This window comes from Ictidomys tridecemlineatus, chromosome 4 (genome assembly GCF_052094955.1).
Source record: "Ictidomys tridecemlineatus isolate mIctTri1 chromosome 4, mIctTri1.hap1, whole genome shotgun sequence".
NCBI lineage: Eukaryota > Metazoa > Chordata > Mammalia > Rodentia > Sciuridae > Ictidomys > Ictidomys tridecemlineatus.
In genome coordinates, this window is record NC_135480.1 from 12,370,498 (window position 1) to 12,442,586 (window position 72,089).

Consider the following 72,089-nt stretch of genomic DNA (forward strand, 5'->3'; position numbering starts at 1 on the left):
CAGTTCAAGGTTGATGGAACATACACATATCAGTCAGTGGGATACACCACATTTGCAGAATGAAAGGTTAAAAAAAAAACCCACAAGACCACCTTATATATGCATCAAAGCATTTAGCAACGTTTAACATCCTTTCAGGATAAATACTCTTCCCAAATGAGGCAGAGGGAGCAATTTTCTCAAATAATAAAGGCCATTACCTAACAAAAAGCCCTTAGCTACCATCATAAAGAGGAGTAGGAGCTTTTCCTCTTTGATCTGGTACAAGGTCAGCACCATTCTTACCACTCCTTGTGAATATGGTCTGAAAGTACCGACAAGCACTAGCAGAGAAGAAAAAAAGGCGGGGGGTGGGGGGGTGGGGGGGGGAGGTATCCACCCTGGAAAGAAAGAAGCAAAATTATCCTCATCAGTAGATGACATGATCCTGCCTGTGGAAAACCCAAAAGAACAAGCAAAATCTTTTCAAAACTAATAACCAATTTTTTTTTACTAAAGTTGAGGGTCAAAATCAAAATACAAAAATCAGTTGTATTTCTTTTTTTATAGCTTTATTTATTTTATTTCTATATGACAGCAAAATGCATTACAATTCTTATTGCACATATAGAGCACAATTTTTCATATCGCTGGTTGTATACATAGTATATTCATACCATTCGTGTCTTCACACCTATATTTGGATAATAATGATCATCATTTTCCACCATCATTAATAACCCCATGCTCCCACCCTTCCCCTCCAACCCCTCTGCCCTATCTAGAGTTCATCTACTCCTCCCATGTTCCCACATTTCTTTATATCAGTCGTGCTATGTTTTGAGTATGTGGTGTCCCCCCAAAGTGCATGTGTGAAACAATTAAAAAATGGTCAGAGATGAAAGGATTAGATTATGAGAGTAATGAACCAATAAGTGAATTAAGCCTGATATGGAATAACTGGGTGATAACTTCAGGCAGGTAGGGTGTGGCTGGAGGAGGTAGGTCATTGGGGGCGGGCCTTTAAGATATGGATTTTGTCCCTGGTGAGCAGAGCTCGCTCTGTTTCCTAGCTATCCTATCCTGAGCTGCTTTCTTCTGCCATATCCATCTGCCATAATGTTCTGCATCACCTGGAGCCCAGAGCTATGGAGTTGGCCAACCATGGATTGAACCTCTGAAATCACGACACAAAATAAACTTTCTTTTAAGATATACATGACAGTGGGGTATATTTTTACATATTATACATACATGGAGTATATCGTATTCTAATTACAATCCCAGTGGCTGTGTATGTTGCTTATGTTTTTGATTGCTGCTATTCTAACTAGAGTGAGATGAAATCTCAATGTAGTTTAAATTTGCATTTCTCTAATCCCTAGAGATGTTGAACATTTTTAAAATATATTTCTTGACCATTCTTCTTCTGTGAAGTGCTCATTCAGTTCCTTTGCCAGTTATTGATTGGGTCTATCTATCTATCTATCTATCTATCTATCTATCTATTATTTATTTTTGGTGCTAAGTTTTTGAGTTCTTATATATCCTGGAGACTAATAATGCTCTATTTGAGGTTCAGGTGGTAAAGATTTTTTTCCTATTCTGTAGGCTCTCCCTTCATGCTGCTGATTGTTTCCTTTGCTATGAAGAAGCTTTTTAGTTTGTTACCATCCCATTTATTGATTCTTGATTTTACCTCTTGAGCTTTAAGAGTTTTGTTGAGGAAATCATATGCACCTCTGCCAGATTAAAAGCTACAATTTAAAACAGAATGATGTGTGGAATGATTGTTGAGTTATGGTAACAAATATGGTTACTGTATCAAGGTGTCTGGAGTAGAAAATAAATACAGAACATGCTACAAGAAAAAGTTACTCAAGTCGTTGAATGAGACAGTTCTTCAGTTTTCACCTCTCTGAGCTTGGATGACCACTGCCCTTTCTCCCCCTTAGAGAACTCCAAACTCAAGATCCTAAATGCTAATAACGTCCATTGTTAATCTTCTCTGTGTTTCTCAATAAGTGCATTTGGTTTCCATAAAATGTTTGTAACCAAGCTCGTTATTAAAATGTCATCATTGGAAAATCTGTGCTGTGCTATGTTCTTCTGCCACAAATAGAACTCGGAGATGCTCGCTGATGACCTTCCTTTTTCCTTACTGCTGCTCATATTTACCTTTACAGTTGTGTGTTTTCCAGGTGCATTTTGTCTTTTTTTTTCTCCTTAGTACTTCTTCTTAATTATTTAAGTTTAAATTCATTTTATTTCAATATGTTTATATTTGTTAAATTAAACATGTATTACAAACCTGGCCCATTGTGCAAGATTGTTTTGCTATGTGAAAATTAACCTAAGGCACTGTGTCAATACCAGAAAGAAGAAAAATCTTATGTTCAGGAAAATAGGTGCAGAGAAACAATTGACACCGTTCACAATTATGTCATAGAAAAGCTACCAGCCAGATTGAAATTTCCCCAACATTGATAAAGACAGGTTATTCCCTTTAATAGTTTAGAAATAGACATGACAAGATAGAACAGGTTACCCTTCTAGGATACAGTTGTAGACAGACAAATTATTGTGCCTGGTAGGAAGGAGAATAAAAGCATCGAAGGTCTCCGTCACTTGTAGTGGTGAGCACGGTAAGTCCTAGGGGAGAACCCAGTACTGTCAGGACAGAGGACTGTGTGTCCCTGCTTCCTTTCTAAGTTAGAGAGTTGTTTACCAAAGGCTGTGGAGTGCATCAGGTTCCCTTATAACTTTGCAGGACATTTCAGAGAGTGAGCAAATAGCAGGTCACTTGTAGGCTTGGAATTTCTTGCATCAGGCCCAGAAATATAATTATTTTTCAAATAGAAAGGGGAATGCCAGTGTGAGAAGTATTGAAGAATATCCCTGTGACCAAATTTTACAAAGAAGAACTGAGAAGCAAAGAGTGCACGAGCTCCATATTTGTGGGGAAAATCCAATTTAGACTGTTAGTACATAGAAATCATGCTTGCTGTGAACAAATGAAACTTTCATTTATAAGTCAAAATAGTTAACAAATGAAAAGTATGTGTTTTGTTAGCATGGTCTGTAGAGACTGGACAGGAGGTATTAAGATTTGTCCTTACAGTAAGAAAGACTATGCAAGGCTTTGTCACACAAAACTGTGTGCATCTGAGCAATAGACACAATTATCTCTGTCAGTATCACATGCTTCACCTTCACTTCCATATTTATTTCCATATTTATTGTAGCATCATTCTCAAAAGCCAAGATATGCAATAAACCTAAACATCCATCTATGGATGAATGGGGTTATGATTTGGATATGAGTTGTCTTCCAAAAGCTCATGTATGAGAATATTAGAATACTCAGAAGAAAAATGATTAGATTATGAGAGCTATGACCTGATCAGTATATTAATCTATTTGACTGATTAATAATTTCAAAGGACTACTTACTAAGTGATAACTGTATGGTGGGGTGTGGCTGGAGGAAGTACTTCAAGGAGGGTATGACCTTGGGCTATATCTTGTCCCTGAATCAATATGGATCTCTCTCTCTCTCTTTCACTGCGTCTAGGAACTAAGTGGCTTTTCCTCTAACACACCCTTCTGCCATGATGTTCTGCCTTATGTTGGGCTCGGAGTGATGGAGTCTGCCAAATGTGAATTGAGACTCGGAGACAATGAGCCCAAAATAAACTTTTCTTCCTCTTATCAGGTATTTTGGTCACAGTATAAAATGCTGACTAACACAAATGAACATATGGTATACACATGCAGCAGAATACTAATTAACTTCTGAAGAGAAGAAAATTTTGTCCACTGCAACAATGTAGGTGAACTTGAAGAACATTATACTAAGTGAAATGAGGTAAAAATGGAAAGACACGCATTATACCATCTCACCATGAAGAGGATCTGAAAAGAGTTGAACTCATGTATAAGTGGAAAAATGGAATGGTGATTAGTTTGGCGAAGTGTCCATCCTTTCCAAAAATCAACTTTTTAAAAATTGATCTTTTGTAATTTTTAAAATTTTGAATTGCATTGATTTTGGCTTTGATTTAATTATTTCTGCCTTCTGATGTGGTTTGTTCTTTTTCTAGGGTCTTGGTGTATCATGTGAGATTATTTGTGATGTATATTTCTATTTTTTAATGTATGGATTCAGTGCTATAACCTTTCCTCTTAGAGCTGCTTTCATAATGTCTCAGATATTTTGATATTGTTGTTTCACTATTCTCATTTGTTTCTAAGAATTATTAAATTTATTCCCTGATTTCCTCTGCTATCCTTTCAACAATGAGAAGTGTATTCTCCAGGTGTTATAGTGGTTACTGTTTTTATCCATGAAATACAAATAACTGCTCTTTGGTCAAGGTTCTAACTAAAAGCAGCTTATTTCACACTTAAGAGATTATAATGAAAAATCTAACTGCAGAACTTATGTGGAAATAAAAATATGTTGTTGGGAAACCTAGAACAAAGAAACAAAGGAAGTTGCAAGCTTTGAGCATCTTCCTTGAGCTTGGTATTCCTCAGGAATAAAAATAGCAATGGACATGCACACTTGCAAGTCTTAAGAGTCTTAAGTGTAAAATAAGCTCTAAATGGTAACTCACTTGAATCTTATTTTCCTACACTTTAAATTTGCTATACATCTACACATTTAAAAACATATGTTCTAATTTGTTGTGCATGACAGTAGAATGCATTTTGACACATTGTACACAATTGGAGCACAACTTCTCCTTCCTCTAGCTGAATATGGTGGAGTCACATCGATAGTATAATCATACATGTATATAGGGTAATAATGTCCATAGCATTCCTCCATCTTTCCCATCCCCAAACCTCCTCCCCTCCCCTTACTCCCTTCTGCACAATCCAAAGTTTCTTAATTATTCCCTACCCCCCGCATTATGGATCAGCATCCACTTATTAGAGAAAATATTCGGCCTTTGGATTGGGGAGGTTGGGCTTATTTCGCTTAACACCATGTTCTCCAGTTCCATGCATTTACCTGCAAATTTTATAATTCTGTTCTTCTTTAAGGCTGAGTAATATTCTGTTGTGTATATGTACCACATTTTCTTTATCTATTCATCTGTTGAAGGGCATCTAGGTTGGTTCCATAGTTTAGCTATTGTGACTAGAGCTGTTGTAAACATTGATGTGGCTTCATCATTGTAGTAGGCTGATTTTAAATCCTTTGGGTATAGACCAAGGAGTGGGATAACTGGGTGAAATGGTGGTTCCAACCCCAGTTTTCTGAGGAATCTCCATACTGCTCTCCAGAATGTTTGCACCAATTTGCAGTGCCACCAGTGATGATGCATTAATGTACCTTTCCCCCCACATCCTGGCCAACACCTATTGTTGCTTGTATTCTTCATGAAACTAGAAAAAGCAATCATGAAATTAATTTGAAAAAATGAGAGACCCGGAATAGCTGAAGCAACCCTTAGCAAGAAGAGTGAAGTAGGAGGCATCACAATGCCAGAAGTTAAACTGTATTACAGAGGAACAGTAGCAAAAATGGCATGGTATTATCACCCAAATAGACACATAGACCAATGGTACAAAATAGAAGACACACAAATGAACCCACATAAATACAGTTATCTCATACTAGACAAAAGCACCAAAAACATACATTGGAGAAAAGATAGTCTCTTCAACAAATGGTGCTGAGAAAACTGGAAATCCATATGCAACAAAATGAAATTAAACCATTATCTCTCAACCTGCACAAAAATCAACTCAAAATGGATCAAAGACTTAGGCACTAGAACAGAGATCCTGCACCTAATAGAAGAAAAAATAGGACCAATCTCCACAATGTTGGCTTAGAAACTGACTTCCTTAACCAGACTCCTACAGCACATGAAGTAAAATCAAGAATCAATAAATGGATGGATTTAAAACTAAAGAGCTTCTTCTCAGCAAAGGAATTACAATCAATAACAGAAAGAGAGCGCCTAGAGAATGGGTGAAAAATCTTTGCCACCCGCACCTCAGGTAGAGCACTCCAGGATGCATAAAGAACTCAAATAAATTTAACACCAAAAAACCCAATAACCCAATCAATAAGTAGGCTAAGCAATTGAACAGACACTTCACAAAAAAGGAAACACAATCAATAAACAAACATATGAGGAAACATTTATCAACCCTAGTGATTAATGTACATCAAAACAACTCTAAGGTTTCTTCTCAGTCCAGTCAGAACCTCAATTATTGAGAATACAAGCAAGCTATATATTTAGTGATGTTTAATTCTTAATTCATTAATATATCATGTTAGTGATGCAACTTATCCAAATTCTATCAATAATTATACTAATTGAAGTAGTAGTTCATTCTCTGAGTGGAGATTTACATAATAACTGAGAAAATATAAAAGGAAGTTGTAGGTACTCATTGTAGATTTTGAATGTTTATTATATGGGATATTTTTATTATACCCCATATAATAAAGTAAATAAATTAGCCTCTATAGATTTTAAACTGATGAGCATTACAGAATATATGTTTTGGATACAATGAAGTAAAATACATGTCAATAGGAGAAACTTTTGAGAAATCTGGAATTACATGCAAATTAATTTTTAAAAATTCATCTTACTTGGATTGAATATGATTGGAGACCTTTTACCTTCTTGTTCCTACACATTTCTATCTATATATTTTGGTATTTTATGTTATTATTTCTTTAAATTAACTTTCTAGCCATTTTTGTCTTTCTCTTCTCCTTCACAAATTAATTAATGTAAATCAAACATTTGCTCTTTGAGAGTATCCCATAAATACTGTTAAGAAGTAATTTTTAGGGAAACCCAAATAAAATAGGGGTATTCAAAGCAAGGACACATGCAAATTTTAACCTTTAATGAAAGAAAGTATAGCAAACAATAAATGCAACTTCTGTCTACACAAAGGTAATAACTCACAGAAAAGTCCTATCTATTTCAATTCCTTTTACGTAGCACAGCATGTCCAATACTCATAAAAATTAAGCTCTATATTAAAGCAAAACAATGTAAAAAAACATTGAGAAAGGAACAGAAGAGGACTTGAATACAGTAGAAATTTTAGAATAATCAAGTCAGGAATTTAAAATAATTATGATTAATACTGTATTCTAATGGGAAAGTATAAAATATGGAGAATAAATGAATAATGTAAACCAAGATATGGACTCTTTAAGGAAGTATGAAAAACAAATGCTAGAAATCAAAAACTCTGTAATAGAAATAAAGAATGGGTTTCAGTTTCATATCAGTAACTTGAATAGAATCAGTGAGCTTGAGGATATGTCAAATAACAGGCCAAAAGAAAAAAAAATGTATATATCAGGGTATTAAAAATTTTGGGGACAAATACAAAAATTGTAACAGAAATTGGGAATACCAGACAAAGAAGCAAGAAAAGAACAGATGAAACATTGGAAGACAAATAATGACTGAGATTTCTCCAAAATCAGTGACAGATATCAAGCCACAGACCCTGAAAGCTCAGAGTATAACATGCACAATAATTTACGGTACTCTTATGCCTCCAACATATTGTATTCAAACTGCAGAAAATCAAAGATAAAGAAAATATCTTCAAAGTATCCAGAAGAAAAACGCTAGTCAGTTTTGTATCACTGAGACCAAAATATCTGACAAGAACAACTCAGAGGAGGAAAAGTTTGTTGGGGCTCACGGTTTCAGAGATTCTATCCTGGTTGACTCAGTCCATTGCTGTGTCCTGTAATGAGGCAAAAATCATGGCAGGAGGGCATATCGGAGGAAACCTGCTGAGTTCTTGGTAGCCAGGAAGCAGAGACAAATGAAGAGATAGAGAGAGAGAGGGGAATGAGGGAGAAGAGCAACCTTCTCAGTGTGTGTCCCTAGACATTACTTCCTCCAATTAGGCCCCATCTCCCTGTGGTCCATTTGGTTTTCTGTTTGGTTGTGAAATCCAACGTGTCTACATCTAAAGAATATAGGCTGGGGCAGAGTAAACATAAATCACTGTCAAATGTATACATTATTGAATTCACTAAGTTGAAGGACTTTAAGAACTCTTTAAGAATCCCTACTAATCACAGAACAAAGTTCAAAGACTTTGCTATGGACCGAATGCTTGTATCCTCCCCAAGTTCATCTGTTAAACTCCCAACCTCCACTGCAATGATATTAGGAGGTAGGGACTTCAGTATGTGAATATGACATTAGGATGGTGTTCTTTTTTTAATATTTATTTTTCAGTTTTTTCTTTATTTTATTTTATTTTTGTGGTGCTGAGGATCGAACCCAGCGCCCCGCGCATGCCAGGCGAGCGCACTACCGCTTGAGCCACATCCCCAGCCCAGGATGGTGTTCTTGTAGATGAAATTAGTGCCTTCAAAAGGAGAAACACAACAGCTTTCCATATCTCTCTGATCTCTGTGATGTGGGGATACAATGAGAAGATGGGCTCCTCCAACTAGGAAGACAGACTTCACCAGAACTACCATACATTCGAGATACATAGATACCCGTGTTTATCACAGTCTGGTTCACAATGGCCAGCTGTGGTCCAAAAGGAGATGAATGAATAAAGAAAATGTAACTAACACACACACACACACACACACACACACACACACACACACACACACAGAGGTTTACTCGATCATAAAGAAGAATGAAAGTATGCTATTTGCAGAACAGCAGATGGAACTAAAAACCATAGTTTTCAAGTCACACGTGAAAAAGTACTATATGTTTTCCCTCATATGTGAAGACTAGAGAGAAGAAACAGGGAAAGTGAATTCCATGAATGCAGATGGGGGTGACTGTTATAGCAGAGGGAGAAGATTGTGAGTAGGGAGGAGAAGGTGGGGAGAGTACTGACGTGAAATTGATCAAATTGTGTGTTTATGTACATGCAAATATGCCATAATGGAACCCACCATACTCTATAATTAATATGCACCAATAAAAAAGAAGAAAGACCTGGCCAGGCTAGCTCATGCACTTCTCACCTCCAGAACTGCAAGGAATAAAGTTCTTTTCCATAAGCCACCTAGACCCTGAGACTCTGTTACAGCAGCACAGACTCACTGAGGCAGTCCCAAAGGTGCCTAGGTGATCTCACTCTTCTGGTTCTCTCCCCCTGTTCTGGTCTGATTTTGAAGCTCTTTCTATTTCTTGGCTGCACGGTGATGGTGATCTCCCTTGTCCTGTGGCTTTTCTTCATTTTCCCGGCTTGTCTGGAAAACCCTCTGTCCCTCATTCTCCTTCCGGTTGGTGTTTCCTGCTCCGGCCTCCAGTTAGAGATCCCCACCTCCAAAGCATCCTCTGCATCCCCAAGGTTGAGTAATTGGATCTCCTAGGAGGTCTCAGGGTGCTTTACCTTGCAGAGAAATAAGTCTTGTGATACATTCGCTTGTCTCTATTTCCCAGGACTCCAGAAACTCTGAGAGAAGAGATTTTTACTATCATTTATCACCCTTGTATCTGCAGCACATGGCAATTTTTCTCTAATAAAAATCTTAAATTAATAAAAAATGAACACCGTTTCACTTTCCTCCTCCATGTACAATGAGCATTGTTTTCATTTTGAAGATGACAATCTTAGGTTCAGGAGAATAACAAGGTCATGCAATATCAGATGGTTCTTAGGAAGGTGTTGTGTTAATTATTGCTATGTGACCAACTTGTTGCTGTTTTGTGAACATTAATGACGGATCTCCAGCAGCATAATTTCATTTTAATTATAAATTTAACTTATGTATAAAATAGTAACACATAGTTATCTAGGAAGACAAAGGTAACCCAGAAATGTGTGAAATTGCAAAAAAAAAAAAAATGGGCTTTCCAAAAGGGTTCTAAACTGCATTTAAATTAGTTTTGTGTATATTTTAGTCAGTTCTCCATTTCTTTAACAAAATACCTGAAATAATCAACTTAAAAGATGGAAAGGGCCAGGCACAGTGGCGCGCACCTGTAATCCCAGTGGCTCAGGAGGCTGAGGCAGGAGGATCACGAGTTCAAAGCCAGCCTCAGCAATAGCTAAGCAACTAAGTAAAACCCTGTGTCTAAAGAAAATACAAAATAGGGCTGGGGATGTGGCTCAGTGGTTGAGTGTCCCTGAGTTTAATCCCTGGTACCTCTCCAACCCCCCCTCCCCCAACACACACAAAAAAATAAAGACGGAAAGGTCTATTTTTGGCTCATAGTTTCAGAAGTTTCATTCCATGATCAGTTGATGAGGCAGCCAGTTCAGCAGATTTCACACAATAGATGCACACACCCTTGAACAGACCCCAAATCATTGTGCATTTCCGACATAAAAAAGGAACTATGCATAGGGACTTAGATTAGATCCCCAACTCTGCAGAAGGGAAAAAAAAAGGAACTAGTTGTGTTTCTCAGAAATTCACAGCACAGCCTTTAGGATTTAGAAAGCTACTAGAAGAATGAAGATTGAAATTGAGTGAAGTGTGGAGCGTGGGGAACTCATTCTATCTGCACCAAGAACCTGAGGTGCTCTCCCGGAGCCTGGGCCCCAGCCGACACAGCAGACCCTGCAGGCTGGAAGAAGGTAGATGTCCTTCCTTGACTTTGGGGATGATGGATTTCAGTTATTGGTTCTAGAATTCCCGGTTGTAGGAGGATTAAAAAAATAATAATAAGGTCACCTGTCATGGCATAAGCTGGTGTTCTGGATTGGGGTGGGTTGGGTGCTCCCTGAAATGCACATTTAGAGCATTTGAGAAGCAGTCCTTGCTGTAGAGGATGGGGGCAAGGAAAGGTCTAAGGTTTCCTCAAGGCTAACGCTGAGTGCTGTGTGAGGTTGATTATTTTGTTCTCCAAATGCGTGGCCATTGGAAAACCGTAAGTATTATGTTAAACTTTTGGCTAAATATCTTACGTGTTCTCAATGTCTCTTCTTCTATGTCCTTTATTCTCTCCGAATTGTTGTTTTTATAATTCGACAGTTAGGGTCTGCTGCACGCAGAATCTGGGAGAGACAAGGGTTAAGTCAGAGTTCCCAGTCAATGCACTTGGCCCGGTCCTGTGACAGACTGTGGTCTGACCTGGTCCTCCAACAATCTGTGGCCGTATTCATGGGACACCCCACCCACCAGCTGAAGCTTCTGGGGAGGAGATGTGCTAAAGAAAGACACCTTGAAGATGATGAGCATTGTGGAGATCCAAAATAGACTCAGGGGAAAGTGGGCCCAGGACACTCTCCTCAGATGAGGGATAAGACACTCAGAGAAACATTTTACCCAGAAACAAGTGGTCTTTGTGGTCATATAACCAAATGACCTTAATTTGTGGGATTTCTCCCTTCTTCGTGGACTCTAGTGTATTACAAAACAGATTGCTGTCTCAGCAAATGTGTTTTGGGTTTGATTTCTCCTTTATTCCTGTTTTCTATGTTTCCTAGAATGACATTTCTCTAGGGTAGTTCCAGCTATCAACTGATACATTCAGTTCCAGGTTTATAAACGATAGTTTATGTTTTAGACCTCTGTGGCCATGTGTCCAGTTTCTCTGAAACTCTAAAATTCCCCACAAATTCATCCTTATACAATTTTTATTAATAATCATTCCCCCTAATTTATAGAGACGTTAGTTGTTTCTCGGTTTTATTTTTTAAATGAATTTTTAATTCTGTCTCCAAATTATTTTTTGAAATTTTCTACAAGAAAAGAGAACAAGTATTGTTTTGTTTTGTTTTTTGGTTACATTCAATTCCTGTCCTTAACTCTTTTAAATTCATTCATATTATGCATTCCTTGTTTATTACTCTTTTTGTTTTAATTTTTATAGTATTACTTTTTATTATTTATGATGTATCCTTTTGTACTTTCCTTTTATTGCTTTCTATAAATTTGAGAGTATGCTACTAAAACTAATGGTTTAAATTATTAAATTATTTTTTATAAATTTTATGTTTTTAAATTTTAAATTTTATCATTTTATATTTCTCATTATCTGAGCTTCCTCCTACTGATTTCCATCAACTTATTTCTAGATAGTAATGGTGTTCTCTTGATCTGTCAATGATAAATGTAGGTCGATAATTCTTTCCATCTAAATCTGGATCATTTACCTGAATATAGCATGTTTAGACATCACAACATCTTTTGCATGTTGGGCTACCAGTAAGAGAGAACACGCCTTCAAACTTTATTCTTTCATGGGGTCTGAGTGAAGCAGAAGTGATGTCAGAATCAACTGTGCCTTGAAGAACCTCAGTAAGCTTCCCCTCAACATGTGAAGATATTGTGCATCTGAATACAGGGGTTTCTCTCTTTCTCTCTCTCCACCTCCCCTCCTTAATCGGATGCTTCTTCCACTTTCCTGGTGCAAACAGCTATCATCTATAATGGGACCACAGTCCGGAGTTTGCAGATAGGAAGAAATCTGCCTCAGAGTGCCGTGTCCCCCTCTGGTCACAGAAATTTCATTTCTTATTCTAGCACTGTTTCTGTTGCCATGGCGACCGTGCAAGGAACAGACCAGACCACCCTGGAGGCTGGCCCTGCTGTGCATCTGGGACAGTCAAGTGCTCTACGCTCCCAGCTGTGGAAAGAGATGCAAGAGAAGTTCTTGAGGGGAGAACCCAAAGTCCTTGGGGTAAGTCAGTGGTGGATCTGAGAGAAACTCACACACACCTGATCCACCCAATACCAAATACTCTGTTTCACTGCCTGGTAATACATCAACCAGACCTAGAATCATGGGTGCCTGATTTGGGTCTTCAGGCCTTACCATTTGAAAAATGTTAAAATGCTCCATCACATCATGATTTCAATACATTTGAGGTATGATGACGTCCAGATCCACTCCAGGTTGTGGGTCATCCAGGAGAGTTATACTTCACCCGGGTGGAGAGCAGCCAAAGAAGAGGCTCTGGATGGTAGCTGAGGTCCCTGTCATAGGCCTGTCTGGTAACAGATGGACCTTATTGTCCCTCTGTCTCTCTGCTTTCTTTTCTTATCCTGCTCCTCAGAAAATGAAAACAATCTATCCTCCAAGCCCTTGGATCTGGACTCTTAGGTGGATATACCTGAAAGAAATGGAGAGTTAAAGAACAGATTAGGGCAGATGAAAGGACATTGAGAACAGAGGTTATCTCCACTCCAAACTTCAAGCCACTGGGAAAAAAAAGCCATTGTGGACAGTTTGGATTTTTTTTGTATTCCACCATTTTATTATTTTGTCTTGGAAAAATACAGGGTTTTTTGGTGAAATGTGTTATATGTTGACATACACGAGGGCTCATTTTTAACATATTAATATGTATTTTAAATGGACTTTTTAAGAGTGATTTTTAAGTTCACAGCAAAATTTTCTAATATGTACCTACAGATCTATCCTGCTCCAACACATGCATAACTTCCCCTTAATTAACCTCCCTCACGAGTGGTGCGTTTGTTACAATTGATGAATCTAGATGGACACGACATTGTTAGCAAAGTTTCCTAATGGACATGAGGTTTCATTCAGGGTTTTGTACATTTTGTGGCTTTGGAAAACATAGAGTAACATGCATCCACCACTAGCATAGAGACAAACTAGTCACACTTCTTTAAAATTCCTCTGTGCTCTACATATTCTTCTTTTCCTTCCCGCAACCCTTAGCAACCACTGATCTTTTAATGGCGCTATGATTTGCTTTTCCAGAGTTACACAGTTGGACTTAAAAAGCATGTTTTCCTTTATGAGTTTTGGTACATTCTATGTTCAAACAGGATTCCTTCTACCTGGGTCATCACACGTGTGGGCGTGGGCTTGTTCCCAGTATTCCTTTAGTATCTTTGAATGCCCCATGGTATCTGTAGTGATGCCTCCCCTTCATTTCTGGTATCAGTACTTTGTGTCTTGGGTCTTGTTTCCTCCTCAGTTTGCCTGGCTAAATGCTTATTAATTTCATTTAACTTTTTTAAAAACAGCTTTTGGTTTTGTTGATTTTATCTATTGATTTCCCATTTCCATTCCGCTGACCTCTGATCTAATTTTTTAATCATTTTTTTTCTTCTGTTTAGTTTGGAATTAATTGGCTCTCTTTTTTCTTGTTTCCTAAAGTGAAAGCTTAGGTGATGGATTTTAAATCTCTTCTAATTTGTACACTCAGTGCTATGAATTTCCCTCAAAGCACCGGTTTTGCTCCATCCCAAAAATTTTGATAATTTTTTTTTAAAATTTTGGATCCATTGTAATGCATGAGGGTGATTGTGCTCCCACTCCCCTGGTTTTAGAACCCTGTATCCATACATTTGTTCTCAGGTCTCAGACCCCCACTAAGTGTTGTAATCAGCAATCATTTTTTCTTCCCCTGTACACACTCTCCTTTCTTCAGGTTACTTCTCCTTGCTGGAATAATTGCTCCCAAATTCCTGGGTGACCCCTGTCTGAGTGTGTGACAAAGGAGAGCAACCACTGTTGGTAGAAGTAGCATCATGGATATCAGAAAAGCAGCTCAGGGCAGTTTGGGCACGCCCCTTCTAACCTTGAAATCACTGGGACAGTGGTCAATATTCTGAGGGATGATTTGTGGAAAGTTAGCAGAGTTCTTTAGGTGAAGAAAGATGACAAGAGGTCATCTGGGTGTTTGAAAAGGCAGAGAATGAGGGTGACTTAGTGGTTGGAAAGAGGATGTCATGGACACCCTTTTATGGTGAATGACCAGTTTTTGCTTTTTTTGTGTTTTTTTAAATAATTTCTAGGTTGTGCAGATTCTGATTGCCCTGATAAACCTCAGCTTGGGAATAATAATGATGAGTGTCCTGGTGCCGTTTTATGAACCGCACCCCATTTTATTTAGCACAGCATACCCAGTTTGGGGGTCAGTGATGGTGAGTATTTTCTGATATAATTAGAGATAATGTCAATGTTAATATTTTTAATATCCCAAGTTCTGGAATCGTATCTTGACTCTATCCTGTATCTCTTTAATTTTTTTTTTGGGGGTGGGGGAATGCTGGGGATTTAATACAGGGGTGCTTTACCACTGAGCTACATCCCCTACCCTTTTGATTGATTGATTGAAACAGGGTCTCACTAAGTTGCCTAGGGCCTCACTAAATTGCTGAGGCTGGACTTGAATGTGGGGTCCTCCTATCTCAGCTTCCTGAGACACTAAAATTATAGGTGTGCACCATCCAGACCAGCTATTTCTTAATTTTTTTAAAGTCCTGGGGATTGAACCTAGAGCTTTGTGCATTCTAGGCAAGTGCTCTATCAGAAAACTACATTCCCTGACTTGCATTTTTTTAAGTTTGAGAAAGATATCTTAATGTTATTTTAGCTCAGTTTTCTCCTATTTAAAATGATAATAATAATATGTAACTCAGGAAGTTGACAGATTAAATGTTCTATAAACATGAATTAAAATATATGATAGCAGAAAGGAGCAAAATACCAAACTAGAATAAGGACCGTAGTGGCTAATCATTTCCAGGGTTAGTAAGGACTTCATCAAGGATTGTTGGCAGAATGTATCAAACTTTAAATAACTTGTTCTCAAATGAAAGAATAATGGACTTGCCATTATTTGCTTGAACTAATCAAGATTCACTTCTATGGCTGGGAAGGGTTCACATTTCCTTGAAATTCATGAGAAACTGAGCAAAATGAGGGGCTCCTCCTTTTGCAAGGAAGAAGAGACACTTGCCTGATATATAGGCCATGTAGTGTGTCTCACCCATCAACTATCAAATCTTAGGAAATTGTTCTCTTAGAAAATAGAACAGCTGTTATATAAACTTTTATTTTTTCTATGTTTAGTAATACCTACAAGTAAAACGGAATGAAACTAGAACTTTAAAATGTTTAAAAACTTTTCCCCCAGATAAAACACAACAGAGTGATTCCTAAGAATTGAAGGTGAAAATTAAGTATAAAATATCAAGTTTCATCTACTGAGGAGGAAAAAAAATAAAATTTGTAAACTGGATCAATATTAGAATAAGGGAGACTATTTGAATGTTGTGGGGTTTCCACTGACCTGTAAATCTGAGCCTGAGAGAGTTCAAAGTTTTATTATATACCTGGTTTCTGTCCTTCCTCTTCAGTTTCCTGCAGTGTTGCATAATTGGAAGAATTTTAAGAGCTGATCTTCTTCTGGGATGTTGCGCAACACTAAAGGTCAAATACTACTATTGCCAAGCCAAACTTTTATTAAAATCTTACCATGTTCTCGGCACTCTACTTAATATTTTATATGTGTAATTCCACTTCAAACCATCACTCCAAACTTTGGAGGGAGTATTGTCAGTAAGCTCTTGTATGGATAAAGAAACTGGAACCTGGAGAGGTTACGTAACTTGCCCAAAATTATGCCACTGTTTGGTACAGGAATTGGGCTTCAGTAGCGTCATTGTAATCCCATAATTGCACACATCTAACGTGTCTGTTAGTGTTCTGACTCCTCTTTCCTTTCCTTACCAAGCCCGTTTTGGTAACGAATCTATGTAGTTTAGGCTGCCTATACGTGGGGCAGGTTCAGGAGCTGCGTTGGTCCACTGAGGTACCACTAGAGTATTGTAGGTGTGCCCACTAGATGAGCTTTTGCTTAACTGGTCGATTGTCTCTTGTTGCCACCTTCCATTACTTTTTCAGTTTTATTTTCAGGCTCCACCTGTGACAACACCTCCTTTTCCCTTACACTGCACAAGTAACAACACCAAGAAACAATTATGAATATTTATTATTTTGACCTCTTTAGTTACCCCTCCACCTACATGTCCTTGAGTAGAATTCCATAAGCATACAAGTATCCCCTCACTGGTTTATCCAAGTGCTCTTTTGCATTCTTTTGGAATATTGTAGTTTTATTCATATGCATTTTCACATTTTTTGCTAAGATTTTCCCCATGAGATACCTTTGAACACAAAGTGCACATGTATATACAGTTCATCCCTCAATAGCCGTAGCGGGAGGGATCCAGGACTCCTAGAGCTGCCAAAAGGAGACTCTGGGACTGCTCAATTGTCTTAAGTCATCCCTCAGCCCTCCTTATCTGTGGATGTAGGCCTGTGGATCTGGAGGGCCAACTGTGTATATTTTTGCTATGGTTAAATGATATACTTTTATACAATCCTATCTTCAAAAACACCAACACAAATATTGATTATGTGTGTGTGTGTGAGTGTGTGTGTGTGTATGATGCTTTCCCTGTGCCATACTCAATGTTCTTACCCTTTATAGTACCCCTTAATTGTGAATCTTGGATATTTGCTGTTCAACGGATATTCATAAATAATGCTAATTTAGATCTTTGTTCCAAATATTTTTCTTATTTTTAATTATTTTAGTTAATGTATTCAGAGTGATATTGCATATTGCAAAATCTCATCATGATTTTGACTTTAATGTGATGGTCCTCATCTTTCCCTAATAAACATGAAAAAACTTTTAGACTTCCAAAAATGTTCGATCATGTTGTGTAAAATTGAATTCTTTATATTTTACAATTATTTATACTTATTATTTATATTTTACAAATAATTATTTTCAAAATATAAATAATTATATTTGTTAACAACAATGTTATTTATATATAACAGTTTTTATAATTTGATCTTTATTGACAGCAACGGTGAATCTTATTGTCTTATCAATATTGCAAATACAAAGAGCAATTACAAAGTTAATTTTCTTCTTAAATTAATTAATGCCATAAATTATGATAATATTTCAAAGTTAAAAATGCATTTGAAAAAAATCACATATATTCATGTTTTATTTCATGTAATGAAATAGCTAATTCTTTGTGCTACTTTTTGGCCCAAGGGTGATTAAGTTTCCATGAATTATTCTGTCTTGGTATTAGAAGTTTGTAGAGGAGGTTAATCAAACTATTTCACTAAGCTCATCAATTTTGGTATTAATATGAAATTTTGAGACATCTAAAATTGAACTTGAAAAGTATATACAGACACAAACCACTGAATAGTTGAAGTAAAAGACTCTGAGTTGACCTTGGCCATTTTAGCTAAATGGGAGATAATTTCCCAACTGATGAAACCAAATGAACTAATGTATTCTAGTCATCATTTAATAAAAAAAAAGAAATTTGAATTTTTCTTTGCTATTAATTTACTTATTAATTTATTTCTTTGCTATTAATTTACAACTTTTTAAAGATATTTCAAATTAGAATAATTTTCTATTTCTTTTTGTTTTTAATATCTTATTCAATTTGGTACCATATTAGGGTTACTTCATATCTGGAATTTGGAATCTATTTTTCAATGCTTTCAAGCAATTTTTATGTGGGGGGTTGCAGAGTACTAGAGATTGAACCCAAGGGCACTTAGCTACTGAGCCACATTCCCAGCCCTTTCTTATTTTTTGTTTAGAGACAGGGTCTTTCTAAGTTGCTTAGGGCCTCACTTCGTTGCTGAGGCTGACCTTGAACTTGCAAGAGCCACTGGGATTACAGGGATGTGCCACCATGCCCAGCTTCAAGCGATTTTGATATCATTGCACTTAGATATTTTTTGAAAAGTTTGGTAAATCCCTGTAAGAATACATCTGGTAGAATTCCTCTGTTGTTTATGGGGGAAAAAAACCAGTTATTTGTAAACGTATTTCTTCTGTAATAATTGATCTGCTTAACATATCTGTCTAATTTATGGATAACATTTAGTAATTTATGATTTTATATATTTGTTTAAATTTTTCTCCCCCCGTCTTCTTCATCATCTTCTTCTTTTTCCTCTTCCTCTTCTTCTTCTTCCTAGTTTATTATTTCAGGATCTTTTTCAATTGCAGCTGCAATCAGAACTACCAAAGGTCTGGTGAGTAATAGTTCCTCTTTTTTTTCCTGTTCAAAGAGGATGAAGTGATCATCCTCTTTGTCACATGTCAATGGCAGAAAACAGATTTTTAGGTGTAACTTTATTTTATTTTTAAAAATGATTTTTAATTAAAATGTATACATTCAAGATACTCTTGTTGTGTGTGTGCGTATGTTTGGGTACACATGCACACACACACACACAAATAACTGATTGCCACCACAAACAGGCTAATTAATACATTATTCTCCTCCTATAGTTACCTTTTTTTCTGAATGTGATGAGAAAACTTAAGATCTACTCTTTTGTCCAATTTTAAGTATTCATTACTATTGATTATAAACACCACCCTGTGTATTATCTCTCTAGAACATCATCATTCTTTGTGACTAAAATCTTATGCCCTTTGATCATCATCTACCATGTTCCCTTGCCCTTTTGCCCCTAGTAACCACCATTCTACTCTCTGTGTCTATGAATGCAAAGTTTTTGTGTTCCACATTCAAGTGTTTGAATCACTGGACCCAGGTTTATTCCTGTCATTCTAAATGGCAGGATATCCTACACCTAAAAGTCTGAATAATACCCCATTGTACCTATATATACGTGTTGTGATAGGTGTCCACAGTGTGTAAATATTTAGAGATGAGTATCACACTTTCTTTCTCCTTCATCCACCAACTGACACTTCAGTGGTTTCTGTGGCTTGGCTATTCTGAATGACGCTGAGATGAGCACAGAAGTGCAGCTTTCTATGAAATCCTGTTTCCATTTCCTTTGAGTATATGTCCAGAGAAGTGATTTCTGGGTCACATGATGGTTCTATTTTTAGTTTTTTTGGGAACTTTATAGTGTTTACCATTATGGCTGAATCCATACATTCAGTGAAGAAGGATTTATTTTCTCTATATCCTCATGGTTACGTGCTATCTTTTGTCTTTTTAATGATCACCATCCCCAAAGGTAGGAGAGGATACATAATTGTGGCTTTGATTTGAATTTTACACATAATTAGTGATATTAAGCACCTGGTGTTATATTTGCTGGCCATCTGTGCATCTTCTTTGGAAAGAGGTCTATTTTAAATTTACATTTTTATTTGTCTTTGGCATTGATTTGTAGGAATTCCTTATATATTTTGAAAATGTATATATCTTGTCAGTTATACGGTTTGCACATAGTGTTTACATTAGAGACCCAAACAGGGCAATTAGGTAAGAAATAGCAAAAAAGATGAACAGAAAGGAAAGAGATGAAACTATAATTACTTATGGGTGACCCTATTATGGTCATAGTTTATCTAAATGAACCTATAGAAAAATAATGAGGATTTAAACTCAATGGCACTATTTCCCATGTATATGGCCAAAATACAAAAGTCAAATGCATGTGTGTGTATAACACATGTGCATGCATATACACACACATACACATTCAAACACATACTAATGAACAGCTGAATTTTTTTAATGTTAAAATTATAATAACAAAATGTAACCAAGCAATCATATTCAATATGTGTAAAAAGACGTTTATAATGTCTATGTAGGAGCTATATAAAACAAATGAAGGGATAAACTATGAAGAGGTAAAGGAAACTCAATGTTGCAATGATGTCCTTTTTTCCAAATTAATTTCTGGATCAAAAACGACCCCCATTATGTGTAGGTAACTTGTTTTATGGCAACTAGTTAGTCGAGTCTATTTTATATAAAAATCCAAAGGGGGACATATATTCTTATATAGAATTAAGGCCTGAAACCATAAAACTCCTTAAAAAAATAGGGACAAAACCCCTGGAAATTGGTTTAACTATGATTTTGTGGCTGTAAAACCAGAAGCATGGGCATAAAGGCAAAAATAAACAAGTGGAATAACATCAAACTAAAAAGTTCCTGCTTAGCAAAGGGAACAATAAGTAAAATGAACAGGCAGCCGACAGATTCAGAGATATTTGCAAATCAGACTTTGTTTAAAAACTTCAGGAGAAAAAATGAGTTGGAGTTGTCTTTCAAAAGCTATAGTCGAATAATTGGCTGATAATGGAATTACCGACATAAGACCAACTAGTTTGGCAAGGTGAGGGTTCTTCATGAAGATACAGAGGAGCCCTGAGAAGGAATGTCAAGTGGGTTCAAATCTTGAAGCTTGAGACCCAGCCCCTGACAACAGTAGTACCAAGTACTGATGTGGCCTAATACTTATTGACTTATTGATGAGTACATTTCAACTACATCCAGAAAATGTTTTGAGTTTGCAAAAAAAAAAAAAGAAACTCAGAATAAGATTTATTATATAAGAATCATTTAACACATAATGTTCATGCCAATATGTCTTTCTCAAAGCAAAACAAAAAGAAAGAAAGAAAGAAAGAAAAAAGAAAGAAAAAAGAAAGAAAGAAAGAAAGAAAGAAAGAAAGAAAGAAAGAAAGAAAGAAAGAAAGGAAGGAAGGAAGGAAGAAAGAAAGAAAGAAAGAAAGAAAGAAAGAAAGAAAGAAAGAAAGAAAGAAAGAAAGAAAGAAAGAAGCCTAGATCTCAACAAATGTTTTCCTTGGCTAATGGCCATATTTAAATTATTATTGCTCAACAGATAAATAAACTCTAGAGCATGATCAGTATGATCTTTCCAAACCTGACCTTGGTCTATCTCCCTCATGTTTACTGACTTAAACTATTGAAATGTGTCTGGTGCTATAACCCAGTAAATCTTTCACACTTTCCTAAACAATTTTAGTTCTTATAAAAAGTCTCTGTTCTTCCACTGTGAGAAGAAATTATGGAAAAAGGAATACATGGTACAGTGAGAGAATATACAAAAGGCATAGAGGCATGACACACTGGCAGAATATAGAAAATGAGCGGTCAGGTACCTGTGGCAGACACCTGAATGCAAGACACGGATTTCTAGCTAAAATATAAAGGTCTTTGAAATCTCTATTAATTCTGTTCAGAGTTTATGTGCACATGGGAGTCATTGGAAATTTTATCCTGGAAATAACTGGATGATATTAGTGTTTTGACAAGAGAATAAAGAAAAAAAAACATTGAAATCATGGCTACTATTATATATATATATGCAGAGATACAATCTCTACTATAATGACTACTGAAATGATCAAGATAGGATGGTGCTGGGAAAGAGGTGGAGGGCTCGAAGCGATTGATGGAGATACAGCCGATGACATTATTGGGTAGCTTAACTGATTTTTATTCCTTTTGCAGGTCCAGGCCAGTCTAGGATTGAACATAGCCAGCTCTGTGCTGGCTGCGTCGGGGATCATGCTCAGTATATCCAGCTTGAGCATCTTGTCATTTGAGTACCATCAGTGTATCCATGACATGGTGGTGGAGGACTGTTCCCTGATCATGTCCATCTTAACTGTGAGTGCTTCCTTTTGTCTTGGAACACTATGGTTCAAGCATATGGTTGAACCATGGTTCAGGGAGGTGGGAGGTTGCTGGCTCCAAAAAAAGCAAGAAACTTTTTTCACTTGTTGAAGTTTCCGTATGGAATTCGTTTCTTTCCCTTCCTTAACTTCTAGAGACAACCAAGGTCCCTTGCCTTGTCATCCTCTCTTTTAATTTGTTCTTTTTAGTTATAGATGACAGGAGAGTATATTTTGAGATACTTATACAAACATGAGATATATCTTATTCTAATTAGGATTCCCAGTCTTGTGTAGGTCTATGACGTGAAGATTCACTGTGGTGTATTCATAGATGTACATAGGAAAGTTATGTTAGATTCATTCCACTTTCTTTCCTATTTCTACCCTCCATTCTTTCCCTCCCCTTTGTTTAACCCACTGAACTTCTGTTCTTCCTGTGGCCACCCCTTGTTGTGTGATAGCATCTGCATATCAGAGAGAACATTTGACCTTTGGTTTGGGGAATTTGGCTTCTTTCACTTAGAATGAGAGTCTCCAGTTCCATTCATTTACCAGTATAATTTCACTTTTCTTTATGAATGAGTAACAGTTCATTGTGTATACGTATCACGTTTTCTTTATCCATTCATCTGTTGAAGGTTGGTTCCCTACCTTAGCTATTGTGAATAAACATTGATGTGGCTACATCATTAGAGTATTCTGATTTTAACACCTTTGGGTATATGCTAAGGAGTGGGATAACTGGGTCAGATGGTGGTTCTATTCCAAGCTTTCTGAAGAATCTCCATACTGCTTTCCAGAATGGTTGCACCAATTTGCAGTCCCACAGGGTACCTTTTCCCCCACATCCTTGCCAACATTTATTGTTACTTGTATTAATAATTGCCGTTCTGACTAGAATAAAATGAAATCTCAGTGTAGTTTTAATTTGCATATCTCTAATTGCTAGAGATGTGGAACATATAAAAAATATGTTTGCTGATGATTTGTATTTCTTTTGCAGTTTCTTTGTCCATTTACTGATTGAGTTATTTGGTTTTTCCGAGTTCTTTATATATCCTAGAGAGTAATGCAGTATCTTAGATGCAGGAGGCAAGATTTCTCCTATTCTGCAGGCTCTCTCTTCACGCTCTTGATTATTTCCTTCATTGTAAAGAAGCTTTTGAGTTTGAGACCATTCCATTTATTGATTCTTGATTTTACTTCTTGAGCTTTAGGAGTCTTATTGAGGAAGTCAGTTCCTAAGCCAACACATGGTGGAGAATTGGGTCTACTTTTTCTTCTAGTAGGTGGAGGGTTTCTGGTCTAATGTTTAAGTCTTTGATTCATTTGGGATTAAGTTTTGTGCAGACTGAGAGATAGGGGTTCAGTTTCATTCTACTACATATGGATTTTCAGTTTTCCCAGTACCATTTGTTGAAGAGGACATCTTTTCTCCAATGTATGTGTGTGGCACCTTTGTCTAGTACGAACGAGATAACTATGTTCATGTGGGTTTGTCTCAGAGTCTTCTATTCTGTCCCATTGGTCTTCATGTCTGTTTTTGTGCCGATACCATGCTGTTTTTGTTACTGTAGCTCTGTAGTATAATTTAAGGTCTGATATTGTTATGCCTCCTGCTTCACTTTTCTCACTAATGATTGCTTTGGCTGTTATGAGCCTCTTATTTTTCCAAATGATTTTCATGACTGCTTTTCCTATTTTTTATGAAGAATGTCCTTGGAATTTAACTAGGAACTGCATTCAATCTGTAAAGTGCTTTTGGAAGTCTGGCCATTTTGACAAGGTTAATCTGTCTATCCAAGAACATGGGAGATCTTTCCATCTTCTAAGGTCTTCTTCAATTTATTTCTTTAGTGCTCTGTAGTTTTCATTGTAGAGGTCTTTCACCTCTTTTGTTAGATTGCTTCTATCTTCCAGTGGTGCCGTATTTTAAAGTGACTTTGACTTTTGTGTCTTCTGCCTCCTGCTTCCACTTAGCAGGATGCTGTGATTCATTTGGGTTTACTTGAACAGTGCAGGATTATTCTCCCATTTCAGCTAATGAACAACTTTTCCTCCATCTGAAAGCTTAATTCCCTTTGCCATTGATTATTCTCCCATTTCAGCTAATGAACAACTTTTCCTCCATCTGAAAGCTTAATTCCCTTTGCCATTTCATCTAACACATCTACAAGTTCTAAGAATGAGGATGTGGACTGCTTGGATGAATTTTTATTCTGCTTAGAATATTTAAGATGTGAGATTTGATTACTGCATTAACTATATATGGAGTTACTTGTGTTTGAAAAATCTTTACAATTCCCTGCCACCAACTTTTTCAAAGCTCTTTCGTATTCTGTGTCCACAATAGCATTGAGATGTAGAGAACGGGGAGTAGAGGGGGGGGATGATTATTTCATCAGCCAAAAAAAGTGAGAGAATAGGTGACGTACAGTGTTCCAAGAATTGGCCAATGGTTGTTCATAATTAGGAGCCAGAATTCTATACTCCTGGCCCATACTTTTTCTCTTTTGGCATCCTATTAATTTTAAATGTAGGAACATATTGTCCGGATTCCTCATGTTTCTTTGGTATGAATTTATTTTTAGGGTGTAGATGCTGTGATATTCACTTTTAGTGTGCTGGAATTCTGCATTGCTGTGTTCGTCGCTGCCTTTGGATGCAAAGTGACCTGCTGCAACCCTGGTGGGGTGAGTATATTGGCTGTCATTGAAGACATCTCTACCAGTTTTCTATTGCTGTGTGGTTGATTATCTCAGCTTCAAGGCTCAAGAGTCTAAACACAGATTAGCTGCATTCACAGAGCTGGTTGAGCCCATGATCTCAAATGAAGTTTCTAGCCCTCTTCCATGCTCTTGTGGCATATTCCATTCTTGGACTCACAAGACATACTTCTCTGAGGACAGTGGGGCAACATATGTCTCAAGTTCTTTCAGTCTTTTTTATTTGTTTGGGTGTTTGTGGTGCTGGGGATTGAACCCAGGGCCTTGTGCATGCGAGGCAGGCACTCTACCAAGTGAGCTATATCCCCAGCCCTCTTTCAGTCTTTTTTAAAGGGCTCACATGATTAGGTCAGGTTCATCCAGAATAATGATATACTCAAAGCCAAAGTGATCGGTAAACTACTCACAGGAGAGATATCCCATCATATTGACATCATATTACAAGAATATGAGTCACTGAGTGTGATCTTAGAATTCCGCCTGTCACAGTGGCTGAAGAAAGGCTAGGTTTCCCCATCCTTCCTTACCTTCTTAAAAGGCATCTTTTAAAATCCAAAGAAGGGAAACACTTTACAGTGACGAGGTCCCCAGAGAATGCTGGACTTTACTCCGTTGTTCTACTACAAAACCTCCCCTGGCCCTAATGAAGAAAAATGAGGCATCCAACTTCTCCATCAGTTTGTGCACACCTGGCCATTGTGTTACCTGAGGCCTGCAGCAGACCCGCCAGGTGGCTAAGTGGAAAGAAAATCATCCAAAGAGAGGAAAGTGGGAAATGGACAGAGAAGAAACCAAGAAAGAAATTATAGGAATAACAGGGCAGGGGGAGCCTCCACACATTGAGGGTTCCGGAGAAGTGGCTAGTCAAACCTCAACAGCTGCTCATTAGCTTCATTACGCAAAGGCCCTGGGGCAGCACAACTCAGAGACAAATAGAGAACAACAGTTTAATGAGACGGCTCTTGTGGTTCTCATTTCTGTTCTTTGTGCCTCTTTGCCTTCTTTGGAGGCTCCCAGGCCACACCACAACTAACTCCCCCACAGAAGAGACAGGAGCTAAATCACCTGAAGTCTCATAGTGGGTTTTGCATTATTAAGGCCCTAAAAGTGTGAGTTTCTCAGAAATTAACAAAGATTTTGTAATTTCGTGGAATGAGGCAATTTTATTCTCATTGAGAGAAGCACTTGGGCATAGAGGCAGATTTTAGGAACCTTAAAAACTCAACATGTAAGTGTGATCCCTTCTGCTCTGGAGTGGTTGGAGAGCCAGCAGCTGCCGCTCCCTCTACTCTCCTGAGTGAATCCAGGAGAGCCGTGGCTTCAGGACATTGGATGTTTCGTCTCCATGTCTTCCTGCTTCTGCCTCTGTCCCCCAAAGCTTCATGACATGCTGAGTTTGTGGAAGAATATTCCTTAGTTTCCTGATAATTCCTGCCACCCTGGGCCAGTGTGGGTTCGGTGGGACTTTATTGTGGCAGCAGATCCTGATTTGGATGTGCACTGTCATCAGCACGAGTAACCTGGCTTGGAGGAGCAGCCCTGCATTTCCCATAGCACCTGGGTTAGGGGTGACTCCTCAGGGACCATCATCCACGCATAAGATGGATCCACTCTAAGACTCAGCCCCAGCCCCCACATCTCAGGCCCAGAGCATCCCTGGGTGAGGCTCCTGGATCCAGCCTGGTCTGAGCAACGCCTGAGAGTCCACTCTGGATGGAATTCAGAGAGGGGGGTGTGGACGCTGCGGATGACATCAGTGGGCGGGGAAGGCAGACTGAGGTGGTTTGATCTCTCACCTGTGGCACTCTCATGTGTTTCACAGGTCGTGTTGATTCTGCCACCAAACCCTCCGGTGACAGAAAGAGCATCTGCTGCACCTTTTTAAGGAAGTTTGATGTCACATCAAGAGAAAAAATGTTCCAGAAAAATCTATCCTGAATTTTAAGCAAGAACCCCATTTGGGAAAGTACCAGAATCCAACTCTAATCTGTCTCTCTATCTCTGTCTTTCTGTCTGTAAAAGCTCAGGATCATGTTCCCATTTCCCCTCGGGAACTCAGCGATGCATTCCAGTGGAATTTTAGCAGAATATTGGAAGCTGAGTAAATAAATCATGCCTTTGGTGGTCAACAGGACTCGAGTGTCATTCATCCATCTTCAGGGCAGCATCATGGCAAAGAAGCCTTACCTGTGAGGGGCTGGAGGACATTACTGAAGTGGGCACCATGAGTCCTTCATGCAGACCACATATTCCTGCTTCCCTGTCCAGTGCTATTCCTCCCCTTCGCTTGATTGTTTTCATTTTTTGTTTGTTAAACCCACCTTAAAAGACACAGCTCTTTTTTTTTTTCTTCTGGAAGCTGAGCTACATGGATATCTCCCTTCTTTGCCTTCTGCTTCTTCACCTGTGCCACGTAAAAGACCATGGTATACAGGACAGTCAGTCCGTGTATGGGCAAAAGCCATTGATAGACATACACTTGGGTGAGATTCAACGTTTACATTCTCACTCTTTCTCTCTCCCCACCTCAATAGGTTTATATCTTAATCAAGTTTATATCCAGTTCTCTATCATAGACACTTTATAAATATGTGTTGATTCAAAGGATGAATTGACATATATGTGTGTGTGTGTGTGTGTGTGTGTGTGTGTGTGTGTGTGTATCTATTGTCCACTTTCTCCAGCTTTGTATGTGGACAATAATTAGAAAAAGTCGCTTAGGAACTAAGGGCTTTCCATTTTCCTGGTTGAAGATTAGATGGTAATCTGGAAGTTCCATGGGGTGAATCTGAAAACTGGTGTTTTTATGTTAACACAGGTGTTCAACATCGCTTACTGAACATCAGTGAGAATACAGGTGACCTGCTTTATCACTGGCAGATGTGTATGTCTCCAAGTGAACTAGATTTAAAATGAAATAAAATAAGCAGAAACAGCAATCCATGGAGCTGAGATGGGTCCTTGATTCCATGTTGAGAAGCTGGATCTTAAAACCTGTTTCAGTTGTTAGTAAACGATTTTATGGATGAAGTCATAATAATGGAGTGTTTTCCTTTATACATTGAAGTATGTTTATTGTCATTTCTCTTCTTTTGTGAGTTAACGGTTCATATTCTTAGCTTATTTATCTTCTTACTTATTATATATTGATATTTTCATATGAGTGATACTAACTCACCATCTGTGTCCTGTGATGCAATTATAGGTTTTTTTTTCCAGCGAGCTATTTTTCTTTCACATTTATAAACATATTTTTATAACAAGGTGCCTCTTGTTATAAAAATATGTTTATAATGTAAAGAGTTTTATCTTTTCTTTTACAAGAATGTTTATTTATTATCCCATAATATTTATTCATTAATGATTTCAATTGCTTGGAAAACTTTTTCTCATCCCAAATTTATTGCATATCTTTTTACATTTCCTCTAATTTATATATAGTTTTGACCCTGACATTTATTTTTATTAGTATTGTTGAATTTTATAAATCATCTAGCATGGTGGCCATTCAGGAGACTGAGGCAGAAGGATCACAGATTCAAGGCCAGCCTCAGCATATAGACCCAGAGCATATAGAGAGACCCTGTCTCAAAATAAAAACAAAAAGAACTGGGGATGTAGCTCAGTGGTAGGACTTCCCGGAACCCCAAAAACGTAAGTTCAATGTGCTTTTCACAGTGCTAGGCCATTATGCCAATAGTACTGATGACATAATTAATATTAAGTAAAAATATTTTACTATGTAGTAAACACATGCTTATCTATTTTTGTAACTAATTACCATCTTTTGATTACTTTGTATTCATTACTATCCTTCCCTCACTTTTCTTTTTCTCCAAAACTCCATTAATATTCTGAAGCTTCTGTCACCAGAATGTTTTTCTACTTGTTCTGAGAATCATGAACCTGAATTTGAGAGATAATTTAAACCCCTCTTGAAGAGGTCAACTACGCCCCTAGCCACAAAACATTTTATTTACAAAATGTTTATACTGAATACTATACATGTGGGCCCTGTAACCATGGAAACGACTGCAAATCCCTCCTGGGGGTTTGTGCCAAGTCCCAGTTCAGGCAGATTCGAGAAAGCAAAGCTGTGCCCAGCCACCATACCCCCAATATAAGACCTGTCAGTGCCTGGGGGTTGGTGGGGGAGCTCAGCCCACAAAGAGCTGAGGGTCTAAAGGGACCAAGATGATGGGGCAGTTGTGGGGGGCAGTGAGGTGAAGACCCAACTTAGCTTCTCCAAAGGTGGAGAAGATTCTGCCCTAGCACAAGGAGTCCACTTTTTCCTGGATTTAGACAATGGAAGAATCACACTAACCCAACTTAAGTGACGTTCTTGGGTAGCAGTGTGACAGGAAACATCAATTGTACGAAGGACATGCTGCCAATCAAATCTAATCCCACTGTCGCTTCACCAACAAGGAAATCATTTCCTTTTCCTGTTGGGCTTGGAGCGGTGAGGATGTGAATCTGCTGCTCTCAGCAGACACTGTGTTTCTCTAAGAATTCTGTGACAGAACAATTCCTACGAGGGAGCAGAACTGAGAGGTGAAAGATCAAACCCTGACAGTAGCGTTGGAGTTGCTGAGGCAAGGTATAACTGGAAATAGGACAAATCTCATGTTTTAAATATCTGAAGAAATGGAAAATAGAACCAATAAGAGAGTATACTAACCGGGCAAAACCCTTAAATGGATTTTTTCTGTAATTTCGGAAAAAAGAAAAGAAGAAAAATAATGCAAACCTCATGCTAAACCTTCTAAGTTCTTCATTACCTGATTCTTTTCTCCACCTTGACTTTTGAAAAGCATCCTACACTTGTATTTCCTGATTTGCCTCTTTGAGTTTAAAGAACTAGAGAATGCCTTCTTTTGCTGAGAACTATGGAATGCCCAGATATTTTAAAAGAGTAGTTCATTTTTAGTTGTAAAAAAGTTCATATACACATTCTGGGCTATTCGGATCAGATATTAAGATCCTAAATTTTAGAGAAGACTCCCTGCATTCGTTTCACATCATGTCATTTCAAACTTACTCTTCACCTGGTTGTTCTAGGTCTTATCTAAAAGTGATTAGAATGTATAGCAATGGGGGAGGGGCTGGAGTTGTAGCTCAGTGGTAGAGAGCTTGCCTGGCATGTGTGAGGCCCTGGGTTTGATACTCAGCACTGCATATAAAAATAAATAAAAGATCCATTGACAACTAAAAAAATTTTTTTTAAAAAGAATAGCAATAGGAAAATATCCATGAGTCTTTGCCTATTTTTTTACATTTCTAATAAATATAATTGCTTTCCAAATACCTAATTACATGCTTCAAAACTTATGAAATGGGTGATCCTGGGCAACTTATTGTGATGCTTCAGCTTCTTCATGTATAAAAATTCCAGTGACTTTCATATTAGGTTTTTGTGAACACTACCATTATTAAATTGGTATGTGATTCTGGTAGGTTGTATATAAAGATTCTTTAAAACTTAACATGAAAACAAGTAGCAACATAAAAATGAGTGAAACTAACTTTGACTAGGATTAAGTCTTCATTTGAGCATATTAGCAGTTACCTTTATTTTTATTTATTTTATTTTTTTACAGATTCATGGGGTACCCCATAAGATTTCAACACAATTCTACATTTTATATTGATCAAATCTGGGTTAAATATGTATCTTTTCCAACATTTATTATTTCTTTATAATGAAAATGTGCAAAATCTTCCTTTTTTTGAAATGCACAGTACTTTATTATAATGTGTAGTCTCCCTACTGTGTGGTAGAACACCTTTCTGATTCTGTACACTGATCTTTTAGATTTGCCATACTCAGTGGAAAGGGTATGAAGAGAGATGAAGAGACATATGTATGTTCATATCCTTAATAAGAACAGCAATTAAACCTGAAGGGAAGAGATAAAGAGTGGAAGTCCACTGCTTTGGTTGTAGGACCAACTCAGGCATTTTATTTTAGGACTTCAATAATAATTTTCTGTTCCTTTATTTTGTATCTTGCTATTAATTTTTATCACTGAAATATAGCTTTGGAGTAGGTCTCGAAATCGGGTAGCATATATCTTACACGTTTTCCTACAGTTAACAGCATCGATTAGTCCATTCCAGGTCTTCAATTATCCCAGGTAAAATTTAAAATAAGCTTATCAACTATTTAAAAGGGCTTTCTGGGGCATCATTAGTAGTATGTTGAATCTACAAGTCACTTGTAGAAGGATGGCCAGTTGAGAGCAATATCATATATTTTCCAATGCCTTAATGCCATACGCCTCTTCATTTATGTAGGTCATCTTTAATATCTTTCAGCAATAATTTGTAATTTGTGTTTTAGTGCCTTGCACATATTTTATTAAGTTTGTCTATATGTATATTATTGGGTATTTGGATGCTCTGGAAATAACATTTTATTTATATTATGTGTGTATACATATACACATATAAAATAATGGTATTACATATATTTATATGTGTACATAAATATGATCTTGAAATTATTTCTAGTTTTCAGAAATGCAATTGATCTTAATATTTTGAGCTTCTATAGTGCACCTTGTTAGGTTAATTCATCATGGTTTTCTTCATTACTTAGTGTGTACATAGGTTTTCATCTGATACCATCTTCCTTCAGCCTAAAGAGTTTCTTCTAATGTATTTTCTCATATTTTTTTCTCTCATTTTTGTTGTCTGAATACATATTTACTTTAACTGGATTGTTTTGACTGCTTTATTTTTATAATTTTATTGGTGCATTCTAATTCTGCATACTAGTGAGATATGACCTTTTCCAGTGGATATTTTCACAGGCTGGATCCTAGGTCCAGAGTTTCTGTCTTTGCTTTAATGGTCTTTTTGCCTGACATGATGTTTGATGGGAAGTCTACAAATATTCTTGACTTTGTTTTTCCATGAATCTTTTCTCTGCTTTTAACATTCTCTCTTGGTCACTTGTTTTTAGCAACTTAATGATGATAGGCCATGGTGTTTTATGTTTATTTATTCCACTTGAGGTCAGCTGAGCTGGTTTGATTTGTGGATTTATATATTTTATCAAATTGGGAAATACCAATCCTTTCTTTCAATAATCTTCTGCTCTGCACTTTCCCCCATTTTCTTGGACTCTGCTTACACGTTAGACTATTTTGTATTGTTCCACTGACACTGGATTAATTTTTCATCCTTTGCCCCTCTCAACTCAGAAGAGTTGACTTTTCATTTTAAAGGATTCCAATAGATACAGACATTTGCATTTTTATTTCATTTTTTCAACATTTAAAATATATTTACAAATGTCCAGATATGAAATGTAATAAAATCAATAGTCATCTAATAACTTAAAATCTTTAAGTATAACATTGAAATGTAACAACTTTTTAAGCCACATTAAGTTCTAGAAGAACCAACTCATAAAATACACCAGCACATTTCAGCTAGCATTTTCTATTTAAATTGAGTAATTTTAATTTTAATCCATGCTCAAAAGTTGTTTCTACAGAAAATAAATAAAAAAGACACAATGAAATAAAACTACAAATTTCAGGGGAAATTGTGAATTAGCTACAGTATGTACTTTGGTTTGAATTTTGAGTTTGCTACATGGTAGACCCATAAGATACATAAAGATGTTTCTTTGTATTGCCTTAATGGATTAGGAAAATAAAAACAGGACCTAAATTCAGAAACGGTTTGAACAACGCTGACAGCGCATCTGCCTTCCTCTTTGATCCTCTTTGAGGTCAGCAAATCTCTTTTTACTGACTGAGGTTTGTTGGAATCGCTACTCCTCATGTGATTTCCATGAACTTAACTATTTTGATGACCCAGGTGATACTGATAACACCAGGTTTTTTAAATTGTTGTGTCCAGTATGTACATAGATGCAGCCAGAGGAAGTCCTAAAGGCTCCTTAGGGTTTTCCCCTCTGTACATTTTTTTTTATTGTCAATTTCAGCCCAGAGTGGTATTTTCCATCAGTGAAAAAGATCAGGACAGCTTCTAATCCTTCTAAGACTCCAGATATAGCCTCAGCAGATCCCATCTCTAACTTGCTCTCATCTCTAGGATGAGAGGCCAGGAGGGCTGGACACCATGGGGAGGAGAGCCTTGTGGTGCATGACACTAGCTCTCACCTAGGACAGCTCTTGTGTGTTGCTCCTTAAGCTCTTACTGAGTACCTGTGATAACATATAGATCATATGTGTAAATAATGTAAAATCAAATGCAATTCACATATATATGTAAACTACCCATGTAAATATATAATGTAGCAATATATGGACATGCACACATATATGCAAAAATATTTATAATTTTTAAATTATATACCAGTACAGAGAGGAAACAGTCGCAAGAGGGAGGTTTTGCTAGGGTGGGCAGATTCAACTGGTTTATTGATGAATTTCCTGGAAGGGAAGTGGCTGTGGTTTTCCCTTAAGAGGCCCACCCCCTTCTTGGTCAAGCTCAGGAGGAAAGCTGCACCCCACTAACCCACTGGATTGTTCCATAGCAATAAGGGGGCAGGATGTGACGGGGAAATGACAGCAGGCACCTGAGGAAGTAGAAGGGGCACCGGGAGACCAGGGGGGTGAGGGTGGACAGGAGGGTGAGGGTGCAGGCTGTCCTGCCCCCTGCCGCAGACTTCTGGGAGAATCCATCCTCTCTCTCAGACCCATCTCCAGGGCTTAAGATGAGGGGACTCTGTTTAGTAACCTCTTGTCCTTCTGGTCCTGAAGGCAAAGCCAACCTTCTAAAAGGGGTTTCTTCATGCAGAGCCCACTGCTCCCTGGGGACAGCGGTGGCTCATGCTGTGTTCCTGGGTTCCTCTGGCAATAGCCCCCCTTCCCACCCCAAGGAAAGCAGGAAGGAAGTTTGTGGCAGGGGGTGTGTCTGCAGCTGGCTTGGGTTCCCTTGCCCAGTGCATCAAAGTCAGCTCCAGAGAAGAGCTAGCCAAGGGCTCCAAGGGTTCCTGGACCTCTGCCCTCTATAGACCACGCCAAGCATGAGTTTGCTGAATGAATCATCCCCATCTGTACCTCCTGCAGTTTCACCACTCCCTGCGAGTCAAGAAGTGCCCAAACCTTCCTGAGGGCAAATGCCTGATGTTTAAGAGAGAGAGAGAGAGAGAGAAGGGGGGGCCTGAGGAGAAAGGTAGTGTTAAGAGTAGAGAGCAATTAGCCAATGAGTGCTTTCAGCCTGAGTAGGTCTTGATGAACTAGAAAAAGAGAGGGTATGCGTACCTATGTAAATAAACAAGTGTATAAAATATGGCAAAGAGTGCTTTTCCTATGTTCACTTATGACTGTTATTAGCTATATATCATTGAGTGCTCCTTGGAAACAGCATAGACATTGTTTCTTGACTACTAATATAATTACCGTAGTTAACTATATTTAATTAAATATTATTTCTCACTATTACTGCAACTAGTAATTTTACTATCAATTACTTACTGTTGAATATTTCTTAGAAGTGGTGTAGGCCTTTTATAAATATTTTTCTTTCATCTGTATAATAACAGTGTGTTGGCATTCTTCTATTTAGCAGAGTAGGAACCTGAGGTTACAAGAACCCAGACTTCTCTAGTAACAGGAAGCTTGTTGGGTATTAGGTGGGCAATTCACATGGGACTCCATGCCTTCTATCATTACTAGGTTCTATTTGTGATTAATCTTGAAGATTCTAAGAGTCTATAAAAATGGAGTGCAGGAACACTTCAGAAACGTAAGACCTATAGGTTTCTTATCCTGAGGGCTGTACAAAATCCACTAAGGAATGGCCTGTGCCTTTCAGAAGACAAAGACTCAAAGGAACTATTGTTGTACTTTGAATTTAGGAATGTCCCCACTAAAGCTCATGAGTTAGGCAATGCTGCAGTGTTCACAGGTGAAACACTGTGGTTGGATTATGAGAGCTGCAACTTCATCAGTGGATTGATTCATTTGATGGATTAATAATTTGAATGTTCTACTGGGTGGTAATTGTAGGCAGGTAGGCGTGGCTGGAGAAGGTAGGCCACTGGGGGTATGCCCTTGAGCACTGTATCTCATATCTTATCCCTGCCTTCTCTGTCTCTCTTTCTCCCTCCCCATTCCCCAGCCCACCCCCACCCCCGCCGCAACTCACTTGCCAATAACACCAAGATGGAAACTAAACATTTTTAACACGTTGGTTTTTTGGGAGACATTTCAAATCTAGACTATACCCTATATTATATATATAACTCAAAAATTCATTATGCTTTTTTCCCCCTTAAACACAGAGTTAGTCAACAATGGTAGATATTCTAAATTTGAAGACTACTTTTCTCCACCACAAATATTTAAACAAAACAGAAGATCACACAATAGCTAACTGGGAATACTTATCTGTTGTTAAGGGACCACCACAAACCACTCATCTCCTTTTCTGATTTTAATACAGAATTGGTTATGTGTAAATGTTCAACTTCAACACACACAATCATACACATACATACACACCCTCAATTTTACGAGCTTTATTTCCTTCAAATATCTTGCATTGTTTCCCTGCCCATACCTACTATGGCAGGCTCACACTTACTTCATCAGGTCTCCTGTTGCTCAGACAATTTCCCTTCTCAATCTCTCTCTCTCTCTCTCTCTCTCTCTCTCTCTCTCTCTCTCTCTCTCTCTCTCACACACACACACACACACACACACACACACACACACACACACAATTTCTCTTATTTATTTGCCTGTTATGGACACTGGACATTTATTGACATTTACTGAGTACAAGTCACTGTGCTTGATGCCAAAGTTTCCAAAGTGAATAATACATATTCCTTGCCTTCAAGGAATCTACATCAAACCAGAAACATGGAGATGACAATAAAATTTGAAATACTATACAGGGCACAAGTGCTGTTGAGAGCCACAGCCGAAGGGACCCCAGCAAACTTCCAGCTGCCAGCTGATGATTGGCTCACAGCGGCCCCAGCAACTTCTCAGGTTTTCCCATTACCAAGTCCTTTCTGCCTCATTTGGATTACTGTTGTCCCACCAGTGACCTTTATCTTGAGCTAGAGTTACTTCCTGATGTAGATGTTGGCGACAGTTCAGTTTGTATGTGACTTTAATCCAAACCAGCTCCAAGTGAGGCTGCTATTTGTGCATCTTAATGCACTCCAGTCACAGCACAGTTGGGTGGAGGAGGCTCATTCTCTTCTCACTGTTCTGGAGGCTGGAAAGTCCAGGATCCAGATGTTGACATTCTCAGCTGCAGAGAAAGGCTCAATTTCTGGTGCACAGACGTCTTCTCACTGTAACCTCACCTGGAAGAAGGGACAGGGCAGCTCTCTGGGGACTCTTTTATGACGACACTCATTAATGAGGATTCCTACCTCATGAGCTTGTCACCTTTTAAATAACTAGTAATACTAAAACACTTGTCATTGGGTTTCTATATATAAATTTTAGGGGGACAAAAACATGCAGACTACTGGCAACAATGGCGAGAGAGAGCCACGAAAATGGTAAATATCTGCAATCATGTAAGACTATTTTTCTCTTTTTAAGTTCCTTAAAATGTATGTGAAGATAGAAAGCAAAACCTGTAACATTATCTGATTGACTTTTCAATGAATGTAAATATAATACATAGATAATACAGTTGATCACTTCAACATGAAGGAGAGAAAGTAAAGAAACCTATGGTAGAGCAGTCAGATTTCTATACTCCAGGTGCTAAAATATTCTAAATAGATTGTAAAATTTAAATATGCATGCCCTCAGTAGTAACCACTTAAAGAACAAAGACAAGAAACTTAATAAATACAATGAAAACCTAAAAAGCACAACTAAGAGTAAATCACATAAATTTAAAGAAGATATACCACAAAATATTAGAACATTTTTCTAAAAATAGAAAACGTAAGCATGAAAACGATCTCTTAGCCACATCTAATTGAAATAAACTACCACAGCTCCTTACTGCTATTACAAAGTGCTATTACAGATGCCTGAAACAGTTGAGTACTTTTTCTGTCTCAAAATGTAAAAAGTAACATGTATGTGTATGTGTTTGAGAGAGAGAGAGAAAGGGAGGAAAGGAGGGATGGGAAAAGAGAGAGAGAGAGAGAGAGAGAGAGAGAGAGAGAGAGAGAGAGAGAGAGAGAGAGAGAGAGAGAGAAGAGACAAGAGAGGAAGGAGGAGGGAGAGAAAAGAGAATCTTTCTTTTGAGAACTTCACCTGTGTGCATCAGGCACCTGGCACACCAGAACACTTGTGGGATGTACCTGCCCTCCAGTTCCTTCCTCACATTCCTGGCCACCATATTTCCACCATGGCCACACCACCATCTAATAGAAGGTCTGGTCCCTAGGGATCTCCTTGGGATTCTCTTCTGCTTTGCTGTTGTTATCAGGGAAGAAACCCAACCCATTTGACAACACTCAAAGCCACATTTTACCCTAGGCTCCCCCTACCTGCTGAGCCAGACATCCCTGTCTTTGTTCTCTAGCAGACATGACCCTCTAGCCTGCGGAACGTGAGAATGTACCTACCTTGCGATGCGATGGTTACTGAACCGACCTTCTGAAGCACATACCATGAAGTCTGACACCTAGAATAAGCTCAGCTGTCTTGATTTTTGTTTTCTATTTCCCCCTCCCCTCTGGCTCCCCGACTCCGCCCAGACTCCAACTTGATCCCCTGCAACCAAAATTTTAAATCCAAAACACCTGTGGGATTTTGAAACCGTCTTATTCTCATGAAATTTCTCGTTTCTTCAAGAAAATCTATAGAGTGTTGTAAACAGGGAGTCCTGGAGCTGTGTAGTAAACTTGTTTCTCCTTTTTGCTGTAGAGGAAGATTTCAGGCGCAGAGACTTTTCCATGGCTTCTACAGCAGTGTCTGTACTGACACCTCCCGGTGATAATGAGGACCATCTCTTCCTCCCAGAAAAACAGGAAAGGCAAGCACAGCCATGATCTGCCTCCCTGGAGGGAGGACCCCAGGAAAGCCCACTTGCAAACTCTGTCCTTGGCCATGTCCCCACATGTCATCCAGAAACTCTTACTTACATCTTTTGAAATAAAATATCATGAAACTATAATCATAAGAGAACCGAGATGGCTCTGATTATATCAAATAAAATGAATTTTAAGAAATATTATGAAAGATAAATAGGGAAACTTTATAGCGATAAAAGGGTCCCTTGAGCAGAAAGCTAACGATGGTAGATGAACATGCACCGAACAGCAACCTCAAAAAATATAAACCAAAATGAAAAAAAAAAAAATGAGAGGAAATTAGAAACTCACCTATAAAAGTTGAATTTAAAAAATCTATTCTCTAATATTGAGATATCTATCATTAATCATTAAAAATTGCTTAGATACATGTTTTTCCCTAATATTTGGTTGCTGAGAAGGGGATAGAAATATTATTTTCATTTTGCAAAAGTATATTTCTGCAAAAAAAGAGATCAGTTTTGACACAGAAAAAAAGGAGCAGGGTTTGGAGTTTTCTTTGGTTGATAGGGACACTTGAATTTCTGTCTAAATGAAAGAATAAAGAGAAAACAAATACTATGAGAAATATCATCAGAGTAGCTCAGAACACTGTTACAAATGTCTGCATCTCTGTGCATCAAAGACTGCTATCTCCTGATAATATCCTGAAATCTAGAGTGGTGATCCTTTTCCTGGGGACAGTGACTCAGTGAAAATTATGTGAAGCAAGGTTGCAAATAAGGTCAGCCTGAGCAGCTTTGGGTGAACAGCAAGGTAAGCACAGCTCATTTGGGGTTATTTATTCTGGTAGAACTTTGTGGCAACTCTGCCCGCATCTGGTCTGGGATCTGCAAGAACCCTGGCTGGGAGCAGATCCAGGCTGCAGGGATGAGGACCTGGGGTGCAGCAGAGGCTTCTCTGCTTTCTATTTACTGTTACCTGTTTAGTAATGATATGTGTGCAGACAGTATTGGAACGGATACTTCTTTACCTACTAGCCAGGGTCAACATACTTAACTTTTTGCCAGATTTGTTTCAATGTTACATTATAAAATGAATGAATCTTTATAAGTGGAATTTTTTGAAGGCCAGCCCAGAGCCTCCATTTCATTTTTCACCTCTTTTAAGCTCAAAGGCAATGATTATTTTGAGTTTTATTTATCTTCTCATGCACATAAGTTTGTCTAACCACATACGTCTTTGTATGCGCGATAGTATTTTTATTTTAGAAATCAATCATTTTGGAAAATAAGATGATTTTCTTCAGCAGAAGCTCAAAATCCCATTTTTATTTTATCCCCTATTTTTGTTTGCATAGTATTTTGTACATAATTCGTTGTTATATATTTGTACATGCACACAGGTAACAATATCATTTGATCAATGTCATTCCCAGTATTTCCCCTTTCCCTTACCTCCTCCCTCCCCTAGGTCCCTTTCCTCTGTTCTACTGATCACCCTTCAATCTTCATGAGATCTGCCCCCACCTTATTTCCCTTTTTCCTCTCTAGCTTCCACATATGAGAGAAAACATATGACCTTTGACCTTCTGACTTTGGCGTATTTCACTTCACATAATGGTCTCAAGTTCTATCCATTTTCCTTCAATGACATAATTTTATTCTTCTTTATGCCTGAGTAAAACTCTATTTCTTTGTCCACTCATCTGTTGAGGGACACCTAGGCTGATTCCATAGTTTGGCTACTGTGAATTGTGCTGCTATTAGCATGGGTCTGCGTGGATCTCTGTAGCATGATGACTTTTTTTTTTTTTTTTGCCTTTCTTTCTTTCTTCCTTCCTTTCTTTCTTTTATTAGCTACACATGACATTACAATGATCTTGGCAATTCATACATCTGAATCAACTGGGGTATAATTTCTCATTTTTCTAACTGTGCAGATTGCAGAATCACACTGGTCATAGAGTCACCTATATACATACAGCAATCATAATTTCTATTCTATTCTGCTGCCCTTCCTATCCCCCTTCCCCTCCCCTCCCCTCCCATTACTTCTCTCTATCCAATCTAATGTGACACACTTTTTTTTTCTTTTTCTCCTCACAACATCATACATGTATTCTGCATAACGATGAGAGTCTCCTTCTATCTTCGTGCAACTCCGCATGATGACTTTAATTCTTCAGGCTAAATACCTAGGAGAGGTAGAGCTGGTCATATGGTGGTTCCACGCATATAGTCTCCTGAGGAACCTCCATACTGATTTCCACAGTGGTTGTACTAATTTACAATCCCACCAAGACTGCACAAATTTAAAACCCCATGTGTTCTTAGTCTCTGAAATCGACACAATGGTTTGTTGTTGTTGTTGTTGTGTGTGTGTGTGTGTGTGTGTATTCAGCAGCAATTCAGGAAATTTCTATAGCAACATATGTCACTATAAATTCCATTTTTTTCATAAAATCCTTAACTTACCTATAAACATGTTAATTATTTTGTTTTAGAATGTTAGCAATAGGCTCATGCGATTTTTATTTTTAAATAATTTAACTCATTTGGTAAGGAAAGATTGATCTACCATCACATGCCAAGTGTTGTTCTAACTTTTAAAGAAATAGAGAGGGAAAAGTCTTAATTTACTAGTACATCACAGAGAAAAAGTTTGCCAAAATATTTTTTATTTGCTTTAATAAGTTTTACAATTATCCCACTTAATCCTTTGAAGTTTTAGCAAGGATGTCATAACCCAGTAAGCCCAAACATTTCTAGTGATGGTGTAAACAGATAAAAGCTTTGGTGTGCAATTTGCAATGTCCAATGCACAGTGTAATATGATCCTGATAAATTGATCCAGTAAGACCACAAGTAGAAATATATAAACAAATGTTAAACGAACATTTACTTATAATAACAAAAATTTAATTTAAACACAAGTCATCTTGAGAATGGTAAATATGTTATATTATGTAAAATTTATTCTGGTAAATAAATTTTATCTTCTATAACAAATATTGTACAGATATAAAGTGAAAATTAGAAAGAGACCTAGAAAGATTTTAATATATAACACTAGCAGTGAAGAATTCCTGATAAAAATTCTTAGAAGCCATTTATGTACATCAACAAATTTTGCAATGGCATGAAGGCAAATGCTACTACTTGTGTGTGGTTCATGCAGTTATATATGGAGTTGTCTGGACTTTTCAAAATCATTGAAACCTTATATTGCAATGACTATCTTCATATATTGAAAGGTTGTATCTCACTGATGAAAACAAAGAACTAGGCTTGAAGGGTAAGATCAACAGAATGAAACATAAAATTCTGTTCTGTTCTAAAAATTGAGCACTGGGATTTTAGTTCATGCTATAGGAATTAACACAAAAGTTTCAAATTGCTCTCATTGTGACAAAAAAGGAAATTAACTGGGAAAATTCATGTTTCTGATTACTATGAAGATTTGATCAGTTATCTCCATAACATTATGCCCCAAATTCCTTGTGAGATCAGCATTGCTGTTCCTAAATCACAGCTGTAGAAACTGAACCCCCCAGAGGAGGTAAGAATCATCACACAGCTAGTGTGTGTGAGCAGAGGTTCGGACCTGAGTCAGCCTGACTTTAAGATGTATGTTCTTTCAACTCTCCTTCAAGAGGTGGGCACCCAGCATTCCTGGATATGGGTGTGAGGTTGGTCCAAGTCCCAGGGACATGGCACTGATTACCCCTTGTGACTGCCTCTACTGGACTCATCAATTTACGTTCCATTGATTCCATCTGCAAGACCTCAGAATCAATCCTTCCAAACCAATTGGAAAGTGTTTGTGTTTGATAATAAAGAGTTCTAGGTGCTTTCAACTAATGCGTTAGTCTCTTTCAGATTGGAATCAATACTGGAGCTCATATTATCAGCACAGTACTTGCATTCATTGGGATAATTCTTCTCTCAATGAATTTAATTGACCTATTATCATTTGATTGCTCCAAGCACTTTGAGGGCTTATTGGCGAAAACTTCCACAACTGTAAGTATTTCATTGTGGGATGATGGTTTCACACTTATGTGGTGTTAATTTTCAGCTACATTCGTCTTCCATGAGTGAAGCCTAGAGATGAAATATCTAAAAGTTGAAAAAAGATTTTTAAAGAAGGAAATCAGACATTGCTAAAACTCAAGACAATACAAAGGTTTCTTGCACATAATTTCAGAATTATGTGCATATTGTGTGTGTGTCTGATTTCTAAAAAAAAATAGACAATTATTATTTTGAATTTCCTGTAATGAACATGTACTGTTATACAGAAATAATAGAATCCAATCGTTGATCAATGTGTTTAGAAAAGGAGGAACTGGGTTTGTAACACAATCAAGACTTAGACTGTGGGTTTCTGGAAATTAAAATTATACAGAATTGAGGAGCTGGTCTGGGTCCTTTCTTTTTTATTTTATTGGTTCTTTTTAGTTATAAAGGACAGTAGAATCCATTTTGATATGATTACACAAGCCTGGAGTATATCTCTTTCTAATTAGGACCCCACTCTTGTGGATGGTCATGATGGTGAGATTCACTGTGGTGTATTCATGTATGTACACAGGAAAGTTCTGTCAGATTCATTCCACTGTCTTTCCACTTCCTGTTCCCCTTTCCCCTTTCCCTTCATTTCCCTTTGTCTACTCCACTGAACTTCTATTCTTCCCACCCCCTATAATTGTGGATTGGCTTCCACATATCAGAGAAAACTTTCCACCCTGTTTTTTGGGAATTAACTTATTCCACTTAGCATAGTAGTCTCCAGTTTTATCCATTCCATTCTTCTTTAGGACTGAGTAATATTTCACTGTGTATATATGCCACATTTTCTTTATCTATTCATCTGTTGAAGGGCATCTAGGTGGGCACCTTGCTCAGCTATTATGAATTATTCTACTATAAACTGTGACGTGGCTGTGTCACTGTAAAAATGATTTTAAATCCTTTGGATATATACTGAGGAGTGGGAAGCCTGGGTTAAATGGTGATTCCATTCCTATCTATGCTTATTTAAGGTACCATATGTGAAATGTTGGAAAATACATCCTTTCCATGGGTCAAATTTAGTCTTGTGACATTTTTGTGTGTGTTTCTGTATGTGTTTCAAATCTCAGTGTGTTCCTAGTGTTTTACTAATACGTGAGGAGAAATATTTAAAATTAACTAACTCTAAATTTTCAAGAATCTCTTAGTGGAAGGTTTGCCATTTAGAATGCCCATGACCATATTTACTTCTGCAGGAATCTATTTATGGGCGATCCCTGGAAGGAGGTTTGTGTTAGATCCTGAAACTTTCCCTGGGGCATCAGGTTGAGAGAACTGCAGGCTAAAACTGGGTGAAGAAACCTCAACCTTGCCCTTTTCTTCTCTTGGATAGAGCATGGTGATCCTCCAAACCATGGTGACTTTTCATTCTCACTCTCTGGACTCACTTATGATGTGAACGGCAGTGATATCCGCTAGGTGAGTAGCTCTGTTTAGTGGAAGAGGAGAGAGGCATTTGAAGTATTTTCCAGAATCATGTACACTCATTATGAACTTCAATCTCTACTTATTTATAAATTGATCAAAACAAATTCTTAGTGATAAGATAGGAAATGGTGGTTAACAAAACAACAATTATGTGATATATTCACCAGCCACTCCACTTTCTAAGTAATTTTCTCCATATGTACTTTCATTCATAGTGAAAAAGACACCATCCCTTTCATTCTCCCATGCATTCATTTTTACTAATTAATCTAAAATACATTGAACACGTATTGTTTACTTTGTTCTAAGTTAACCTTTCGTCACTATGACAAAATATCTGAGAAAATCAAGTTAAGGAGGAAAGATTTATTTTGGTTCGTGGTTTCAGAAGTTTCAGTCCATGGTTGGCTGGTTCCATTGCTGTGGGTCTGTACTGAGTCAGAGTAGCAGGGCAGAGAAGGCATGATGGATCTGAGCTGCTCACCTCATGGTGACCAGGAAGGAGAGAGAGGGAGGGAGAGAGAGAGAGAGAGAGAGAGAGAGAGAGAGAGAGAGAACGCAAAGGCCAAGAGCATTGTACCAAGGATCCATTCCCTTCTATTAGGTTCCCACTTCCTATAATTTCCACCACCTACTGAGAGTCCATTCGAATTGTGAATCCATCAATGGATTGTCTACTGATTGGGATTAGAGTCTTCATGATTCAATCACTTCCCAATAGCCTCACCTCTGAACACTGTTTAATTGGGGCCAAGTCTTCACCACATCTGTCTTTGGGGGATATTCCAGATCTTAATTATAACATTGAGAAAACAACACCCACTTCCTCAAGAAACTCATGTCATATAAAAAGAAAAGTACTTACGTGGAAAAATTATAAAAGTTGATTAAAAGATAAAAATTGCTCTAAGGACACTAGTGTGATCTTGATATTAATTTAACACATCATAACGAGTTTCATGAAATCCCCATTAGCCATATGCACAAACATGTATTCATGAGCTCAAGCATATACATAGTCTCCCAGGGAGCTATACGTGTATTCCACCATAGAGTCTTTATAAGTGGTGGTCTCAAAGCCACCATGTTGATATTTGTGTTTCCATGTCTCTAGGGTAAAATAGGAATGTTTCTCTCTGTTTTCATGGATTCATTTCTGTTTTGTTTTATTTTTGTTTGGTGGGGGGAGATTGTTTTTTATTTTATTTTATTTTTTATAAATATATGTTATCTATCACCTTGATCGGCTTGACACATGGTTCACATGATCTCCAATGTTGGGGCAGGAGTAGGGCAGAGTCCCCTAAGATTATCAAAGGAAACCCAACTGAGTGATAGACCAGCATTTTTGATAGCATAGGTTAAAGGGTCTAAGTTAACAAAGCCAAACTAATAACACCAAATAAACCCTAGAAATCCCATATAAGCAAGGTAAAAAAGTATAAATGAAGTTTTGTTACCAAAAGTCCAGTCAGTGGGAGTTACTATCATCAAACCAATAGCAAAAAACAAGCAGAGAACTATGTATACACCTAGAAGCGAGGGGTAGCAGTGCATCACAGTATAAGAAGTATCTTAGAGGCTGAAAGAGTCCATTTGTCCTGGTGGTGAGTCTATCTTCCGCCAGGCATGGATCAGCCAGCCCCCCGAGTGGCTGGGGCAGGGCTGCTGTCCTTCTGATCCTCAAACTTCTCCAGTGTTTCCTTCCTCCACTGGTCAGCTGCAAGGTCGTAGCAGGGTCTGGAGTGCACTCCCAGTCGGCAGCTGCAGGCTTGAGTCTGGCGTAATGGATCCAGGGACCAATCTCTGCAACCACAGTTGGGGTAGACAAAATGACAATGAAAGGACCCTACCAAAGAGGTTTCAGGGGCTGAATATCCTGTTCTTTGACCCAGACTGAACCTCAGGGCTTGAAGGAGTGTGCATCTGTGGTCAAAATGACTGGCAACCTTTCTCCAGCCCATTGGTAGAGTAAAGCTCTTGCCTCAGTGTTAATTCTCCTATTTCTCTCGAGTCTCTCTGTGTGATCCTCTGATAAGTGGGGGAGGTCTCCCATACATAGCTCACAGGGAGAGAACTTTGTCCTCTTAATGGTCGTGATCTTATCCTCAACAGTGCAATAGGGAGGAGTTCACCCTAAAGTAGGTGAGTGTCCTGGCATAGTTTACCCAGTTGAGCCTTCAAAGTTCTATTCCTTCTTTCAACTTTACCAGAACTCTGTGGCCTAGAGGCCGTATGCGATTTTCATCTAATATTTAAACTCTTGGCCAATAGTTATATCACCTCTGCCACAAAAGCTGGACCATTATCTGAGCCGATAGTTATTGGGATAACAAATCTGGGAATAATTTCTCAGAGGAGCCTCCTGGCTTTCTCCCTAGCCTTTTCAGTGTGGGTTGGAAAGGCCTCCACCCAGCCAGGGTGACCAGCCGAAGTAAAAGCACACAAAAACCAAAAGATATTTATCGTCCTGTGGGTGTGGCAGTTCAGTGAAGTCGACTTCCAAGTCTTCAAAGGGTGTCCCTCCTATTGCTTGGGTTCCCGACAGAAGTCCTGGCCCTTGGTGAGGATTATCACAGGCACAGACCCCACATTGTTCACAGATCACCCTGGAGGTGCTTGTGAGCTGGGAGACATAGAAATGCTGACTCATAACTGTCTCAAGTGCTGTTCGGCCAATATGTGTTCCCTGTGGAACCGTCTGATAAAAGCAAGGGCTAGTCCCTCGGGGATGACTACGCAGCCATCAGAAAATCTCCACCATCCACTTGGGAGATTCTTTCTTTCTCAGACTTAGACCAATCACTTTCATGTTGGGAATATTTTGTCTCCCACTCTCTTAGAGGGTCAGGCAGAAGGGCAGCATTCAAGCCTGGGACTGGATCTCTTTCCCGCTTCTTGCAAGTAGCTAACCTGGCCTCTCTGTCAGCTCTCTGGTTGCCCTGAGCAACCAAGGTATTTCCTCTTTGGTGGCCTCAGCAGTGCATAACTGCCGCAGTGTGGCTGGGCACAATTCACGAGCCACTTACCAAGCAGAAACGAACTTTATTTTTAGAACACACGCAGCACCATAGGAGCCCTTCAGGAATTCCCTCGGAGCCCAACTGCCACCACCGGCTTCCCACAAGCCTCTCAACACCCCCCCCCCACTCCTCCTGCTCTTGAGGCCGATTGGCTAGGTCGTGTGGTGCGCGGAGCCAAAAAAAGTCCCCCAATGAGCAGCTCCGTGGTCTGAAAGGGCGGAGAAGCAGCCCAATGAGCATCACCGCAGAGGAACCAATCAGCTGGCAGCTGGAAGTTTGCTGGGGCCCCTACGGCTGTGGCTCTCAACACATAACTGCCACTTTCCTGGGATCCCACACTGCATCTAGAAGGTTAAGAGTTTCCTGTCCAAATTTTATGCCTTTTCTTCCTGAAGTAACTACCCCCCCCCTTTATATATATATATATATATATATATATATATGGCCCCCATGAACATGAAGGGTGGTGAGAGCATATTTTGAGTCTCTGTACTTACAGAGATTTCTGTTGCCAACTGAAGTGCTCAGGTCAGAGCAATAAGTTCTGTCATTTCCCTGAGGTAGAGGCTTTGCCTCCATAGTGGAGTCCAGAGTGACCACTTCATATCCAGCAAAACATACCCCATCTTTCCAATGGGCAGCAAAGCGGCTGGGTTTAAAGTCCCCACGACTTCAACCTGGATACGTGGACTTTCACATAACCTGCCCTGGTATCCGATCGTCCTCTCATTAGTCAATCAGTATTGCCCTTTGTGTTCTAGTAACGTCAAAATTGAATGAGAAACTCTGACAACCAGTTCTGGTCCCATAGCCAGTTTGCCAGCTTCCAGCACCAGAAGGGACAAGGCCACAAGGACCTGTAAGTAAGGTGGACAGCCTGGGGCTATAGAGTCCAACTGTCTGGACAAGCAGGCCACTGGATGGTGCCATTCACCAGCATTTGAGTCAGGACTCCTATAGCTACTCCAGACCAGTCTTGGACGTACAGAGAGTGAGGCTTTGTGAGGTTCGGGAGTCCTGGTCCTGATGCACTGGGAGTGCTTGCTTAATATCTTCAAAGGCTCTTACCGTGTTGGTCCCCACGCTAGGGGATCATGTTCTTCTCCCTTTGTGAATTCATAGAGGGGTTTTTGCCATAACTGAGAAGTTGGCGATCCACAGGCAGCAGAAGCCAGCAGGTCCCAGAAACTCTCTAATCTGATGGCGGGCTGAAGGGCCTGGAATTGACCATATGCCTTGTTTCCTCTCAGGGTCCAATCACTGTTGTCCCTGAGAAACCAAGGTAGTGGACTTTTTCTTGAAGGATCTGGGTTTTCTTCTTTGAAACTTTGTGACCAGACGTACATAGGAGAGTCAGGAGCACCTGTCCCGTTCATGCCGCGCCCTCTGGTTGTTCCTGCCAACAACAGATCATCTCCATATTGGAGCAATGTGCACCCACATTATTTTTCAGGAAAAGCTTGTAAGTCAGAGGCCAGCGCTGTCCCAAAGATGGTTGGTGAGTTTTTGAAACCCTGTGGTAGCCTTGTCCAGGCCAACTGGACTTTGTTCTCATTAGAATCTTTTCCACTGAAAGGCAAAGAATGGCTGATTCCGTGGTGCCAGTTGAATGCAAAGGAAGGCATCTTTAAGGTCCAAGCATGTGAAATAGGCTGCTTCAGCCAGGAACAGACTTGACTTAGGAAAAGTGTATTAATTGAGGACCACAGGACGTAAGGTGACTGCGGCTTGATTTATTGCGTGTAGATCTTGGGCTGGCAGGTTATCATCAGTTCCTGGTTTCTGGACAGGCAAAAGAGGTGTATTCCATGGTGATTGGCAAGGCCTGAGAATCCCATGTCGCAAAAGTCTGTCCAAATGTTTTTGAATTCCAAGTTGTGCTTTTTGAGGAATATGCTGTTGTCTCAGGCATACTGGTATGGCTCCTGGTTTTAGTTCCACTATCACCCGGGGGAATGTTTGGGGCTGGTCCAGGTGGATTGCCCTTTGCCCAAACTCCTGGCACTTGGAAAGGGAGCCTTGGCCCCTGTTGTGGTGTTATCTCTGAGGCTGAAGAGATGCCATTCTCTCCCCAGGGAATTGTGAGGGCTAAAACTTTTGCTTCCAGTTTTCCCAATGATAAGACCGCCTGGCCCTGGCACTCAAAGTGATCTGGGCCCCGTTTTCCCAGCAGGTTTTGACCCATCAATGGCACTGGGCACTCTGGAACATTCAGGAGCTCACGGGTCACTCCATATCCTGCTAAATCGCAACTCCCGGGCAACAGGAAAGGATGGCGAGCTTAGTTACCTGTGGCTCCTACAGTTGCGGTCTGTTTCTTTGAAAGTGGTCCCACCGTTTGGGTCACCACCAAGTGGTGAGCTCCAGTGTCCACCATAAAACCCATAGGTTGGCCCCCTACCAACATTTGGACCATAGGCTCCTAGGGGACCAAAGGGATGGAGCTGGCCAGTCCTCGCCCTGGTCATAATTTTTTATGGCTGCCAAGCCCACAGAATCTTTCTCAGGGGCATCAGATGGGTGTTGGGGGCATTGAGTTTCCTGTGGGATCCATTTGTATGGCTGGTGTAGCCCTTGAATGACTTTGCCTCTCTCATCCTGGTAAGGAGTAGCAGCAGCCGGATTGTTTTCCTTCGGTTGGGAACATTCATTTTTCCAGCGTCCCTCTAGATGGCAGTAGGCACATTGGTTGGGTCTCAGCTGAGTCCCCGGGTGAGGCGTTCCTTCCAGCTAGACCCTCTGTTGGCTTTGCATTTGGCCTTGAGTTTGATATTTGTTTTGGCTTTGTCCTGGTGGACCCCCTTGGCTGACGTCTGGGTTTGTGGTGAGGGCAGTTGCAAGGAGACCCATCCCCTACGTTGGAGTCCCACCCCGGTCTTTGTTGGGGAATTGGGCCTGGGCTTGGATGCTGCCTTGCGCATCTGCAACATGTTACTCTAGCCATTTTAAAGCTGCTTGGGTCACCCATCTGCGTTCGTCAGTTGAATAGAGCTAGGAGGGGCTGGCGGCAGTTCGCCCAGGTAGGCTGGAGAGTCTGGATAATGGGTGGCCTCAAATCAATCATGGCCTGGGCCTTCTCCATATAGGAGGGAGTATGATTTTCCAACTTAGAAGACCAGTGGAGGTGAAAGGCCGATACATAAAAAGCCATCGTCCCCCTTCAAACATTTCCCTCTTGGTAAACGTAGGCCAGTCCTCTAGCCTCTCACAGAGGAATCTGGAGAGCTCTCATCTGGGTGGTGGCTCTGGTCTTAAGATGGGTTTCCATCCTGGTCTTGGGGGGTAGAGGAGAAGTCTTTTGTTCTGGGGAAGACTCTGGCTCTGAGGACACCTTGGAGGAAGGAGTACCTGGTGTCGAAGGGACACCCTCTGCTCCTGCCTGTTGTTCCAGAGGTCTTGGCAAGGTTGGATAGAGTACCGCGGAGGGTGGTAAGTTCTCTTCTGGCTCACTGGGCAAAACATGGCGTTTTTTCCTGCCCTTTTTTTTTTCTTTTTCTGCCAGGTTCTCTTGGTCTAGCTACCTTCCCTTGAGTCTTAGAAGCTGCTATGCTCCAGCTAACATCAGCTTGGACTGTCCATCTAGACAGGCTCTCGACCAAGGGGATGCTTTGTACTATCTCTTGCCAGCAATCAATTCAAGGGAACTGGCCGGGGTGTCCAGAGGTCCAACTCCTATTACAAGGGCCTCAGCAAGGACTCTTTTGTCTAAAGATCCTTCTGGTGGCCAGCCCACACTTACGGTGGGTCATTCTAATTCGCAGAGAGCGCTCGACCTTTGAGGAGTGAGTTTCGCCCCATAGTTTCCCTTAAAACCCTTTTAAAATTTTTCAGCATACATTCATTCCAAGAGGTTCAAGGAACTCTGTCTACTTTGTGTGTGCGCCTCCCAGGTTCCACCCTGTGTCACTGTCACACACTTAGGACAAGACTCGCTTCATTCATCTCTGCCCATTCCCCTTGCGGGGACTTGGGGGTCCTCTTAGCCTTGTGGGTCTGTATCAACCCCTGACCTGGAGTCCCACCTAGACGGTGGCATTCCGCCACAGACTGTAAGCGGCACCACAGAACCTTGGAGCAGGTCTATGCACTGGCTTGAGCCCTTGGGTTGGGCCGGAACCCTTCCCTTTGTCCATCTCACTCACACATTTTCACACAGATGTGTTCAGAGCAAAATTTCTATACTGTCCAAATCCCCCAAATTCCACAAATTCCAAACCAAAATAGGGAGTCTCGGTTTCCCTTCTGGTTACTGACCCTGAGCAGAGACTACTCGGGGGACTCCCTGGGTCATTTGGGTTCCAACTCCTTTTGGAGGGTACTCCGGACCCACCGAGGTTGATCAAGCCTCTCTTCCACCTGCTCAGGCCTCTGAGGGGAAGTCAGGGGGGCTGCCACAGATGGACCCGGGTCCTACCTGTTCAGCTGGGTGGGGCTCCAAACTCCCAGCTCCGGCTCCTGCTCCTCAGTGTGTTCCCTTGTGCTGGGGGCAGCAGCTCCAGGGCGCCAGGTGAGTTGCCCTCCTTCAGGCAAAGAGCAGCCTGTGGGTGCTAAGGGGAAGTTTTACGACTTTATACCCAGCGTACAGGGGGGAGGGGCTCCGAGGTCCACAATCTGCAGAAGTTCACAGAACAGCAGGGGTTTTCCCTTCTCTTTGCTCCCAGCTCAGGCCAGGTTTTCCAAAAATAAGCCCAAAGACATTCTCTCTCCTCTCTCTCACCTCCCTCTGTGAAAAATCAGTGCCCAGTGGGGCTGAGGATAGAGCTCAGTTGGTAGAGTGCTTGCCTCACTTGCACAAGGTCCTGGGTTCAATCCTCAGCACTACCAAAATATCAGTGCCTGGAAAAGAGAGCTTTTTGGTTTGGTTTTTTTGTTTTGTTTTGTTGTTTTCCCTCTAACCAGCTGGACTTCAAGAGGGGACCTAACTCACAAACACCTCTGTGAAGGCCTTGGGTTAGTCTCTTATCATACTTTGCCTCTGCAGGCATATCTCCCACCTGAAAATTCTTTTGCAGAAGTTTTACTGAGTCTGAGAACAAATCATGGTGGGGGTCTCTGGAGAAGCGCTCAGTTAAGATTTTCTGTGGAGAAGTGGGGTGCCACTACATGAATATATGTACTCCATACATGAATGGACTTCTTTTCACTTTGATTATCTGTTACCACTTGTAGATAATTTTTTGGTGGGGGGAAGGGGTACCAGGGATTGGACACAGGGACAATTAACCACTGAGTCACATCCCCACCCCTTTTTTATATTTTATTTTTATTTAGAGACAGGATCTCACTGGGTTGCTTTGGGCCTCACTCAATTACTGAAGCTGGCTTTGAACTCATGATCCTTGTGCCTCAGCCTCCAGAGTCGCTGGGATTTCAGGCTTGCACCACCGTGCCCAGCTGATAGATTCTAATTCTTAGCTCTCACGGAGGTGTTTACCCTTTCTTAGAACATGTGTTCCCTTTCTGGTTGACAGTTTACTCAAGTTATAAGTCTTTATAGAAATAGTTTGGATGAGCATTGACATACCATCTGACACTGAGTTCAATCCAAGTTCCTTCAACTTTTGAATGTTCCAGCTCTTTTCTGCTTTTGTCAAGATGAACTTGAAAAAGGAGCATGGGATACAAAATGCATATTAACAAATTATAGCATATGACATGCAATACAAATCTAAGGAAGCATCATTATTATTAGAGTGATACGTTTACCATGCCAATGCCACCTAGTTGGGTCACACACCCACACACACACAAAATGTTGCTTTATCCTTGGTAATTTTGCATCATAGAAACTAAGGTGTTGGTTCCTCAGAATCAGGTTTTAAGATGAGGATTTGAGTGGGCATATTTTGCTTTAAAGAGTTAAGAAAAATCTCAGTATAGAAGAGTGATGAGTGAGAGAAGACAGCAAAACAAGAATATGCCACATGATTTCATTGACGTAAAATTTGAAAATGGCAAACTACTACACAACCATGGAAGGCAGTTCGTGATTTCCTGGGAAGGGAGATGGAAAGTGGGGAGGACAGGTACTTTGGGTCAGTGATGACAGTGTTCTTTGTCTTGATCATGATAATGTTTATGGTTGTATTCAGAAGCCAACTTTTCCAATTATTGCCTTCAAATAACTACAGCTTGTTATATGTCAATCATACCTAAATAAAGAGGTTTCTGTTGTTGTTTTTTTTTTTTTTCAAAGACTGTTTCTTCAAAAGCAGAAGCTGGAGAATGCCTAGAGGGCCCCACTGAAGGAGGAGCTTGTGAGAATCAGCTTTTTCTTCACAGAATTTAGGAATTACCTCTTGCCACTCCCAAAACTGAGAACCTACGCTCTCCTGGTACATGGGGCAGCATTGCATTCTGGTTGGGCATTCTCTAAAGGGTATAGTAGGCTCAGGCTGCACTCCTCATACCACCAGGCTTAGATTGGACTCCCTGAGGTTTGCAGCTCTCTGTGGTGGAGGCTGAGTCTGGTCTCTGCACCCACATCCCCAATTCTGAGGTGGAGATTGTGTCACAGCTTCATCTACCTGAACTCCCACTCCTGCTTGAGGTAGAGCAGCCGAGACTCTGTGCTGCAAGGCTTGATGACTGGTGTGTGTCTTTGCCAGCATGTTATTGACTTTCTTTGGGGACAGAACAGATTAAGTTGTCTCCTCAGCCCTGCATTGCATAGATAAGAGACGTTATTGTTTATATATTCTATGTTCCTTAGTGAACAGGAAGTGCACTGAAAGCTTCCTCTTTTGGAGCCTCATCTGATTGGGAACATCAGAGGGATATACAAGAGGACTTACATCTCTCGACACGCAAGTCATGCCATTTCCTTCTTAGGGATGATTTCACAACCAAGTAAACCAGGCAGACCCATCCTTTTAGATATTTTCTATCTCTCAATGTCCATTAAACCACAGTCTGTTGTCAGCCTTGGTTACCTAGAAATATGTTCATGGATAGAGTTTAAAAGGCAGAATAATTACTTACTAAAACACACCTTTGATCAGAGGTTCCAGTTAATTTTATAAACTCATTAATTTCCATGTAGGTGAGGAAATATTTTTAACTTGAATGTAACTACATAAGAATTAAAAGTAAATGAAGGGTTATTTCTGAAACTCTAGTATTCTGGAGGCTAATGGGGGATCCTCATGAATATGGACTGATATTGTTGAGTGCCTACTAAGTGCCAAGTATTTTTTTAAAGCCCTTAAAATGGATTAATTTGGTTAATCCTCATGATTTCTATTTGAATTTGTCCTGTTACTCCGTCGTTTTACCAGTTAGGAAAACAAAACCCAGAGACATTCCACGCCTTGCACAGGGTACCCAGGAAGTGGACAGTGGTGTGATGGGGGTGAGGTCGTTGGTGACACAGACCTGTAACTGTCTATGGCTTAAACACAATGGAGAGCAAGAGAAAAAGACACTCAGGGCACTAATCCTATCATGTCAGGACCCTACGCTGTTAGGCACTATTCTAAGAGTCACACAAAGATTAGGGCCTTGACACAGGAATCTGGGGAGAGAACAATTCAGTCTATAGCAGCATCCTTCCCTTGAGCAAGTCTCGGCTTCTGAAATGCCGTCTTTGGACTCCAGTTGTTCGTTCGGGCTGTGGGAAATTGTTCCAGCTCTTCTCAAAAGCTTTTGCCTAATTTTTGAGCAGAGAATCAGAATGGAAATGGCAGCCCTGGTTTAGAGAAGAGTCAGATCATTACAATAATGCCTGATGTTTTCACTCCATGGGTTTTAAGATTTGTTAACATAAACTCCTGGCTCCTATTGCCACCATGTTACATAGCCTGTGGGCCCTTATAGGGACCTCCCTGTGCCTCTGTAAACTGCCATTTAAAAATCTGTGTCATAACACTTGCTTCCGTTTTATAACTTTTGTGTTTTTTCTCTCAAGCGTCCAATCCTATGTCTTTGTTTGTGAAGTACCTCTCCCTACAGGTTTACAGTGATGTTAGTGTGCCTATAAACTTGGCTGGACCACAATATCCAGATATTTGTCAAACCTTATTTTAGATGTTTCTGTGCAGGTGTTTTTCTTAGGTGAGACTAATACTTAAGTAAGTAGACTTTGAAAAAAGTAGATTATCTTTCATGATGTGGGTGAAACTCAGAGAATCACTTGGAAACCTTAAAAACACTAGCTTCCCCCCAAAAAGAAGAAAGAATTCTGCCAGCAACTGCCTTTGGATCCAGTCTGCAAAATGACATTTTCCCTTGATCCCCAAGCTGGCCTTCAATGTGGATCCTCCTGCCTCAGCCTCCTGATTCTCCATGATGAGAGGCCACTGTGTCCCACAACAGGAGTCATTTTATTATCTTTATAGCAGCCCGACTAAAAGCAGTTACCAGTTACCAAGCTCTGAGGGGTACCTAGTAAATATTTCTCTCTCTTCACCATCTTCCTAACCTATTGAAAAGTAATGAAGTAAGACAGAAGGAGACCAGTAAACCCGATACTGGCCGATGTGGTTTATGTTGGGTAGCTACTCAGCCATGGGTGGGTGAGCAGCAAAAGGGTAAAGAACAGCCACTAAAAACCAAGCCACCCTCATCTGACAGGCAAGCATCTCAAGGTGGGGGCCCGGAGTGTTGTAACCTCTCCCAACCATGATCATATCACCTTACGAAAAAACACGGCTGCAAGATCACGTCGCAGCCCACCTGGTGCCTGGGACCGCCTTAGCATGGAAACTATCATCACCCTGGCAAGCAAAACTCTAGACCCTCGGGAAGAAAGCTGGCTGAGGGCTGTTCACAGGGTAATAAACCCACATTAAGGAGACAGGAAATAAAGGCGAAAACCGGGACACCCAATCTCCTTAGGGAAATAGTTTTGCCTCCATTTCCTTAAAAATCCCAACTCCGACCACCACACCATCCTGTCTTCCGGGAGCTCTGTGCAGTTCTCATGCTGTCCGTCAAAAGGTGAGCCTGTTTGGAAAATTCCCTGGGAACCCCAATAAAACTGGAGGGAAAAGAGACACACCATCCTCCTCTCTGACAGGACCCGCTTTCTCCCTTGGGAGAAATAATCCCTCTTTCCCTTTTCCTATCCCTTCTAACCCACTCACGCCTGTCACTCTGAGCTACACGTCTGAAATCATTCTAGAAAATGATTGTGAGAAGTGAGGGAAAGAGGAGGTCTCCCCAGCTGCCTCACTCAGCTTTGTGGAAGGTCCCTGCCCCGGATCGGTTTACCCCTGGTGATTTCTCGATTGCCCAGCAGCAGTGGACCTCAGAGTAGCACCACCACTTCAATCAGTCAGGGCTGCTCGGCACCCGCCCCCCGCCCCGTCACTCTGGAAGAGCACACTTTCACGTGCAGCATATTTCAAGTTTGGCAGCAAGCCCATTCTTACAGGAGGAGCCTTGACGCTCGGCATTAGGCCTTATTCCTGCTCCCCCGTGTCTCAGAGGACTTCTTTCTTTATAGAGAAGTAGTGAGTGACAGATGAGAAAGAGGTCCGCAGGGTTTCTCTGGTGGAGCTTTCTCTCTGTGGAAGGAAGCATCCTAGATGTGCAGAGAGAACTACCTTCTCACCACGTCGCACCCATGAACAGTGACCCCTGCTTTAGAAATGGAGAACACGAGAGAAGATCTACAGCAGTCACAGTACCAGTCAGTGGACAGTCCACTGATGATAAGGAGTGTGGTGACAATTCGAATCCAAGCTAATCTGTTAGGAGAAGTCTATCCACTGAACTCTTCTTTACAAAACAGCATGGCCTTTGCTTAGGAGAGACTTTCTTTGATGTGCCTTCTCCAAATGAAGTTTGAAATGACGTACCTAAGTTCTACTTAAGTACTTACTTCATTCTAACAATGATCTGGTCATTTGGATGGGAACGGAAAATAGAACTGGATTAGGTGGAAAAAAGAAAAAGAAAAAGAATGAAGAAGTCGCTGATGTTGGTTAAATACAGTTTAGGCCTAGTTCTCGCTCTTAGAAACCATCCAGTTTTCTTTCCTCCTGAGTTGGAGCTTACCCTCAAACCAAAAGACCACAGCCAACATTGCTCTCCTTCCTCTGACCTGGCCTGTTCTTCCTTAGCATACCAACGGCTCTCAGGCCTCACTCCACGTAGACCTCAGTGCATGACCACCTCAGGAAACACTGACAAGGGTTGCCTGTGTAGAAAATCACTTTTACTTCTATAGTCTTTGCCAAAGGGAAAATAATACAAACCCATGCTCCAGGTACAACATGGGCTGATATGAAAATAGTCTGAAACAAATAGCAATTTATTTCTGCTTCAACGGTCTGGAGATTTTAAAATGACAATCTGGGTTCTGGTTCCGTGAGAAGTTTGGAGATAGAAAGATGGAAAATAAAAAGAATAATCTGCAATGATAAAGTGAAAAGTAGTCTTTATTAATACTGTTCTCTCTGGCAGGATTCCTAGTACGTCCACCCCAGGATGGCCAGGTGGAGTCCCTCCGGGGTTTGGTCAGGGGCTGAATATCCAATCAATGAAGGCAGAACAAGTCAACCAGGAGTCTCAAAGCAACTTGGAGCTGTTGAAACGCCACCTCATCATAGACATGCTCTGCAGGGACCTCTGAGAGTGCGCTGTCATCGTTTGGCAAGTAGACCACGCCCTGTGGGAAAGCCAGCTCGTTAATATCCTGCTGTCGGGAGTTTAGGAGGGAAGAAGGTTCCCCCTACGTCTTGGGAACAGTGAGGTCACTGAGCACCTTCCCCCTGCCCCTGATGCTGAGGGTCTGAGCTGGAATCTTGCTCTAGGCCTCCGTACATTAAACTACTTTATAATAACCAGCGTCGATCCCCAGGAACAAAGGAAAAGGACACTCTCAAGGTCTGGGGAAATTTCTCTGGCTGGGCATGACTGGCCACTTCAGTCCATTCCCACCTGTCTCTCGGGATGGAAATGGCTGCTCTTCCATTAAGAACAACATTTTCCTCTTTTGCTTCCTACTCTTTCCCATGATTGAAGTGGAGGACACACACACACACACACACACACACACACACACACACACTGTCAAGCACACTCCAGGGGAGCAAAGACAACAAACCCATGAAACCCAGAGCTCTGACCTTGTTGACAGAACAAGCCGCCCTGCACCCAAATATGGACAGAGAGAAAGCAATACAGGCTTCGAGCAGAGAGAGGACGAGAACTCCAGTCACCAATCCCTGTAAAAGGCAAGGTGGAAGTCCCCAAGTCATGGAGGATAAAAAGTAAGTAACAGAAGGGGACATATTGGGCTCCGTAGATGGCAACACTTCACACGTCAATCATTCTTGCCCCAAGTGCCATGGAGAGAAACCCCCTAAAGACCCCTCAGAACAATTCTAGGGTCCTACTTTGGAGAAAAAGCAATTTTCTTTTAAATGTTTTTTTTTTTTAGTAATACATGGACACAACATCTTTATTTTGTTTATTTATTTTTATGTGGTGCTGAGGATCAAATCCAGTGCCTCACATGCACGAGGCAAGCGCTCTGTCACTGAGTCACAACCCCAACCCGAAAAAACAAATTTTATGTGCCTTACTCTAAGTTTGAACAATCCCCTGATTCATTAGGCCTCCAGACAGAGACACTTACCAGACTTTTGGTCATTTTCCTGCCAGCAACAATGGCCAGATGTAAAGAGAGAGAATCCACTCTGAGTGTGCATCAGCACCTCTATTCCTACAAAACCCCCAAGCATCCCACAGCCAAATTATGCACCCACACACTCAGCCTAAATGGGGAACCTGAGCATAGAGACTCAGATTCTAAGAGAGGAGAATTAAGGGTGTTAGAAGAAGTTGGGAATAGTGAGAGGATCACCAAATACAAAGAAGGATGCCCAGAGGTAATAGCCTATTTTAATGATGAAAAGGATTGCAACTGGATAGAGTTGTGGCATAAAATAAGTCATCATATCCCCCAGGCATAGGATCATCAGTCCAATCGGATCTCAGCCACCTCAGAAGGAAGACACATTCTATGAGAAGGTGCAGTTTCTCAGGAATGGGAACTTCTCCAAGACCACTGCCCACTCACCTCCCTATCCCCTCTCAGATTTCAATATTGGCACATCTCCCAGGGCCACACCCATCTCCACATTGAGCCTTTTCATTTTCCCAGTACAGAGCCCTGGCATTTGTTATAAAAGCTTTTGCTCATATGGTGCTACAGGAAGCAATCCTGTCCCCAAGGCCTGCACTCTGGAATATTGTTCTCACACTCAACCCCAGGTCCTGGGGCTGCCTTCTCCTGAGAGTAGTAGACTCTTCTGCTGCTGGGAGGGCAGGACCCAAGGGTCCAGCTGGACTGGCTGGAGGATGCTCTCACCCCTGGGGAGAGGTGATGGCTGGTGCTTTGGCTGCATCTTCCTCTAATGTCTAGGCATTGCTGATGTCACCAGAAAAAAAGTCATTGCTCAGGAATGATTATTGCTTTCCAACACCTTCATTGATCCATATCAAAGGCCACCAGCAGGGGGCATTTTGTCTTTCTGAGGAATGAATGACACTTGATTCCCACCTCTGACTTAGGAAAGAGCATGGATGTTTTCCATATCCTCGGTCCCCTACCCACCAAAAGGTCAGCTCAGATAACTAATAGCTGCCTAATCCTCAGCTCTAAGGCAGAGGGTCTCCATTTATAAACCTGAAACCTGGCTGCTTCACCAGCAGCAAACTTCAGACCAGATTCTCCCACATCACAGCTTCCTGTGGATCAGATTCACAGGGGCCCCCTAAGCCCAGGCAGTCACGTCCCTCACATTAAGTTATTTTCTGAGATCAAGCACGGGGCTAACAGAAGGCGTGGGCTTGGCCTACCTTTCCATCTCCCCAGAGTGCACCAATGAGAGCTGTTCTCCTCTCTGGTGCGTGGACCCTCATTCACAGTCTCCAGGAGGGGCCTGTTCTGTTGTGTGCTGTGTGAGGAGAGCCCTGCCAGGAGTCCCACGCAGCCACACACTTCCTGTGGTTTGTCTCACCACCCACACAGAGGAGCATCTGTCGTTTCTGGTTTGTGTGAGTCTCGAGGATGGCAATCTCACTGCACCCCTGCCATGCTCAAGGCCATACCAGAGGAGAGTCTGCACTTACCCAGGGCCTAACCATGGGCGTGCTCCTCCTGAATCTCCCCTTCTTCAGCCCAGTGACTCCAGCTGGATGTGATGTTCCCTGATGCAAATACAAATACTCACAGATTAAGGCTTTGCTTGAAGTCCTGTTTAGACTGATGAAATTTTCATGCTGTTTATGTGATCAATAGGTTGATTTTATTATAAAACCTTTTATCTGAATAATGCATGTTCTCCATTACAGTTTCTTGTCACAGATGAAACTTTCATCATTCAGCTTTGCTTCCTCCTCCTGATTATCATAGTAATCTTCGTCAAAAGTTCTGGGAAATATCCACGCCGCTGCCTAAATGCTGTGCTGCCTTGAAATTTCCTCCACCAGATTAAGTAGTTCATCGCCCTTAATTCAGCTTCACAGAGAGTCTCAGGACATGGGCAAAATACAGACAACTACTTTGCCAGAACCTCACATAAATGGCCTCTAGTCCAGTTTTCACTAGAGCCTTCCCTTCATCTCCTCTCAAGCCTCACGAGCATAGTCTTCACTATCCACAGTTCTATCAGTATTCCAGGCTTTTGAGCTCTCACCAGAGTTGCTCATTAAACTCTGCTTACAATATTTTAAAGTTTATCCAGCTTGCATATCTAAGATTTTCCCCCCCAAATTCCTCCTCCACCAACCCATTTGTGAAGGATGGTCAGGTTACCCACAGCAATGACCCCACTCCTGGCACTAATATCTGTTTTACTCAGATTTTTCATCATTGGGATCAAAAGACCTGACAAGGACAATTAGAGGGAAAAAACATTTTCGTTTCATGGTTTCAGAGGTCTTGGTCCATGTTCAGGTGACTCCTCAGCTCTGGGCCTGAGGTGAGGAAGAATTTGAAGTTAGAAGGGCATGGCAGAGGAAAGCAGCTCAGGACATGGCACCGGGAAGTAGCTGCCCAACTCTGTTCAAGGAGATGCTCAAGCTCAGCCCTGAAAGGAAGTGAGATCACTGGAAAAGGAGGACTTTTAATTAACTGTCACTGGGGGATGTAATGGAGGAATATGGAACTAGAGGGAAGAGGAAGGAAAAAGAATCAGACGATAATCAAGGACTGGGAATACTCTTAATTTTGAGTAGTGACCATCATTGACTTTCAGCAGCATTTGTGCAGACATGTCATGACCACTTATCTGCAGAGTGCTTACTGTGGAAATGCAGTAAATGAGGAACACCACGACAGAAGAGTGTGTTGGGGGGGAGGATGGCCAGCATCTCAATAAGGGCTCCTTCTTTATGCCCAGGAATCCAAGCCACCCTAAAACTTATGATCTTAGATAATTAGTAAGTAACAAAACACAAATACTCAGAAATATATTTACAGAATGCGAAGCTCCCAATAGATGTAGTCCACATGGGTTCTGGAACTAGACAAAAGGAAAGTGGCTTTGATGGTTTATTTAAGAAAGTACATCAAAGGCAGGGATAAGATTTCAAGGGCAAAGTCTTGCTTCATGGTTTCTTGTAGTCAGCAGGTTGATTGACATCTTGGCAGGTCACACCCATCTCAGGTGCTGAGTGGGCCATGACAGAGCAGGAAAGAGATTCACATTGTCCCTGGGCAATTGACCAGAGGAAATATCCACTGGCTATTCCCAGACACCAGGTGCCTCTATCCACAAAGCTTCCATGCACAGTGACCCACTTGCAACCCACAGATGGCTCATGACAAGAGTGCAGGTCTTCTCCCCTTGGGGTGACTCAGACTGTGGCAGACATAGAGAAGAGGCAAATCCTGAGGAGGCTGCAGGGCCAGTCACCTGGGTGTTGTAGCACAGGAGTTAGCAGCAGCCTTACTCTGCTTCATGGCCTGGCACTGGGTGGGCTACCTGGATAAGTTGTCAGGTGTGGAGACACAGAACTTTGACTCTGGATTTAAAGAGAGACTGGGCAGTGTGGATTTTGAGCAGGGATGTTCTTCCTATTTCACAATCTATCTTTGGTTCTGAAACTGTCTTAAAATTTACTGGTAGTTCTCACATAGAGTAGGATGATTCATCAATTTTGCAGATAGGTAACTTGGAATGGTTGGTTTTGTCTTCATTCACACTGTCAAATTCTGCAATGAGGACAAAAGCAAAAACAAAAAATTTACTCATCCACATGTGTATGGTAAGAATGTACAATGCAGCCTTGGACTCATTGTTTCTTGAATTTATCCTTCAGCCCATACCAGAGTTGACACTGGTCACATGAAATATATTGTGGATGATGCTAGGAACAAAAATGAATACAATTCATGACTTATTGGCTGTCTAGCAGAACTGAGCTAAAATGATAGAGATGTGTGTGTACATACATATGCATATATATTTGAGTTCTCTGATAAAGGTGAGCCGTTAGAAAATCAAAATGAATAGAAGTTCATCAATATGGGGTATTCATAAGACAGGAGTTTCATGATGAAGAAGTAGAAATATTCAACAAAATCATACTAGATTTTATCTGGAGGTAAAACATACAGAATGTCAATTTTAGGAAATGTAAATCATTATTTTAATTGCACTGCAGAGTGTCACAGGAAGAAGCATGAAAACCTGAGAAATGAGCAGAAAGATCAAGATGGATAATTAAACAGATCTATACAATGGGCTCCAAATGGGATTTTGGATTCATCTTGAATTCTCTGGAAGTTTTGTTTGGAATTAAGCAGAGTCTCTGTATCTAATTATGCACATCCCCAGATTCTTTCCATCTGTTTCTCAAGCCCTAATTCCTTAGTTTGCTGCCCAATCACAGTTTCCTCAGAAATATCTTATGTTGCTATTGCAATAAATACTACAGGTTTATTGGACATGCTGTCTTCCTCGATTAGGTTAGTCTACACTGAGCCAGGCACCTGCTATGTTTTCCATTGTATCTCTCTGTAGTGGAGACACAGTGGTTTCCCACCCTGAAAAAATGACAACCAAGAAGTACCAGGTATATTGTCACCAGGTGTGGCCAAGGTGAACCCATCCCCGAAATGAAGTGTGAGGAGCTGAGAGATAATATGAGGTTTCATTGAATTTAAAGGTAATAGTGACAACTGCACATTGAGTATTCCAATTCATAAAATGATATAATTCTTTATTTCATTAGTTTTTCAGTGACTTCTGGTCTTTTTTTATTTTTTGACTTCTACAAAGCATATATATATGCTTTGTAGAAGACAAAAAAAGACATATATATATGCTTTTGATGTTTCTATAAATGCTAGTTTTATTTCAAATTTCAATTACTTATTGCTGGTAAATAAAAATCTGATTGTATCCTGCAACTTTTCTGTGCTCATTATTTCCAAAATACTATTTAAAAAATGCTTTTCCCTTCCCAAGTTATTTTGTCTTCTGTACATAGAACACTCTTTTTTTTTTCTTGCCAAATTTTCATCCTTTTATTCTTTTTCCTGCCCTATAGCACTGGTTAGTGTAATGATTCTGAATAGGAATGGTGAAAGCAGATCTGATAATAATGGGGGCCAGAGGTGCCGCAGTCTGGCTGGGCACAAATCAAGAGCCACTGAAGCAGAAACAAACTTTATTAATGAACTCCCGGAAACACCAAGCACTCGGCCTTCTCCTGGGACATACCACACCAACCGGAAATCCCTCCTCCGGAAATCCCTCCTCCCGCACTTCCCCAACCAATGGGAACTCTCCAGGAATCCCTGCAAGAACTCCAAAGCAGCAGGCCTAGGCAGACTGCAGGTGTCTAATATACAATTGAATACACAGCTTAACATAACTATTATCATCTCAATGGCTTGCTGGTGTCACCTCTCAACCACTCCGTTCTGGCAAAAATGCCATGCGTCATTCCAACTTGGCTATGGCTCTCAGCACAGAGGGGCACGTCCAGCCTCTCAACAGTGAATGTATTCCAATTGTAGGGTTTTTGGTAGATGGCCTTTCTCAGTCAGTGAAAATTCCCAACTAAAGGTGAAATTTTGTTGAAGGCATTTTCTCTATTTAGAAATCATATGTTTTTTTTTTCTTTTTGTTTCTATATTTATTTATATTTTGATACCAACGATTGAACCCAAGGGTGCTTAACCACTGAACCACAACCCCAGCCCTATTTTTAGCTTTTATTTTGAGACAGGGTCCGGCTAAGTGACATAGGCCATGATCTTCCTGCCTCGGCCTCCAGAGTTGCTGGGATTACAGGAATGCACCACCATGCCTGGCTGGGTTTTCTTCCTTATTCTGTCAATACAGTGAATTGTATACATGCAGATTTTATTAACTCATGATTACATTCCTTAAATAAGTCATATTAGTTGTGGCTTATTATCTTTTGATATACTTTTGGATTGGATTTGATAATATTCTGTTGAGGATTTTTACATCTGTATTAATGAGAGTTACTGGTAAGTAGTTTTATTTCCTATACCTTTGTTTTGTTTGACAATTAGAAGACAGCTGACCTCCTATTTAAAGGTTTATGTAGAATTATTATTTATTCCTTAAATATTTAATAGAAATCAATGGTGATATGATATGTATTGGGGGTTTTATTGTTGTTGAGACGGTTTTGTCTATACATTCAAATTGTTTGATAGATGCGGGACTATTCCAGTTATCAATTTAATTGAGTCGGTGTTGGTAACTTGTGTTTTTTGAGTAATTATTCTACTTCCACCAAGCTTTCAAATTATTGTCATAAATTTGCATAAGATATTTTGTTAGATCCTTTATTAATATCTGTGGGTCTGCAGTGATTTTCCTTCTTTCATTCCTAAGCCAATCATTTCTGTCTTCTCTCTTTTTCCTTTGGCCATTTTGAACACAATTTGATCAATTTTACAGATTTTAGTGTAATTTCATCTTAATACAGTTATATGTTAATATTTTGTTGGATATCCTTGAACCTGTCATTCATAGATTGATAGGGATAGATTGAGATGTGGGAAATAGATATACAGATAGATATTCCTCAAATTTAATGATCATTGAATATATAATTTCTTGAATTTTGTTTTATTTTTTGTTTGCTTTATTATTACATTTTTAAATATATTATTAATAAGTTAAGAACAAAAACCAAGAGAAGGTATATGAGAATGTGAACTTCTTAGAGATTGAAAATAATTATATTTAATAGGTTAAAGACTGAACATAGTCTGTCAGGTTAGTGTAAAGAATAGAGAGAACATGTCAAAATAAAGCTACCAGCTGTGCTGGGGATGCCCCTAATGAGTCTCAGCAGAGGAACATGATATACATCAAGTTTGCCTCAGCACGTCAGAGCTGTTCATCTGGAGAGTTCCGGGAGTGGATTCGCAATGAAGGATATAAGGCAGAGGTCACAGTGCCCTTTCCTCCTGTGCATGGTGGCTCAGGTTTTGAGAGGCACAGAAGAGACCCAGCTTAGGAAGACTGCGGGTTCCCACCTCTGTGTGCTGGAACAAACCCACATAGGTAGCACTTTTTGGTTCTTCATTACTCAGTCCACAGAAAGTACATTGTCTATACTCTTGGTGGAAAGAGGCAGAGCCAGCAGAGACTGGGCAGAATGTGGGCCTCAAGTCAACTGTTCTTCTTTCATTCTGGTTGTAGATTCTCAATATCAAATGTTTCAGGGTAATTTTTACATGATATGAAAATCTGCAGAGACTTAGAACAGCTTGGGTTAGTTTTTCATTGCTGATTTTGTCCTTCTGATTACACACACAAATTATCCACCAGGAGCCAGGAATTCACAGAGAGGGACTTTTTCCAAACTTATTTTCTTGCAGATCTAATTTAAGACACAGGGCAATAGAATGATTAGAATGCTAATATAGAAACATTTTTGGTTATGATCTGCAAGTGGCATTCAGAACATAGAGATAAGACGCTGTGCCAGCTGAGTTTCCAACAGCATTTTTAAAGGAAATCCTGAGGACATTATAACTCATCTAGTGTAGATGTTATAATGAGGTCTAGCTGGGTTTTAAGACACATTTACCTGTAAAGAAAATAGAATTTTTCAGTTAATAATTCAGGTGAGCACAATGTAGCAAACATACTGAAATCCTGTGTTTTGAATTGAGAAATAAAATTCTCTATATAGATAGCAGAGGTGGAAGAGCAGGCTTTGATGGAAAGACGATGAGTAAAAATGTCAGAATCTGACTCCATTTACTGAGTCAATGGTTGGATTACAGCTTAGAATAACAAAAGAGGAACTAAAATATTAACATTTGATAGAATATTCTAATGCTTAACTACATATATCTGGAATAAAAATCATTAAAGATAACAATGAATAAACGTATGCCTTGGATATACTATGGTAAATTATTTTGAACCTAATGTACATATTTCTTGAGTGAATGATGGATAAGTGAATGAATGAATGAGTGGATTGTTTAAGGTGGAGTGTTAGGGCACACTTTAGGAGTGTATGGTTCATATTCTTCCAATAAATGCTACCTTGAGAGCAATGGCTCCCGTGAACACCCAAACTTGACTTTGTAGATGTGAAGGAGCTAAATAAGGGATGTGTTTTTGAATCATCTGACCTATCGACTTTGGTCCTGCATCTCTAAGTGTATCTGTGAACTGGAACCAGTTATTTTTTGTCTTTAAAGATAGGGTCTCATTAAGGAATTGATAGATCTGTTCTACTCATAAAGCATTAACAGGCAAGTATCATGCACCAAAGATACCAACATAAAAGCTTTCTTTTGGTGTGAACTGTGTGATCACAAAAAGCTAAGTGCCTTGTATCAAATCTTAAACTGAAAGATACGATGGGATATTTTTTAAATACATGTTTTGGCTTAATAAAAAGTGTCCCCTAGGCATTCCATTGCCACAATATCATAACCTTTCACTAGAACTTCTGAGGAATTCATACACACAAACACTTCTGGGATCAGTTTAACCTGCTGCTTTTCATATTTTGGAAATTTTCAATGAATTTCAAGAGGCAAAAATTATGTTTCCACTTTGGTCCAGGAACGCTACACAGAATCAGCAATTCCTTATGTCAGCATAAAGTAAGGAGAAAACATAAGATACAAGAAATTATAAAGTACAATAAATATGAATTAAACATCTGTCATAGAGATTGCTGGAACTCAGAAATAAAACCTTAGTTATGTAAAATCAATGCAATTAGAAAGAGGCTCTGCCCCTACTTTTTAAATTAATGTAATGTTATAAAATAGTTATAAATTTGCCTTAGTCATAATGGTACAGAAAGAAAACTCTTAAATTTGAGGAAAATATCTAATATGAATTACTTTACAACAATGCCCATTGAGGAGTTTGATCCACTGCGGATATCTTGGTATTAAGAAAATTGGACATTGGCATCATTTCTATTGTTAAGCTGATACTGCCGGTTATCGGTGAGGAGTCCTGCTTCCCCACATGATGAAGTTTGAACATCAGAGAAGCGCACTGAGGCAAGCAAATAAAGCAGGGTTTATTTAAAAAGGGGTAACAGACTTCTCCTGCGAGGGAGAAGGGGGCCATAGCTGGTATCCTGGTCTCCCAAGAGGGGAGGTGTTCTGCCCTTTTTATATGTCCTGGGCTTCCTTTGTTCACCTGCATTTTCCCCTTATCTTTCTCCTTGGTGACTAGGCCCAGGAATGCTAGGTGGGATGGCCAAAAGGTGGGAAACAGGTGGGCTGAAGGGGGAAGGACTGGATGCAGCAACCCAGGACACAGTAACAACCTTATAGCTCCCTGTAGGGAGGGGAAATGACAGGTTATCTTGGCCACGGGTTAGAGCAGGGGCAGGTTCTTGATAAGGGTGGAGGAAGGGCTCTGAGGGAATTAACATTTTAATCCCTCAGGGGACAGTCTCCAACTTCTCAGATTCACTCAGAATTGGCCTCCTAGATCGACCTGACTCCATTTACCTATCTATACTCACTGCCTGTCTAATTCTGGCTTCAAAGCCTGTAGACGTAAGTATGATGACATCTTCTAGCTGGCAGCCTTGGGACTCAGGTGCATGAGGACAGTTCATCTCCACACAGAGAATAAAGTCAGCGGTTTCTTCATGTTCCCCTCAAGAATCTCCTGTTTTCCAACCATAGTTGCAGGATTGTGCTATATTCTCACAATTATCTTGGATTTGATGATCAATTCTGTGATATCTTTAATTAAAAGACAGGACAACATCTTCAACTGACATCTGCTTGCCTTTAAATTCCAAGTTGTGCCTTTGTTCCTCTGGATAAAGCTAAATATGTCCCCACTCCAATGGTGGGCCATTTTTACAATTTTGTGGCTACATGCAACTTAACAACAACAACAACAACAAAAACAAAACAAATAAAAAAGTGACTTGAGTCATAGCATTCTCAAAAATAAAACAGTTACCTGAACTTGACATTTCCCAGCCTCCATCATATCTCAGTTGATGTAGACTGCAGTTGAGGGCTGCAGGCTTCTAATCTCCAGCTTAGCTACATGGACATATGAACATTGCTGGGTCAACGACCTATCATCATCTAAAATAAAGATTTCAAATAATAGAGGTCTCCTGTCTCCTACCTTTACAATCTGAGTACCACACTTTGCATATGGAAGGGGCACCTCTGTGCAGTTAACAGATGGCAATCTATTACAGAATGGGCCAGACTCTGGGTTCTGGTGGGAAGACACTGAACGTTCTTCCAAACCCAAACCAAAGAATCCCATTAGAAACCAATGGGACAAGATCTCCTAAAGGACATCTCCAAGGCAGGCTGCAAAACTTCCTGAAGGGGAATCTGAAATCTCCAGGGGTAATGAAGTGAGTCACACTGATAGAGACTTTCAAATGAGAAAAGGTGGGGATTTGGGGGGTTGGAGTTTGTTCTGGCCAAAGAGGCATTTGGCACAGAGTTAGGGGATAATTTTCTGTGTCAACCATTGCCAAGGCCAATGTCTCGGCTTGGCACCAGAATCACGAGCCACCACACATCTTTGTAGGTTCAAACAGCAATTCTTTATTCCAGCTCTCACACCGCCTCCACACAGGTCCAGGGGCAAACGCGTTCTGCCGTCTCCCGCACAAACCACCTACTCCACGAGGCTATCTCCAAATCCCATTTTAATCTCACGAGAACTCAACGGGAACAAGCAGCAGGAACACCCTAATCCCAGCAATAATCTTCAACCTCTAACTTCCCTAAAACCCATTGTCTTAAACTGGCAACGCCTTAAACTCAAGGAGCCGGTTACTTCCTCAAACCTGATCAGCTCTAAACCTGGATCCGCCTTGGTCCTTGAGCAAGGTCACCTTATTAAAGTATGCATGCAATGTCCCATCGAATGTCCTCTAAGCAGCATGGGGTACGCTTGGCAAGGAAATTTCGATGCGTCATTCCTACTTGGTAATGGCCCTCAGCAAACCATTCTGTGAAATAGAAGAAAGACACCTTGACTAAAGCAAGACCCCACTACATGGCAGGGGATGGGGGTGCACAGAGAGAAGAATTCAGAGTCCTGATTTCCTGGATGAGACAGTAAGAATACCACACCTAAGTCTACTGATTTCGAAATACATTGCTTCAAAATAACACTCCTCATTATACTGGTGAGCTGCATGTGTTTTGGACTCAAAGGAGTCTAATGAATGAACTCCAAACAGGGCAGAAGTTGACATCAACGTCAATCATGACTGAAACTACCTCATGATTCATTTTTTTCCTCAATATTTTGCCAAGAGAGTTATCAGTCTATCATACCAGCATTTCAGGAAGATGAAGGAAAAAAACGATGCATCCTTGTTAAAATAATTCTTGCATAACAAAAATAGGGAGAGGTAGTAGGGTTCCCCCCTTTATGATGTTGAATGAGGAATTTCAACAAGATAGTATTGGATCTTTGGCAATATGGTAAACCTCTGAGGGACTCGAAGATAATGAGTTACTAAGGGAATATAAATAAGCTTCCAAAGTTTTTGAACATGTTTTTTGTGTTTCTGTGCAAACATCTTAGTTGTGATTGTGTGTAGTGCTATACCATTCTCTTTTGATTATTTGGTAATATAATATGATATAAATTTTAATAAGAAATGATTATTCTATCTTCATAAATTTCTTATAATGCCTAATCTATGGTTCTGCTGTGATATTTCCCTTCTTATTCTTTAATAATAATTGTAATAGTCTAAACTTGAAAATGAATATTCAGTTGTTTCTTTATATCCCAGGAACTCTGGCAGCTCAAGATGAAGAAATGGCTGGTGAAATGTGATGCTGCATGCCGTGTCTTACTTAGGGGTCACTCACTTAAGCCTAAGGGGCTATGCTCCCATTTCCCTCTTCCTTTCTGCTGAGTGGGATGTGGATGTAACAGTGGGGACTGGAACCACCTTCACAGAGCCCAGAGGAAAAAGCCAAATGTTGAGAATAAAACATCTGCCTTTACATCTCGTCACAAAGCCCTGGCTTGCAATGGCCAGGGAAGGTCTGAAGTGTCAATCAGCTCCAGCACAACCCCCGCCCCCATTAGGAACTGGATGCACAGGTGAAAGGGTTTCTCCAAAGCCCACTCCAAGAGGCATAGACATGGACAGTGGTGTAACAGGGCAGAGGGGAGTGGAAAAGTTGATCCCTCTCAGCCAAGAAACTGTGATGGAGCCTTAGTAATTTGTACCACATCTTGGGAGATCTCCATAATTCCCACCTCAGAATCCTTATTAGGACTAATAATTTGTCCCAGGACTTACCACAAGGATTTGTTGATGAGAACTACAGTATTCAAAGACCTTGACACCTGAGATTGGTGCGGTATGCTCACTGGGCGACAGTACCCTGGTGAGCTGCGTGTGTTTTAGACTCAAAGGAGTCTAATGAATGAACTGACGGTGACGGTGAGGTCTGCATGGGAAGAAAGGCGCACGCGCGCGTGTCCTGTGAGAGAAGAAACGTGTTTCACTCAGATCCGTGGTCTAACAAGTAGATGTCTTTGTTCTGTGCACTCTCGCTATGCACACGGTAAAGATATGAGAGAGCAGCTGTAGCTGTAGCGGCTGTTTTCATGTCTCTTTATCACCTCCATGGATGGTGCCATCCTCCGATTCTGTTATATAATGTGGTGGGAAATGCACTACTTCAAGGGCCAAATGTCATCCCAGGAGATTTCAAAGCTGGACATTTTAGCCCAACTCTGGGGAACGGGCCTCTCATCCCACTACTCAGGAGTCTGCAGCAGGAGGACTGCAAACATGAGGCCTGCCTGGGCAACTTAGCAAGACCTCTCTCTCTAAATAAGATGAAAGTCGCTGGTGACATAGCTCAGGGCATGAGTGTCCTGGGTTCAATCCTCAGATACTTAAGAAAACCAGTGTTTTCTCTTTCTGGTAAAAGAAGAAGTAGGGGAGATGTAAAGATGATAGTGCTCAGCAAAGAGAGAGCTCTCCCTCCAAAATATCTGTCAGTGTCCTCTAAGACTGAGGGTGAACCCTGACCCACAATTAAGGGGTCCAGCCAGGAGAATCCAGCCAGGCTCACCTGGAATCTGATCTTCAGAACTTTGTGATGGTAAGGAGATAGGAGATATTATTTCTAATTTGTCAGTTTATTGGAATTGTTATGCAACAATAGAAAACACTTACATAGTCTGGCACTGGTTACGAGATGTTACCAAAACCAATATCTAAAATCTAGGAGAAGCATTAAATCTGAAAGAAATTTAAGAATTTTGATAACCAATTCTGTGATATCTTTAATTAAAAGATAGGACAACATCTTCAACTGAAAGAGATTTAAGAATTTTTGAGGAGCAGTATTGAAACAAACAAATGAACAAATGAAAAAACCTAAGGTGACTCATTCTGTTAGGAGAAATGAGGACACTGAGAATGTTGTCTGTTGTCCCAAGGAAGAGCGGCACGTGCTACGGAGACTGGAAAGAGGTATTGATGTGAAGTAGCAGAAGTTGCACAGAGTTCTCTCGGGCACTTATGTGTTGAAAACAAAAATGATAAATGGTCAACGTGGACATGTGACTGAGGAGATTTCCAAACATAATATGGAAAACGCAGCTGTTCTGTTGCTTCTTATAATAAAACGTGAGAGGGAAAATGTCTTACTTATGGAAAGCATCTTCTGCCATGCCCTTGGGGTTAAGCCTGCCCATGACCTTCCTTCTTCACTGTGGACACAGAACCTCTTGCAGCTTTTCTCCATAGTTTGTTTCATCAAAGGTAAAAAAGAATTCTTGACATCATTCAATGAAATAGTGGAATTTGTTCCTATTCTCTCAAGAATTGTACTCACCCAGTAAATATTCTTGTCATCTACGTTATACTTGACCATGGAGAGAAGGAGTGAGATTAACATTTGCAGATAGGTCAGCATCATTAGGATGGCCACAAGTCCCTGTTAAATAAAGAAAATTTCATAACTTCCCATCCTATGCCACCCTGATGGCAGTTTGGAGAGTTTTATTTTAGAACTCCAAATAAGGCTCTCAAAATGGGACAGTCATTCCATTGTAAAAAAATGTGGGCATGAGTTGGGATTGGAACACACAAACAGATGTTCCACTGAAGAAGAGCAAGCAATTGCAGACTAAACTCCAATCTTTGTGGACATAACAATATCATATGGGAAGAAAATCATTGATGATTTTTTCAGAATTCACCAAGAAAAGGTTTTTGACTTCTTATTTTCATTAATATATTGTTGTGATGATGGTCTTTTTTA

The 72,089-nt window shown here is 40.1% G+C and overlaps 1 protein-coding gene across 1 annotated transcript; it reads left to right on the plus strand.

Moving 5' to 3' along the window:
* The first annotated feature begins 10,297 nt into the window (after window positions 1–10,297).
* On the plus strand, window positions 10,298–27,016 carry LOC144377018 (membrane-spanning 4-domains subfamily A member 4A-like). Its single transcript, XM_078045954.1, has 7 exons — window positions 10,298–10,554; window positions 12,446–12,602; window positions 14,696–14,824; window positions 18,717–18,773; window positions 21,995–22,153; window positions 24,753–24,854; window positions 26,710–27,016. The coding sequence occupies exons 2-7, from the start codon at window positions 12,462–12,464 to the stop codon at window positions 26,770–26,772; spliced, it is 651 nt and encodes a 216-aa protein (XP_077902080.1). The 5' UTR covers window positions 10,298–10,554; window positions 12,446–12,461; the 3' UTR covers window positions 26,773–27,016.
* The last annotated feature ends 45,073 nt before the right edge of the window (window positions 27,017–72,089 follow it).

Excerpts from the sequence above, each read along its gene's own strand:
- LOC144377018 (XM_078045954.1), top strand. The coding sequence starts at position 12,462 with ATGGCGACCGTGCAAGGAACAGACCAGACCACCCTGGAGGCTGGCCCT. Across the intron at positions 18,774-21,994 it reads TCAGAACTACCAAAGGTCTG|GTCCAGGCCAGTCTAGGATT; the intron begins GTGAGTAATAGT and ends TTCCTTTTGCAG. Across the intron at positions 22,154-24,752 it reads TGATCATGTCCATCTTAACT|GGTGTAGATGCTGTGATATT; the intron begins GTGAGTGCTTCC and ends ATTTATTTTTAG.